The 72,089-nt window shown below is 34.4% G+C and overlaps 7 protein-coding genes and 1 pseudogene across 11 annotated transcripts; 7 read left to right on the top strand and 1 right to left on the bottom strand.

Annotated features, from left to right (window-relative positions):
* The first annotated feature begins 10,390 nt into the window (after positions 1-10,390).
* Positions 10,391-16,277, top strand: LOC142540838 (putative boron transporter 2). Its single transcript, XM_075647254.1, has 12 exons — positions 10,391-11,751; positions 12,176-12,258; positions 12,347-12,539; positions 12,610-12,748; positions 13,331-13,496; positions 13,699-13,865; positions 13,963-14,136; positions 14,249-14,344; positions 14,613-14,750; positions 14,861-15,180; positions 15,282-15,552; positions 15,775-16,277. The coding sequence occupies exons 1-12, from the start codon at positions 11,648-11,650 to the stop codon at positions 16,087-16,089; spliced, it is 2,166 nt and encodes a 721-aa protein (XP_075503369.1). The 5' UTR covers positions 10,391-11,647; the 3' UTR covers positions 16,090-16,277.
* Positions 16,278-30,735: 14,458 nt separating this feature from the next.
* On the top strand, positions 30,736-34,856 carry LOC142540836 (GDSL esterase/lipase At5g62930). The gene is made up of 6 exons (XM_075647253.1): positions 30,736-30,926; positions 31,019-31,096; positions 32,624-32,764; positions 33,333-33,409; positions 33,922-34,086; positions 34,541-34,856. Exons 1-6 carry the CDS (start codon positions 30,828-30,830, stop codon positions 34,713-34,715), a joined length of 735 nt encoding a protein of 244 aa, XP_075503368.1. The 5' UTR covers positions 30,736-30,827; the 3' UTR covers positions 34,716-34,856.
* Positions 34,857-36,886: 2,030 nt separating this feature from the next.
* On the top strand, positions 36,887-38,785 carry LOC142538516 (transcription factor MYB98-like; the record flags this gene model as incomplete). Its single annotated transcript, XM_075643829.1, is given in 4 exon segments — positions 36,887-37,122; positions 37,124-37,210; positions 37,316-37,442; positions 37,945-38,785. Coding segments are annotated over 4 exon segments (783 nt in total), but the record flags the coding sequence as incomplete, so codon positions are not given.
* Positions 38,786-39,052: 267 nt separating this feature from the next.
* Positions 39,053-43,286, bottom strand: LOC142540835 (phosphoenolpyruvate/phosphate translocator 1, chloroplastic-like). Its single transcript, XM_075647252.1, has 9 exons — positions 42,721-43,286; positions 41,713-41,835; positions 41,457-41,609; positions 40,949-41,034; positions 40,756-40,840; positions 40,513-40,632; positions 40,289-40,357; positions 39,399-39,528; positions 39,053-39,310 (listed from the first exon to the last, which is right to left on the bottom strand). The coding sequence occupies exons 1-9, from the start codon at positions 43,078-43,080 to the stop codon at positions 39,234-39,236; spliced, it is 1,203 nt and encodes a 400-aa protein (XP_075503367.1). The 5' UTR covers positions 43,081-43,286; the 3' UTR covers positions 39,053-39,233.
* Positions 43,287-48,608: 5,322 nt separating this feature from the next.
* Positions 48,609-53,646, top strand: LOC142539038 (uncharacterized). Of its 5 annotated transcripts, XM_075644330.1 has the most exons (10): positions 48,620-48,748; positions 49,723-49,854; positions 51,424-51,778; positions 52,039-52,072; positions 52,153-52,368; positions 52,466-52,555; positions 52,662-52,727; positions 52,817-52,908; positions 53,046-53,093; positions 53,234-53,646. In XM_075644330.1, exons 2-10 carry the CDS (start codon positions 49,767-49,769, stop codon positions 53,349-53,351), a joined length of 1,107 nt encoding a protein of 368 aa, XP_075500445.1. In that variant the 5' UTR covers positions 48,620-48,748; positions 49,723-49,766; the 3' UTR covers positions 53,352-53,646. The 5 variants fall into 5 exon arrangements, with proteins under 5 accessions (XP_075500448.1, XP_075500445.1, XP_075500449.1 ...); XM_075644333.1 differs by lacking the exon at positions 49,723-49,854 and having other exon boundaries at positions 48,609-48,748; XM_075644334.1 differs by lacking the exons at positions 48,620-48,748; positions 49,723-49,854 and adding an exon at positions 50,643-50,865 and having other exon boundaries at positions 53,234-53,645.
* Positions 53,647-55,144: 1,498 nt separating this feature from the next.
* LOC142540834 (M phase phosphoprotein 10-like) lies at positions 55,145-59,522 on the top strand (annotated as a pseudogene).
* On the top strand, positions 59,093-62,144 carry LOC142540832 (uncharacterized). Its single transcript, XM_075647248.1, has 2 exons — positions 59,093-59,222; positions 59,675-62,144. Exon 2 carries the CDS (start codon positions 59,987-59,989, stop codon positions 60,632-60,634), a length of 648 nt encoding a protein of 215 aa, XP_075503363.1. The 5' UTR covers positions 59,093-59,222; positions 59,675-59,986; the 3' UTR covers positions 60,635-62,144.
* On the top strand, positions 60,843-62,218 carry LOC142538515 (uncharacterized). Its single transcript, XM_075643828.1, has 3 exons — positions 60,843-60,981; positions 61,123-61,769; positions 61,841-62,218. The coding sequence occupies exons 1-3, from the start codon at positions 60,843-60,845 to the stop codon at positions 62,216-62,218; spliced, it is 1,164 nt and encodes a 387-aa protein (XP_075499943.1).
* The last annotated feature ends 9,871 nt before the right edge of the window (positions 62,219-72,089 follow it).

Raw genomic sequence — 72,089 nt, 5'->3', positions numbered from 1 at the left:
TTTTAAGATGTGGGACAAGAGTATCACAATCACCCTTCCTTCAGAACACGACGTCCTCGTCGCGACTTGACCACTCGATCCACCAGCGCCGAGAATCTATAGGTGGCTCCTACAGGTTCAAGAGGTGGCTCCTTATTTCCCGATGTTCCATGCCGGTGACCGGCTCTGATACCATTCTGTCACGCCCCGAGCCCGGGCTGCGCCTGCGTGACTGAACAATGAGCCTCTATAGCAACTACTTCGTATTCATCCTCGTTTTACGAAAATGATTAACCCAAGAAGTCCATTGTACCCTATTATAAACTCATTTTAAATCTTTAGCATGTACTTGCGTGGTGTAATTACTTCGAAGATTCGATCCACTTTGTCAAAGTTTTTTTTATTAATTTTACAAAATAATGCATATGGTAGCGTTTTGCGGTAATATTCCAAAACACCACCATTTGTGACGGACCCTGCAATAGCTGCAACGTCTGCTTTATTAATAAAATAAACCCATTTGGTCAATGCTTGCGGTAAGATATTAAATCAAAAGAATAACAACTTCAAACAAAAATTTTAAAAGAATAATGAGACACCCTCTCCATGTTATTGTAATTTCAAAATGCGTCCGACGATAAGTTTAGTTGTCAACTCCACAAACATATGTAATTAAAGAGAGCATAGATATTTACCATATCCTTAATCACAAGATTTTTTCAAAAACTCGATTTTGTTTTTACTTCACGGTATTGATGATCTCTCTTCGATGGATTCCATAATCTGTAATCGGACATTATCTCGAATACTGTGGATCTTACATGTATCGATAAATGTCCACTGTTAGACAACAATCACATCAACTAAATATGGGCAGCAATAATTATTGTATTTTGTTATGTTTTGATAACCCGAAGGTAGGCCGAATTCCAGTTCAAAGTAATCGACAATTTGCAAGTTTATCGGATATATGTGACACGATTCCTTAACTAAAACAAAAATTGACTTAGTATAAACTTTTCCATTGGATTTTAATTAATGATTACGTCGCAAAGCTCTGCGTTCGAAAGACTTTAGGTGCATTACTTTTATTTCTTTATTTTTGAGAGCAAAATGTCAAAAGTTTGGTGCATCAATCTTCCAATATTCTAATGGGTTACTATAACATCATGCATGACCTAATATAATGTCGAAAGTCATGGACTCTTCTATTTTATCGAATTTCGATCTTAGATTGTTATTTTTATTTTTTTGGAAATTTTGTTTATTTTCTACCATAATGTTGACGTATATAGTATCACATAAGCAATCTCGATGAAAAATGACAAAATTCTCAAAAAATGGGATAATAGAATATTAAAACTGAAATTTGATAATATAGAAGATCAGAATGATAAAATGACAACATGACAAAATGACAAAACTGTGTGATCGAAAATGCAATTTTTCCATCAATAAATCATGATTGTACATGCATATGGCCTTTGCGTTTGTAATTAGTTAAGAATATGTGGTGAATATCATACAATATTTCAGTTAGATAAAAATTGATATTTTTAAGTCTATATTTCCTATTTAAAAAATTATTTCGACATATTATCCTAGTATCAATGTTGAAACCTAGACATCGTTAAAGAGTACATGTCATTTATCTTGCATAACATGAAAGTATCACGGAAAAAGAGCTGAAGTTGGAATTCCATTTAATTTTAAACTAAAAATTAAATAAATGTCCACAAGAAGATTTAAAATAAATTATGTAAAATATATAAGGGTGCAAAAGAGCCGTATTAGCCGAATATGACAAAAATTTAAAGCTCGAATTAGTTCTATTCGAGTTTGAGCTTGATTTGAAGTTCAAAAATTTTAATTTTTTTGCTCGAATTCAGTTTAAATTAAAGCTCGAGTTTAAGTTCAACAAATTCAAAATATTCGTGTAATATTCAAACTACTGCTCAAAAATATGTAGTCAGAATGCTCAAAATATTTTTATTCAATCTATAACTGAATTATATTAATAAAAAATTAAGGCTCGCAAACTATCAAATGAAATAATTTGGGCTCGCATTTGACTGAAAATAAGTTTGAATATATTCAAGTTCAGCTCAAATTCGATAAGCTCAAAATATGAATCAAATATTTTTCGGATCGGCTCAAAAAACTTACGAACCAACTCGATTCGTTTATAAAATAAAGCTTAACCAATTATTTTAAAATGACATTTAATTTGTCCTTGTAATTAAAAATTGTATACCAAACTTTTTGTATAATTGAAATGGATAGATACATTTAATCTTAAATGGATTTGAATAATGAGACTTATGATCAATTATTACTGACCACGATAATTGCTTCCTTTTCATCGTCTTAGGTTGCAATTTCCATTACGATTATAGTTATTTCGACTCACTTCTCGTGGTCGAGAATCTAAAGTCAACGCAGAACACGCACACAAACATTTTTTAAATTAGTAAAAATAAATAACATTTATAATTTATTTTTTTGTGGTGGGATTGGATGGTTAATTATATAATTTTTTTTTAAAAAATAAAGAAACATATAAGTGAGAATTCTCCTTTATCACTCGATGTAGCCTAACTATACATTTATTATTTTGAGTGGTTAAATTAAACATGAAGAAGTTGAAACATTTAATTAATTAATGTATTAATACAAAAAAAGTAGAAAATTAAACATAAAAATTTCAATAAAATTAAAATAATATATATTTCGCTAGTACTTTAAATTTGAAAAATGGAGCAGTTTTAACGTAAATAATTTAAGGCAAAAACTTGTGTGAGACGGTCTCACGGGTCGTATTTGTGAGACGGATCTCTTATTTGGGTCATCCATGCAAAAAATATTACTTCTTATGCTAAGAGTATTATTTTTTATCGCAAATATCACTATCTTTTTATACGTTAATATCTTTTCTTTTCTTTTCTTTTGGTTCAGAATAATTTTGAATCGTGCACGGGACGGGATGATTAAGTTAACTAAACCAATTCTGTACGGTTTGTTCAAATCGTTTAAATTTTATTATCACTTTTCATATCTTAAACATATGAAAAGTCTAATCTTATTTATTATTAATAAAAGTATATAGTACAATTCAGTACGTGACATAAAATTAATTATTATTATTATTAAAAGTTTAAATTCGCTGAAAACACATCATTGATTGACAATAATATATAAATAACACAGTAGACAACCAATTCATGTTTATACATTGAATCTTAATATATTTTAATTATTATAAAATTTTGTATAATGTTTTATTATATAGTGTTGGTCCTACGTGCAGTAATTTGATATAATAAATATGAAAACAAAGAATAAAATGGACACCGAGATTTACGCGGAAAACCCCTAAAAATTATTGGGGTAAAAACCACGGGCAAGATGAAAAGATTTCCAATATAATATTTTATGGTGTACAACTCACTCACTCTGTTTCCAAAGAGAACACACACACACTCTGTTTCCAAAGAGAACACACACACACTCTTAATACAGGAGAACAAACACATCACAAATATTAAAAAACTAATAGGATGAGAGAAAACTCGAAGAATGTATGATTTCAGAATGAAGAGGGAGCTCTATTTATATAGTCCTTTGTCCGTGTGAAAACGTGTATAAAAACGCGTTTTCCCCTCTGCTTCAAAGTCTGCAATTCAAATTCCACCTACTTTTGTTGACCCCAGCCACTTGGCCGACATTTCTCCCACTTGAAGATTTGATTGAGAATCAAATACATCTCCATACATCTTTTCAATCTTGTCATTCCCTGCTGCTTACGTTTTTGCTAGACCACTTGAGTATCTACACCACTCAAACTTATCGGTGTTCACTGGCTTGGTCAGAAAATCAGCTATGTTATCATTTGTATGGATCTTCTGTATCTATATGCTTCCTTCCTCTACTACTATCGCACAAAGTGAAATTGGACTCCAATGTGTTTAGTCATGGAATGAAAGGCTGGATCTTTTGCGATATACAAGGCACTCTGACTATCACAAAACAAAGAAACATTCTCTTGTTTGTGTCTGATCTCCTCCAATAACCTTTTAATCCATATTGCCTCCTTGCAAGCTTGAGTAGCTTCCATGTATTCTGCCTCTGTTGTAGATAACGCCACAACTGTCTGTAGTTTTGAACCCAGCTTACAGCTCCCCCTGCAAGTGTAAACACATAACCAGTAGTAGATTTTCTCTTATCAGGATAACCTGCATAATCTGAATCGACATAGCCCTTGAGTGTAAATCTAATCCTCCATAACATAATGCAGCATTTAAGGTACCCTTAATGTATCTAAGGATCCTCTTAACTGTATTCCAATGCTCTCGTCCAGGATTCTCCATATACCGACTAACTGCTCCCACTGCTTGAGCAATGTCCAGTCTTGTACAAATCATAGCGAACATCAAACTTCCCACTGCTGATGCATATGGTACTCGAGAGATCTTCATCCTCTATGCTTCACTGCTAGGACACATCTCGGATGATACCTTGAAGTTAACAGGAAGAGGGGTTGAAATTGGCTTATTATCTTGCATGTTGAAGCGTTGCAAGATTTTCTTCAAATAATTTTTATGGGAAAGTCAAATCTTTATGTTACTTATGTCTCGGTGAACTTGCATCCCTAGAATCTTGTTTGCTGGTCTCAAATCCTTCATATCAAATTCCCTAGCCAAATGTGCTTTCAATCCTTGGTTCTGATCTTTGTTGGGGCTTGCTACCAACATGCCTTCCACATACAACAACAAAATAATATAATCATCACCAGACATCTTGAAATATGTACAAGAGTCTCTATTCAGTCTGTTGTATCCAAGACTCATGATATAGGAATCAAATCTCTTGTACCAACAATTCGGCACTTGTTTGAGACCGTATAGAGATTTGTTTCAACCTGCAAACCAAGTTTTCTTTGCCTTTTTCCACAAAACCTTCTGGTTGGAGCATATAGATTTCTTCTTCAAGATCTCCATGAAAAAATGTCTTTTTCACATCTAGCTGTTCTAGATGTAGGTCAAACACCGCATACAATGCCAACACTACTCTGACTGTTGTAAGCCAAACCACATGAGAAAATATCTCATTGAAGTCAATGTCTTCTTTCTGAGCATACCCTTTTACCACCAATCTAGCACGATACCGTTCCACTTGGTTATTGCCATCACGCTTGATCTTATAGACCCATATGTTTCCAATGGTTTTCCTCCCTCGTGGTAGTGTAACAAGATCCCAAGTGTTATTTCTTTCTAATGTCTCCAACTCTTCTTGCATTGATATCATCCATAAGGATACATCCGAGCTTTGAGTAGCCTCGTGGAAACTCGATGGCTCACCATCTTCTGATAATAGACAATATGCAATGTTGCTTTCAGTGACATAATCTGAAAGCCAACCTGGTGGTCTTCTGTCTCGAGTTGACTGCCTCACATTGAAAACTTCAGACCAATATGTTCTTGTTCTTCGTGCTCTGGCACTGCTTCACAAGAAACTTGACCTTCGTCCGTCTTATTTTCCACCTGAAAAATAGTAGTTTCTGAATTCGGTGTGCCTTTGTCTCCCTTTACTTTATCTTCCTCGAAGATAACATTCCTGCTGATGACAAGCTTGTGAACAGTAGGATCCCACAAGCGAAACCCCTTTACTCCATCAGCATAACCCAAGAAGATACATTTTCTGGATTTTGAATCCAGCTTCGATCTTTCTTGCTCATTGTATAGAACGTACACATAACTTCCAAATGTACGCAAATGAGAATAATATGTCGGCTTCCCGGTCCACATCTCCATCGGAGTCTTCCAATCAATCGCCACTGAAGGAGAACGATTGATAATATAACAAGCGGTTTTGACTGCTTCCGCCCAAAATGACTTGTCTAAACCCCCAGTCCTCAACATAGATCTTGTTCTGTTCAACAAGGTTCTGTTCATTCGCTCTGCTACTCCATTCTGTTGAGGTGTGTAAGCCGTCGTGAATTGTATTTTGATGCCTTCATGTTGACAATATGCATCAAATTTGTCACTGATATATTCTCCTCCATTGTCAGTCCTCAGACACTTGATTTTCTTTTCAGAATCAAATTCAACCCGCGCTTTGAAATCTTTGAAGACTTGGAAAACATCTGATTTCTTCTTTATCGGATACACCCAACATCTCCTAGAGAAATTATCAATGAACAAGACAAAGTATCTCGCTCCTCCTAGGGATACAACTGGTTCTTGCCAAACATCTGAATGAATCAGATCCAGTATATTTTTGATTTTGGCAGTAGAAGTGTCAAACTTTAATCTGTGTTGTTTACTGGTAACACAATGCTCACAAAAGGTTAATGACACTTTTGTAAGTCTCGGCATCAGCTTCCGTTCTGAGAGAATTTTCAACCTTCGTTCTGACATATGCCCGAGCTTTCTATGCCATAACACTGTTAATTCTTCTCCCGAACTAATTGATGCAACAGCTAGTTATGCCTCTTCGTGTGTTTCTCCCAAAAGTACATACAGGTTTGCAGCAATTTTTTCCGCCTTCATAACCACAAGTGCACCATTCACAATTTTCATGATCCCATTCTCGGTACGGGTTTTGCACCTGATGTCATCCAATTGCCTCAAGGACAAAGATTCTTCATCAGTTCTTTCACATGTCGTACCTCCTGAATGATGCGAATAGTGCCATCATACATTTTAATTTTAATAGTACCGATCTCATCGATTTCCAAGGCATGATCATTTCCCACGAATACAGATCCTCCTGAGACTGTCTGCTGGAATCTCGTGCTACTGAACCTTTCTGCTGCTGGATTCTATCTGCTGGAATTCTGTCTGTTGGAAAACTACCAGCTTCTGGAATATTAGTTGTTATTGGAATTGTTATGCTAGCTACTACTGGAAATTTATATTCTCATAGAAGTAACCAATATACTAAATAGAATATATATTAGTAGAAGAACAAAATGAATACTAGTTATGTAAACACTAGACTTGTATTATTATTGGATGAGAAGGGACAAATTAAATATTATTTATAAATAAAAATATATAATATTTGGGTTCCCCTTCCTGTCCGCTGCAAGCTCTCTTCTGCACCCTGCATGTATATTCTCTCGCTTTAGACCATGAAATACAGCTAGAACAAAGTAGCGTATTAATACACTCACACGCCATTTTCCCTTATAAAATACTACTTTTTCCATCTTCAATTATTTTCTGTTTGTTTGCTTGCTTTGGGCATCACAAAGAGTTGTTTATTCTTACTCACCGCTCCACTACCTTTGCTCACTCACACCAATTATCCCTCCTCTCTCGCAGAGTTGTTTCTCTCAAAAATTTTAATAATATTTATATAAAAACTGTCTGTAGTTTTGAACCCAGCTTACAGCTCCCCCTGCAAGTGTAAACACATAACCAGTAGTAGATTTTCTCTTATCAGGATAACCTGCATAATCTGAATCGACATAGCCCTTGAGTGTAAATCTAATCCTCCATAACATAATGCAGCATTTAAGGTACCCTTAATGTATCTAAGGATCCTCTTAACTGTATTCCAATGCTCTCGTCCAGGATTCTCCATATACCGACTAACTGCTCCCACTGCTTGAGCAATGTCCAGTCTTGTACAAATCATAGCGAACATCAAACTTCCCACTGCTGATGCATATGGTACTCGAGAGATCTTCATCCTCTATGCTTCACTGCTAGGACACATCTCGGATGATACCTTGAAGTTAACAGGAAGAGGGGTTGAAATTGGCTTATTATCTTGCATGTTGAAGCGTTGCAAGATTTTCTTCAAATAATTTTTATGGGAAAGTCAAATCTTTATGTTACTTATGTCTCGGTGAACTTGCATCCCTAGAATCTTGTTTGCTGGTCTCAAATCCTTCATATCAAATTCCCTAGCCAAATGTGCTTTCAATCCTTGGTTCTGATCTTTGTTGGGGCTTGCTACCAACATGCCTTCCACATACAACAACAAAATAATATAATCATCACCAGACATCTTGAAATATGTACAAGAGTCTCTATTCAGTCTGTTGTATCCAAGACTCATGATATAGGAATCAAATCTCTTGTACCAACAATTCGGCACTTGTTTGAGACCGTATAGAGATTTGTTTCAACCTGCAAACCAAGTTTTCTTTGCCTTTTTCCACAAAACCTTCTGGTTGGAGCATATAGATTTCTTCTTCAAGATCTCCATGAAAAAATGTCTTTTTCACATCTAGCTGTTCTAGATGTAGGTCAAACACCGCATACAATGCCAACACTACTCTGACTGTTGTAAGCCAAACCACATGAGAAAATATCTCATTGAAGTCAATGTCTTCTTTCTGAGCATACCCTTTTACCACCAATCTAGCACGATACCGTTCCACTTGGTTATTGCCATCACGCTTGATCTTATAGACCCATATGTTTCCAATGGTTTTCCTCCCTCGTGGTAGTGTAACAAGATCCCAAGTGTTATTTCTTTCTAATGTCTCCAACTCTTCTTGCATTGATATCATCCATAAGGATACATCCGAGCTTTGAGTAGCCTCGTGGAAACTCGATGGCTCACCATCTTCTGATAATAGACAATATGCAATGTTGCTTTCAGTGACATAATCTGAAAGCCAACCTGGTGGTCTTCTGTCTCGAGTTGACTGCCTCACATTGAAAACTTCAGACCAATATGTTCTTGTTCTTCGTGCTCTGGCACTGCTTCACAAGAAACTTGACCTTCGTCCGTCTTATTTTCCACCTGAAAAATAGTAGTTTCTGAATTCGGTGTGCCTTTGTCTCCCTTTACTTTATCTTCCTCGAAGATAACATTCCTGCTGATGACAAGCTTGTGAACAGTAGGATCCCACAAGCGAAACCCCTTTACTCCATCAGCATAACCCAAGAAGATACATTTTCTGGATTTTGAATCCAGCTTCGATCTTTCTTGCTCATTGTATAGAACGTACACATAACTTCCAAATGTACGCAAATGAGAATAATATGTCGGCTTCCCGGTCCACATCTCCATCGGAGTCTTCCAATCAATCGCCACTGAAGGAGAACGATTGATAATATAACAAGCGGTTTTGACTGCTTCCGCCCAAAATGACTTGTCTAAACCCCCAGTCCTCAACATAGATCTTGTTCTGTTCAACAAGGTTCTGTTCATTCGCTCTGCTACTCCATTCTGTTGAGGTGTGTAAGCCGTCGTGAATTGTATTTTGATGCCTTCATGTTGACAATATGCATCAAATTTGTCACTGATATATTCTCCTCCATTGTCAGTCCTCAGACACTTGATTTTCTTTTCAGAATCAAATTCAACCCGCGCTTTGAAATCTTTGAAGACTTGGAAAACATCTGATTTCTTCTTTATCGGATACACCCAACATCTCCTAGAGAAATTATCAATGAACAAGACAAAGTATCTCGCTCCTCCTAGGGATACAACTGGTTCTTGCCAAACATCTGAATGAATCAGATCCAGTATATTTTTGATTTTGGCAGTAGAAGTGTCAAACTTTAATCTGTGTTGTTTACTGGTAACACAATGCTCACAAAAGGTTAATGACACTTTTGTAAGTCTCGGCATCAGCTTCCGTTCTGAGAGAATTTTCAACCTTCGTTCTGACATATGCCCGAGCTTTCTATGCCATAACACTGTTAATTCTTCTCCCGAACTAATTGATGCAACAGCTAGTTATGCCTCTTCGTGTGTTTCTCCCAAAAGTACATACAGGTTTGCAGCAATTTTTTCCGCCTTCATAACCACAAGTGCACCATTCACAATTTTCATGATCCCATTCTCGGTACGGGTTTTGCACCTGATGTCATCCAATTGCCTCAAGGACAAAGATTCTTCATCAGTTCTTTCACATGTCGTACCTCCTGAATGATGCGAATAGTGCCATCATACATTTTAATTTTAATAGTACCGATCTCATCGATTTCCAAGGCATGATCATTTCCCACGAATACAGATCCTCCTGAGACTGTCTGCTGGAATCTCGTGCTACTGAACCTTTCTGCTGCTGATTCTATCTGCTGGAATTCTGTCTGTTGGAAAACTACCAGCTTCTGGAATATTAGTTGTTATTGGAATTGTTATGCTAGCTACTACTGGAAATTTATATTCTCATAGAAGTAACCAATATACTAAATAGAATATATATTAGTAGAAGAACAAAATGAATACTAGTTATGTAAACACTAGACTTGTATTATTATTGGATGAGAAGGGACAAATTAAATATTATTTATAAATAAAAATATATAATATTTGGGTTCCCCTTCCTGTCCGCTGCAAGCTCTCTTCTGCACCCTGCATGTATATTCTCTCGCTTTAGACCATGAAATACAGCTAGAACAAAGTAGCGTATTAATACACTCACACGCCATTTTCCCTTATAAAATACTACTTTTTCCATCTTCAATTATTTTCTGTTTGTTTGCTTGCTTTGGGCATCACAAAGAGTTGTTTATTCTTACTCACCGCTCCACTACCTTTGCTCACTCACACCAATTATCCCTCCTCTCTCGCAGAGTTGTTTCTCTCAAAAATTTTAATAATATTTATATAAAAACTGAAGGAAAAATTATAATAATACCTGCTGCATTTCTCTCTCTTTGCCTTGATTTGCTCATTCCTAGCTTCGTTTATTCGTGTGGGTACATTGTGCGACTTTCGCTTCCTCGAAAGCTCTCAAATCCCATTAAATTTAAGGTGTTTACAGCTGTGTTGTTTGATCTGTCCGTTTCATAAAAAGGGTCTTTGTTTCTGAGTAATGTAATTCTGAGGAGATACCATTTTTCAGATCTTACTCCCTCTGTTAATGCCCATTTGCTCAAAACTGGTTTAAAGAGTTTGATTCCTCTTCATGAATGATGGGCTCTCGCTAATTTTTCGGGTTTTTCTTGTTGTGACGTTCTCCTTGGACTTGTGCTCAAGTGTTAATTCAGTCTTTTAGTAAATGGGGTCTCGCTAATTATTCCTGGAGTTCACTTTTGTCCCTTTTCAGTTTGCAAAATTTGAGACTTTTGCTGTAAGAATTTGGAGGTTAGGTATAATTGTTTCTACCATGTAACTGATCTTTAAGTATTCAATATTCCCTTTTTTCATCTCATTCTGTGAGAACTTGGCAGAGAGTATTTGATGAGTAGAAAGCTGCTCCTTTAATGTAAAAAAAAAAAGGGTGCTGAATCCATGGATCTGAGCTTTTCCGAAGTCAACCGTTAGTTTAAGTTTCTAAAATAATGCAAGGAACCTGTTCATTTCGTTAATCGGAATTTTTGATCAGCTTTTGGTTCTTTTCTTTAGTAATGTAAGCAGGCCAATATCCTTTCTCCGAAGGCTAATTCGTCGCTAACCAATTCTTTTGTTCTTTCCAGTTCCCATATAGATTAAAAAAATGTAAGTTTCTGATTTTTACTTACAGTTATGAATTTGGACCTCTTGAAAGGTCCAAAGCATCCATAGTTACTTCATAGTCATTTTTTGAATGATCAAATAGGTATTGTATTTATACCAACACATCTTTGTATTCTTGGATGATATTGACCTCTCGAGGCCCTTCAAATTTGTGTTTTAACGTCACTTTTTAATACTCCTTTTTGTCATATAAAAAAGAGAAAAGAATTGCTCTTGTAAGAGTAAATTTGGAATCATCATGGAGGAAACGTTTGTTCCATTACGAGGAATAAAAAATGATCTTAAAGGAAGGCTTCTCTGCTATAAACAAGATTGGATTGGTGGATTGCGTGCCGGTATCAGGTACCTGTAATTAACTATAGCTCAAATATAAATCCATCTTAATGACGCTAGTTATTATCTTTAGAGATGTATAAGTAGTTCATTATATGCACTGTACTTTTTCTTGGAGAACTGATTCTTGAAGGTTTTCCGATTTGAATATTCTTTTGTTCTTGCTATCAATTTGGCGTTAATATATTGCTGTGGTTAATTTAAGTAATATCTACTGAAGTGAAGGATGAAGTCGTTGGTTATCCTTTTAAGTGAAAAATATGAAATTATATATGTAATTTTTCCAAAAGTTCAAGTTTGGACCCGTGGAGATCGGACCTTTTCTCGTCTAGGCTTCCTCGATGGAATTCCTAGGTCCATCCGTGACTGAATTCTTCCTTGTACAACTTGAATGTGGATGCATGTAAGTTACTAACATATTATGGTTTTGAAGGATTTTGGCTCCAACAACATATATATTCTTTGCATCAGCAATTCCAGTTATATCTTTTGGGGAGCAACTAGAAAGAAACACCGGTAGGCTTGATTTTTGCTTCATATCATTGCTCTGCCATTATCTCGTATGAGGTAGTTGTGATCCTTGACAACACCCCAACTTCTGCAGATGGAACCTTGACTGCAGTGCAAACACTTGCATCAACATCACTTTGTGGTGTGATTCACTCAGTTTTTGGAGGACAACCGCTGCTTATACTGGGCGTAGCTGAGCCAACAGTTTTAATGTACACTTTCATGTTCAATTTCGCCAAAGATCGCAAAGATTTGGGGCAGAAGCTTTTTTTAGCTTGGACGGGATGGTATTAAGTTTAAACTCTTGAATCTCAAGTATTTGTCTTTGGTTATGAAGCTTAACCTTCTCGTGTTTAGGGTCTGCGTGTGGACAGCACTTTTGCTTTTCTTGCTGGCCATCTTGGGGGCATGCTCATTGATCAATCGATTTACTCGAGTGGCTGGTGAATTATTTGGCCTCTTAATTGCAATGCTTTTCATGCAGCAGGCGATTCGTGTGAGTATCAGGTGAAAGTTTCTCATCTTCCTTTTTTTGTTTACATTTTGTTTTTGAAGCGAAGCCTATTACAAACGAATATTTATTCGGTTGAACATATTCATGTTGTTCTGCAAATAAACTAACTGTTACACCAGGGATTCTACAAGAAAGTTTCTAAATCATTAACTTCCTCGAAGGAAGTTGGAATCAGAATCCCATTTTAAGTCAACCTAATGATTTGAACAATGTGGTTTACCTTTGATTTGACCAAATAGATCATAAAATAATAATTGATGAGCAATTCATTTAAAAATATTGGTCTTTTTGTGACAATCTGCTGATTTTCTCTTTTAGGCTGAGTTTTGATTTATGGATTTCAGATATACATATTTAAAATCTGGCATAAAAAGTTGTGAGCTTTAGATGGTCTTTCCAACACATTTGTAGGCCCTATATCGGAGTATTCATAATTTCTCTAAAAAATAATCATTCTAAATCAATTCACTGAAAATCACTCATCAAAACCAAATCCAATGATCCTAGCTGTAGTTGTCATAACTTTTGGAAAGTTCTTAGCAGCCTTCTTGAATTCTCTTTTAGGGAGCTGTGGAAGAATTTGGAATTCCTCAAAGAGAAAATGCAAATGAAACTGCACTGTCACAATCCTGGCGCTTCGGAAATGGAATGTTTGCACTGGTTCTGTCATTTGGCCTTCTTCTTACTGCGCTTAGGAGCCGTAAAGCTAGGTCCTGGCGGTATGGAGCAGGTTTGTTTAGACACTATAAATAAAATTACGAAAGAAAAAATCAATATTTTCATTAAAAAATATTCCAGTTTTTGGTTCAGTCTTTTTTTTTTGTGCCCATATCATAGGTAAGCACGCTGTTTTGTTATTTATTTTTCATATATTCCTAGTTTGCTAAATGATCTTGAATGGGATCAATATCATGAATTCAAATATAATGCAGGATGGCTGCGAGGATTTATTGCAGACTATGGTGTCCCGTTGATGGTGCTTGTGTGGACTGGTGTATCGTATATACCAGTTAATGATGTTCCAAGAGGAATACCACGTCGACTTGTTAGCCCAAATCCATGGTCTGCAGGTGCCTACTCAAATTGGACAGTCATGAAGGTGCTTCAAATTAGATTTCCCATATTTTGAAAGATGAGTTTTTACTCTGTGTGGTTTTTAATTTGAAGCATTAAAAATATTTTTGGATTGTTGACAGGATATGATGAATGTTCCTTTACTTTATATTATTGGAGCATTTATTCCAGCCACAATGATCGCTGTACTTTACTACTTCGATCATAGTGTTGCATCTCAGCTTTCCCAACAAAAAGAGTTCAATCTAAAGAAGCCTTCCTCTTATCACTATGATCTTCTTCTATTGGGTTTTTTGGTGAGTAATTTTTTCGTTCTTATCGAGTTAACACAGCTTTAATAGCAACTTCACATACTGGACTTGAGTGTACTTCATAGTACAGCCTTTTATTCTCAATATTCTTGGTCAGGTCATATTGTGTGGTCTTATTGGCATTCCTCCCTCCAATGGCGTTATTCCACAATCCCCAATGCATACCAAAAGTTTGGCCACTCTGAAGCATCAGGTAATATATTTAACAATTAGCTGGAGCTGCTGTCAGTATATATTTAGTACAATATGGAAGTGAAAAATGAAAAAAACTTGATCTGTGGTGCACTTGAAATTTTTAGATTTCTTACAAATGATATAGGATTCTTTGTGATATTTACAAAATATTGGTCGATTGAACAGCTTTATTATCATTTTTCTTGCCATAAAATTTGTGGTGCTAGTAGACTTGATATCCTTCAATATCAAATAATCGAACTTGTCTCAATTCCTTACTGAACCAGCTTTTGCGGAACAAGCTATCTTCAACAGCTAGAGAAAGCATTAAAAAAAATGCAAATTTGTCTCAGCTGTATCAGAGCATGAAAGAAGCTTACAATGAAATGCAAACACCTCTTGTTTTTCAAACTCCACCTGCTCTGGTATGTTTTGAATCAATACTTATATTATACGTCTTTTGAGCGGCAAAAACCATCTACATATATGTAAACTTAGCACGTGTGACGTGTCTCTAATTCAACTCTTAAAGCAGGGACTGAAAGAGTTGAAAGATTCAACAATCCAACAAGCCTCTACAAGTGGTTACATGGATGCCCCTGTAGATGAGTCGGTTTTCGACGTGGATAAGGATATTGATGATCTTTTACCCATGGAAGTTAAAGAACAACGCCTAAGCAATCTACTTCAATCATTGTTATCTGGAGCATGTGTTGCTGCCATGCCCCTTTTAAAAAAGATTCCAACTTCAGTCCTTTGGGGTTACTTCGCCTTCATGGCTATCGAAAGTTTGCCTGGAAATCAATTTTGGGAGAGAATATTACTGCTCTTTACTGCTCCTAGTCGACGATACAAGTATAGTTTTCCTCTATAATTATTTTGTATTGTTTATTTGTATGTACCTTTCCATTCCCAGAGTAACTGAGCATTTTCTGCATATTCTTGCAACATGGCAGAGTGTTGGAAGAGTATCATGCAACCTTCGTGGAGACAGTACCGTTTAAAACAATAGCCATTTTCACCTTGTTTCAGACGGTGTACTTGCTTCTTTGCTTTGGATTAACTTGGATCCCAATTGCTGGTGTCCTTTTCCCCCTGTTGATTATGCTTCTTGTCCCCGTACGACAGTATGTACTTCCCAAGTTTTTCAAAGGAGCTCATTTAACAGATTTAGATGCTGCAGAGTATGAAGAAGCCCCTGCCATAACTTATAATTTATCCTTTGAAGTAAGTTTCTATGCGTATTTCTCTACCCACATGTACTAAATATCCTGGGCGGATCCAAGATTTATAGGAGAGAGGCAGCTTGGTGGGAGATATGTAAATTTTTTAAGAAATTACACACATAGTTTGAGTCACAATCCCTTCTCGTCATCTTACTTTCCTTCTGGATCTGCCCTTGTATATGTTGATGGATTGTATGTTTATGTTTTTAACGTTAATGTACAGGATCAAGGCACACATGGACGATCCCCAAATATTGATAGTGCTGAGGTATTAGATGAAATTATCACAAGAAGTCGTGGTGAGATACGGCATGCTCATAGCCCGAAAATAACGAGTTCCACCCTATCACCCCATGAGGAGATGAGATCCGTTTACAGCCCACGTTTATCTCAGATGGCTTCGCCTCGGCTGACTGAAGCAAGAACCGAAAGAAGTACAAGATCAAGTGGAAAAGGATTTGAAATAAAGCAGACTCCAAGTCCACGTCCATCCCCACTCGGTAAAAGCAGTCACAGTTCATCATCGTCTATGACCTGAAAAAAATTCTCTTGATAGATCCATCATTATAATCCCAGAATGGTTCTCGAGAGGTCTTGTGTAGAGTACTATGTTTTTAAGGTATTTTATTGGGTCTAACTTTTCAGAACTGTTTATTTTTGTATTTCAGTGTCACTACTCTATTGAAACTTTTGATCTTTATATGCTTATTGAAAGTGTTTATTAAAGCACATCATTCTGTCTGCAGCTCTCTCTCTGTTTTTTTTTTTTTAAAAGAACATATTTATATTAGCAGTCGAACAAGTCTGAAGATACAAAAGAACACAGAAATAAAGGAAAACAATAACTATATACAAAATCATGTCTCCTAGAAAAGGCCTGAGAAGCAAGAGCTTGAGTCACTTGATTGACGGATCGCGAGCAATGTTGAATGGATAAACCATGTCATGGTCTCCTGTTCTTGTAATTGCACAATGGCGGACCTATTCTATGGAGAAGAGTGAACTCTTGCCAAGCAAAGTTTTATGCCAAGAAATTTTTAAATATATTGGTAAATATTCACTTTAAAATATTTTTTATTCCGAAATTTGTTTGTTTTTTTAATCTAAAAGCAAAGTTACAAAACTACTAGCGACAGTTTTATGTTTCGAAGTTAATTTCTTTACAAAACGCAGTTTAGAAAATAATATTTAGATATTATAAACGTGAATCTTACATGCACACACAATTTTATATTTCATCCACACTGTATTATTTAATTTGTTTCAACTTTAATATTTATTACCTAAATCCCAATAGTTTCGAAATAAATTTTGAGCTCGCTCACATAAAAAATTTTAAGAAGATACGGCGAGTCGACTATCTTTTTTCTACTACGTACACGTCTGATCACCCCATGCATACATACATACATACATATATATATATATATGTATGTATATATATACATAGTAATTATATTTTCCTAGCCATTGATGTGGAGATAAATTGAATTTGAAGTGATGTGAATGTCCGTTTCAGCAATGAGAAACTCAGAACTACTTTTCCCTCTCACCGAGAGAATCTTATCTTATATGTTCTTGTGCACTTTTGCTTTGCTTTGCTTTGGTTACCATAATATAGTTGCTCCTGTCACTTCAGGAGCGTGAAGTTGTAGATTTTGATGGATTTTGCTGACCACTGTAAAAAAAATTAAAATATCATTTTTAATTTGTGTTTGGATCGATAAATTTGAGATAATGGACTTCAAATCCTTTGATTTAATCGACCGGACAAAATTAAAGTAAATTTGAAATCCACTGCACATCAAATCACGCGGATTTTAACGTTATGAATAGCAATGTAATAAAACTTACTTCCTTTCTTATAGAAACATACTGGTCGACCTGCTTCCCTGGCCAAATACTCAGTTTATGTGCAACAATTCACTTGTCATGTCTCCATTTATCTTAAATTCTAAACTAAACCATCTATATACCTATTATTCGGTCCAACTATTTTCTTTTAAAGTATTAATAGAGCACACATGCATGGTCTCTCTATATAAACCTGCAACATATTTTTAATTATTTTTTGATAATTGGTAAAACTAATCTTTGGTGTCTGCAACAAAAACATATATAAGACTAATATATGTAAGATGATATTAGATAACATTAACAATAAGACACGTCATTTTTCGGACTCATGTGCCTAACATTTTGTTATGCTCAGATAATTCCGAGAATCACGCACACACAATTTCAAGATATAGATCAATAAGGAAATGGAAAATTATATTGAATGAAGAAATGGAAACCCAGAGTTTATGTGCTATGTACAATATTTCTCCCCCTAGCCACAGCTAGTGCTCACTCAACAGAAAATATCACTGAATGCCTCCCTCCTCCCCTTTAGTTAGGCCTTTGGATGTCTCTGGGCCTGATGGACTTAAGTCTTTCATGATTGAATTTGGGCTCATAACATTACTGGCCTCCTAAAAATGCGCCTTGTCCTCAAGGCGATAATCAGGAAACTGCCCTTGAAAATCTTCTAGACTCTCCCACGTAGCTTCCTCTTCGGATCGTCCCTTCCATCTCACTAAAATCTGTTGACAGGGCTGCCCTTTGAGATGTTTAATCCTCTCTGCTAAAACCACATCAGGTTCAAAAGTCATGAGCAAATCTGTGTCGATTTCCTCAGGTAGTTTGAGCTCAACATCAAAGGTGCCCACTGCTCGTTTCAAGCATGAAACATGAAAAACTGGATGCACCCTCGACCCCTCGGGCAGCTGTAACTTATAGGCAACTGTCCCCACCTTCTTTTCAATCTTAAATGGCCCATATAACCTGTTAGAAAGTTTCTGAGCAATTCTGGAACATACTGAATTCTGCCGATGTGGTCTCAACTTCAAGTAAACCATGTCTCCTTCCTGAAATTGAACCTCTCGCCGCTTTTTGTTAGCATGTTTCGTCATGTGCTGCTGAGCTCTTTCTAGATTATACTTGAGTTGCCGTAAGAGCTCATCTCTGTCCCCTAATGCCTGTGATACCGCTGTCACTTGTGTCTCTCCCGGAATAAATTGAGTCACGCTTGGTGGCTTGCGCCCATATACCACTTCGAATGGATTCATTCTTGCTGATGTTTGATAAGAAGTATTGTACCAATATTCTGCCCAATGTAGCCACTGAGCCCAACTCTTAGGCTGCTCTGAACAGAAGCAACGTAGGTAAGTCTCAACGCACTTGTTCAACGCTTCACTCTGTTCGTCGGTCTGAGGGTGATACGTTGTACTCATTTTTAGTTGGGTTCCCTGGAGCCTGAAAATTTCAGACCAAAACAGACTCATAAATACGGCATCCCTGTCGCTCACAATCGTCTTTGGAACCCCGTGTAATTTCACCACATTTTTGACAAACAGCTCAGCTACTACACTTGCCTTGTAGGGGTGTTTCAACAGCAGAAAATGTGCATATTTGAATAGCCTGTCTATTACCACCAATATTACATCATACCCTTTTGATTTTGGGAGTCCCGTGATAAAATTCATGGCTAAATCCTCCCAAACCACTTCCGGTAGTGCCAACGGTTGGAGTAATCCCGCGGGCTTGGTGGCCTCATACTTTTGTTGCTGACAAATCGAACACTGAGCTACAAACTTTCTGACATCTGCCTTCATTCCCTTCCAATAAAAATTACTCGCTGCCCTCTTATATGTTCGTAGTGCACCGGCGTGACCCCCAACTGGAGTGTTATGAAACTCGTTTAATAATTTGGTGACCCACTGTGACGACTGCGGAACCACCAATCTGCCTTTGTGCAACAAACAATCATTGACTAACATATAATGGGTGTTGCCCCTGTCCTCCCCTTGAAGTTTTTCAATAACCTTCCTCAGCTCTTGATCTTCCCAAACCACTTTCTTAAGTTTGTTTAACTCAACCCATTCAGCTTTTGTCAAAACCATCAAATCGCCCATGTCTTCTCTCCGTGACAACGCATCAGCTGCCCCATTCTCCAACCCTCCCTTGTGCTTGATTTCAAACTCGTAACCGAGCAGTTTGGCCAACCAATATTGTTGGTCAGGAGTGGTAATTCGTTGCTGCAAGAGCCTTCTTAGTGGTTTATGATCAGTCATCACCGTGAACTTCCGCCCCAAAAGATAGTGGCGCCAATGTTGGACAGCTAATACCAAAGCCATTAGTTCTCGCTCATACGTTGACTTTGTTGAAGCCCTCTCAGCCAGTGCCTTACTGTAGTAGGCGATGGGACTACACTCTTGGACCAGCACTGCTCCTAGTCCCACTCCTGATGCATCACACTCCACCACAAACTCTTGACTAAAATTGGGCATTTTAAGGACGGGAGCTGTGCTAAGAGCCTCTTTGAGCTGGACAAACGCCTTCTCTGCCATGTCATTCTAGGAGAAATTATTTTTCTCTAGCTGGTCTGTTAATGGTTTAGCATTCTTCCCATAATCTTTAATGAACTTTCTGTAGTAACCCGTCAACCCCAGAAATCCTCTCAAACCCTTTGTGTTTTTCGGTCTCGGCCACTGACTCACACTCGTTATCTTGCCTGGATCCACCATTACCCCTTGACCAGAGATAATATGTCCCAAGTAGCCTACTTGACTCAACCCGAAGTGACATTTTTTTTTATTCAAAACCAGATTGTTACGCAGCAGTACATCAAGCACCATTCTCACATGCAGCAAGTGTTCCTCCCACCCTTCACTGTAAATTAGTATGTCATCAAAAAATACAAGAACAAACTTCCTCAGATAAAGCCGGAATACCTCATTCATTGTGGATTGGAACGTTGCCGGGGCGTTTTTCAAACCAAAGGGCATTACCACAAATTCGTAATGCCCATCATGCGTTCGAAACGCTGTTTTTGGAATATCATCGGGTTGAGCCCGAATTTGGTGATACCACGACCTGAGATCCAGCTTTGAAAAGTACTTCGCACCATGCAATTCATCGAAAAGCTCCTCAACCACTGGGATATGATATTTGTCAGATATGGTGTTCTCATTCAAGGCCCGGTAATCAATACAAAATCGCCAACTGCCATCTTTTTTTTTTACTAAAATGACGGGGCTGGAGTATGGGCTGCTACTTGGCTGTATGACACCCGATTTGAGCATGTCTCGCACCATGCGTTCCATCTCATCTTTTTGGTGATGGGCGTAGCGATATGGCCTCACCGACACCGGTCCACACCCCTCCTTGATGTTTATGACATGATCTTGTAATCGTCGAGGAGGCAGTCCTGTGGGCTCTTGAAACACTACCCCATAATGGGAGAGGAGATTGTCAATTGCCCCATTGGAACCCTCTTGCTCTATTGCTATTTTGCTCATCACGCTGTCATTCCACTTGACCAGTATCACTCCACAGAATTCTACCTCTCTTACTTTAGCAATCGATTTGAACGATACCACGGACCTACTGAGTGTCGGGTCCCCTCGTATCTACACAGTCTGCCCTTGCCACGTAAATCTCATCTCCATTTTGGCCCAATTCAGCATGACGTCGCCCAAAGTTCGGATCCAATCAACGCCCAGAATGAGATCAAGTTCACCCAACTCAAATAAATACCCCTCGATTTGTATCTGGCAAAGACCCAAATCGACTTCTACCCCTTTACACAACCCTTGACAAGCCACACGACATCCATCCCCCAGGCACACGCTAAATTTCACCCCCCATCCACTTTGATTCCCAAATCAGCAATCAAATTCCTCGAAATGAAGTTGTGGCTCGCACCACTGTCAACCATCGCCACCACCTCTCATCCTGCTACCTTCGCCTTCATTTTCAGTGTCTGCGGTTGATTAATACCGCTGACGGAGTACATTGGCAGCTCCAGCGTATTGTATTCAGTAACCGGGGCTCCCAACCATGCTTCAGCCTCCCCCTGCTGTTGGTCAATTCCCTCCTCAGCTGTTCCCTGGCCCTCCTCGACTTCTTCCCCATCCTCTTCCGCCAAAATCGTCACCCTTAAACTCTTATTCACACATCGATGTAAGGGGTGATATGGTTCCCCACATTTATAGCACAACCCCTTCTCTCTCCTGTGCAAAAACTCTTGGTGTGACATGATTCTACCATCACGATTCTTCGGTGACTGGATCCTCGTTGTTCCGCCACTGTTCCTGCCAGGATATGATCGCGACCCCCCTCCGTAATTCGTCGGGGCGTGCGGCCTGTGCGGGTATTCTTCTCCTGGACCCAACGCTCTTGCATTAAGACGTGGTGGTGGGTTACTAGGATGGCGATCCTTATCAGTGGAATGGGCCTGATTAGCCCAATTCATATTCATGTGCCCTCTCTGTTCAAGACCCTGGCCAAGCCCAGATCTACTTCTGCCACGATCCATCACCTTACCGAACAACTCCACTTCCAACCCCCTTGCTAACAACATCGCGCGATCCACCGTCCGCGGATTATGAACAATCATTCGCCGACGAATCTCCTCCCGCAACCCGCTCATGAAATAACCCAGACATTGGTCCTCTTGAACGTCACCAATCTGGGCAACCAACATCTAAAATTGTTCGATATATGTGTCAATGGGTTGCTGTCCCTGCTTCAGTGAGGCTATGAGCTCGAATGGATTAGCTTCGTACCCACCATACCTCTTAATCAATTCTTCCGCAAATCGATCCCAGTTCATGTTAGGGATCCTCACCTTCATCCAACGGAACCAATGAATGGTGGATCCCTGCATACAAATGTAAGCCAGTTTGAGCCTACATCCGGTTGGGGTGTTATGAACATCGAAGTATTGCTCCACTTTCCCCAACCAACCCATCGGGTCCTCTCCTTCGAACACAGGTAATTTGATTCTCCTCAACGCCATCCTCATTTCTTCTGTAATTGTTTCGTGTTCGCCAACGTCGGTAGCTTCCGCGCTCTCCTCCCTCCCTCCTCCTAGCGTCTCCTCGTAATGACCAGAACCCTTCCCTCCTCCATGTGTTTTAATCAGCTGCTCCATCAGTCCCCTCAGCTCATGGAAGTCGCCGAGCGTTTGATCAAGTTTATCCAGCCTTCCTTGCACCTGCAGCATACTCTCCTGCAAGCCATTCACTGATCGTTCCATTGTTTCAAACTTCGCATCATTACGTGTGCAGGCCATCTTCTTTGTGCGTCCTTCGGATCCGGCAGGTCGGACCAATGTTATGCTCAGAGAATTCCGAGAATCACGCACACACAATTTCAAGAGATAGATTAATAAGGAAATGAAAAATTATATTGAATGAAGAAATGAAAACCCAGAGTTTATGTGCTCTGTACAATATTTCTCTCCCTAGCCACAGCTAGTGCTCACTCAATAGAAAATATCACTGAATGCCTCCCTCCTCCCCTCTAACTGCTATTTTATTACCCCCCCCCCCCCACTCACGTGTTTCTCTCCCTTGTTCCTCCTAGCATACGTTTTAACTATCTTGGGCTTCTCAAAGGCTATTTTAGTTGGGCCTTTGGATGTCTCCGGGCCTGATGGACTTAAGTCTTTCATGATTGAATTTGGGCTCATAACACATTTTGGCTCATAGTTGATACTCTAATAGATATTGCTCCTCATGTCCATCCTTCAACTGATATGAGGCTTTGCTTAACCACAAATATAAAGAAATAAATTACATATATAATAAAAGTCAGATATTTTGACCAGCTGATAATAAATGTTTAATCCTAACAAATATTATAATATCAATTATTTATTAAGTGATGTTAATACTTATATATATAGGCAGTAATAACTCTTCTTGTAAATCCTTACGAAATTTCTCAAATATTTTAATCAGGTTCACGATCAGAAACTTCGTTCCTCGTGTAAACTGCACTAGATATCTATACAAAATTTACATCGAGATTAGATCGTCGAAATTCTCAAAATACGACGGCGACACGGCAGTGTTGTGAAGGAGAGGGTTCGGTCAAAATTTCAAGAAAAAAGATGGGGCAGAAATTTTCTTCCAAGTAGAGAGATGGAGAAAATCTAGACTTGATTTTTTTTCTATGTGTTTATTGTATATATTTGTGTTATTTATATTATAAACTCCTTTATAACACATATATAAATATAATATTTCAAGCCTTCTATGATTCTAACATTATCATGATTTTATATTTTTATTATTTAAAAAAATTCTCAGAGTATTTTCTATTCTTGAAAATACCATGCATAGTCAACTACTGATACATGATAATATATATATATATATATATATATATATATATATATATATATATATATATTATATTATATTATATATATATATATTAGCAAGCTGTTTGATCTCCATCAAACTTTGGTCATCAAATTCAATTCATTAAATTCAACTATCTTAACGGGCACACAAAATCCAATATTTGTATGACCTCAATTGTTCAAATATACAACTAACTTTGAGTTCACAACTTCATGTGATTCATAACAATATTTATTCTTATTCGGACTCACCCTAATTATCCTCATTCTTTTCATCAACCTCTTGATCAAGAATGTCATAACTCAAGTGATTGCACTAATAGGATGATGATAAGAACGTCTAATAGCATTGTCTCCTGATGCCATAGGCATCACTGATAATGCATGCAAGAAGCTTAAGTAATTGTTAGCATACAATACCGTCTTTTCAACTAATATATCTCGATCAAATTTGCTATCATTGATATATTGAGAGTCGCAAATGAATTCGATAAAGATGTGATGTATATTTGAGTAACAATAGTTACATCGTATGTGCAACAAAGGAAATACATTTTCTTAAAGCATGTGTCTTGCTTTGACCAGATATTTCTTGCACTCTTAACTCATATAATCACATAAAATATCTTCTGTGACGACTCGTGCTAATAAAATATTACTAGAATTATTATTATTATTTTTTAAAAAATTATTTTCGAAAATAGCTCAACCACATGCATAAAAAAAAGCATTCAGCTACTGAATAAAAATGCTGCAATCAAATAATTTAACCTCGTCAAATTCCTAAACTATCATTTTAGAAGAACTCAAATGTAACAGTCAAAACCCCGCCAAACCATCAACATATAAAAAGATGTAAAATTTATAAAACATAATGTATCACTCCTGACTCAAAACATATATTGTGCGCAAAAAGTATAGTCCTCGAGTTAAAGTGCGCACACCCAGCTCCGCCTACTCAGTTTTCGGCGCCTCCAGTCTCCACATCATCATTCTCACCTGCATCAATCACACCTAGTGAATCTAAAGACTCAACACATCTGAACCGTGATAGCAAGTATATATACATAACACGCAACAGTGAAAAGTAATATAATTAAAATACATTCCATGATCTTAAAAGCATGAACTTAAACGTAACATGTCAAAACATAAACGTATCCATAACATATCTCATCATATCAACATATACGTGTTCATTTCCTTTTATTGAATTCAGATTATTAGTTGTCACTTTCGTATCAGCTCTAATCAATGGATCCATATATGTATAACCGTCCATCTATGTATAACCGCGGTACCCGGCGGCGTGGATATCAGCGACATTATTACCCATTCACTGAGTCTTGGCCTTACATGTTCGTGTTAGTCACAACCAACTCACATCCTTCAAAACATATCATCATATGCATCACTTACAAAAATCATGGATATACGTAAATTTCTTTAAAATCAAGCATGCAATGTATTTTCATAAATATTAATGTTCGTAATAACATATACATTTTGAACATGCAATTTTAGTGTTCAGGGCGCTGCTAAGACTGCTAACTCGACCCGGGTGCAAAATGAACATTTTGCCCCTAGAAATCCTAATTGACCATTTTACCACTGGACCTCAAAATATCGACCCGAAGCCAACCGAACTCCTTAAAACACCTCAAAACATATTTATAATCATTTTCTAGATGTAAACTCGAGCCCATTCAATAGCTTATACGATTCGTTTTAAAACTTGGACCGGTGTCCCGGTCTTAACCCAATCAAACACGAAACTCAACCAAACTTTTCTCAACTTAAACCATGACTTGAACCTACATGACCAGCCCTTAACCCCTTGTTTCAGACCACCTAAGACCCTCGAAAATGACCATACAGCTGCTAGAAAAATTCTGCACTTGCACCCACCAAACCCTAGTGCACCTATCCTGCAAATAATCGACCCTAGCCCAAAATCGACCAAATCAGCCTCGAACCAGACCACCCTAGGACCAAGACCAAGCCGTGGACCCTCTCACAAACCCACGCCTAAAGCCCCCATGCGTGCGGACGTGCATGGTTCTAACAACAACACACGCGAGTCCCGTAATCAAGCCACACCTTCCTCGCTCTACCCTCGGCTCGCAACCAGCCATACATAGACCTCCCTAGATCACGACTTGGACCCACCAAGGTCCGCACCACGGCCTGATTCAGCCCTTCATGGTCGTGCCCTTTTCTTCCCTTCACCCGATCGGCCAATCGTCACTAGCACCCAAATGATCTGATCGGTTCTCTCTATAGCTCGACCCCTATCCTATTCCAGCACCTTGACGCCTCAGATCTCGACATGTACAGACCTTAAAACCTTGATTTAGCAGCCCCTTACGCAAACAAATCAAGAACGTGAGTTACATGTAAAGGAATATGCATATTTCGTGCCAAAATCGTATAAAACCTACACAACGTGATACATCTAAGATTTCTCATGCCAAAAACATACAAACCAACATATATTGATTTGAATAATGAGAAAAACGAGATATAGGCGTGCCTTTGCGTATTTACGCTCGAAACCTTTGAGATAATCGCGTAGAACTTGCACCGGAGAGACGGGAAAGGAGTTCTTTGAAAAACTTTGAAGAATTTCGAAGGAGAAGGCTGGAGTTTTCGAAAATGCTACCGCTGAAAAAATGAGAGGGGGGCCGAAATGTTTAGCGGTAGGTTTAGGGTTTTTGATGGTAGGTTTAATATAATATTCAGTGTATAGTGGGATCTTAATAAAAAATAATAGGATTAAGTAAAATTTTGGGCTCATTAGGCATTAAATAATCTCATTAAGCTCAAAAACACTATTGAAAAGTATTTGTTTAGGTACGTTTTTGAAAATATTGTTCAAACCCTCAATAAGTCCCCCGATTCCGGTTCAAAATATGACCCGACGAGTAAAAATACCATACCAATGACCATTTTCGAAAGTCACCTTTAATTACACCATATATTAAATAATTAAAAATAATTATTTAATAAAAATATTTTTCCTTAACTGTCTTCGGTCTCCATTCCTCATTCGAGCGCGAAATACTACTAAAAGCTCTGATACATGAAACCTTAATAAAACCATGAAATAAAACACATATCAATGCAATAATCATGCATTTAATGCATTAAAATAATTAAACACATCTTAATAAAACCCTAAATTGCATTCATTTAGGTTACGTAACTCGAATTTCCTAGAACTTACATCTTCGCTCATAAGCGATGAGTGAATCCCCGAATACAATTCTCTGACTTCAACTTATTTCGAAACTACACCCAACCTCGCCACATGATGACCTTCAATGGAGTCGGTAAACAGATTAAAGTGCATGCTAGTACGCAGAGCCTCCATGTTGTATTAGGTCAAAAGACTATTGGTGAACAACCATAACCGCAGACAATTCCGCTCAATAAGTGATAGCCACTAAAAAGTTCGATGGATTGTTGTTCAGTGCATAATCAAATGATCACTCATCTGTATGGATAAAAATCTCTACGCTCTTACAATGAAACATGACGTTTACATCACCGATGTTAGTCTCAAACTCGAGCAACTTTTATCCTAATTTTAGATGACTAAATCGGCTAGGAACCAGTTTAGAATATACAATATGGTTCCTAATGAGTTTCATTGATCTTACGTTGAGACACAAATCTCATGATACCTATTGTATATTCAAGAGCTTTATCTATTCAATTTACATCGATATACAAATAAAATAAATGTAATAATTGGATAAAACCATAAAATATTATTAAAATAAAAAATAATTTTACATTAAAATTCAATAAAGCTCAAATCACATGTTTACTGGTAAGATACTTAATCTAACACTCTCCGATACTCCAGGCTTTAGTGCCTTTACGCATGAATGAGGTCTGAGACGTTGAAAGGATGGGCGACAAGGGCAGGCATCAAATCAAATTTTAGGACACACAAATTGGTGGATTCCATACACGAACACCATTGTTGTCTCTTAAAATATAAGGACCTCTGACCTAACATCTATTATTGCAAGTCCGATCCTTCGTACAAGTGTTCCCAACATGATCTTCTCCTTTTTCTTTAATCATACCTCTTTATCTTCGCATCTCTTTACAAATTTTGGCTCACAAAAATTTATTACCAACTTTCATGTACACGGTTTTCCAAAAAGTAGTGGTCAAAAAATTTAGGGACAGAAATTTCGAATGGTCGACCTAAGAATATCGATTTGAAAAGGTAAAAAATAATTTATGGTGAAAATTTTAAATGATGATGAATATATATATGTATATATGTAACACTATAATTTCGAATAATTCTATAACAAGTGGCTATAATTTCTTTCTTTTTATTTACAAATGGGAGAAGGTTCGAACATGAGCCGGTATAAGACAAGTGGCTTTTGTTTTTTTGGACAGTAGGGGCTAATTTCGATACATGCAAAACTGTCCAAAAGCTAGAATCCTAACGAGTTTTGGTTTATTAATTAAATGGTTATATACTCGGTACATACTATATATATTGTAGGAAAAGCGTTTTCTTCGCGTCACATTTCTACTATAGAATCTAATTAATAATGGTGTTTCAATGTTTCACCTTTAAAGTTTACAAGAAAATCTGTTTTCCAATTATATAAACCCTAATAAATAATATCTAGTTACTTCAAGTTAAAGTGTCGGTGTCATCATTTCCAACGTCATGCCAACACTATGATAAAAATGACTGAAAATGAATTTTTTTTTTACATATTAGAAGATTAAGACCGTAAATTGACTGTAACTTGATAAAAAATAACCGAAAATAACAGTACGTGTATTCTAACTCTAAAATCCTATAAATAGTGATTGAGCAACCAATACATGAACTTCTTTTTAGATTTTCTTGGGTTGCCTTGTAAAAACAGTAAAAGTTAATTTTAAATTTGAATCTCTTCCAATAAAAGATATGTTAGATGAGCTAAGCGATGGTGAATCACATGTGATCCATCCATTCAAACTTATAATATGAATCATTAATTAGTTGGTGGAGATGTGCATGTTTACCAGAATTATGAAATAACCCTAATATTATTTGAGCAAAACAATAATATAAAAAAGGGTTTTGTATTGTAATTTATTCAAATGTCACATGGCACATGTACTCGAACTATGATATATTTCAATATAATTAGGGTTGTTTTACTTAACATGAGCTGTTAAAAGATTATCTGTCATTACTTTTTAGGTCTTCCATATATATATATATATATATATATATATATATATATAAATCTTATGTAAAACTTTGAAAAAGAATTGTCCTACATGACACAATTAGTAGCTTTACACCATAGTATTTGGTTCGTGAGACGAGATAATAGAGAATCTATAATATGAAGATCAGAGATCTCACATACACGCACTACATATGTAACATAAATGAACGATATTTATGTTGTTTCTGATATTTATAAATTATAAGGCATAAAAACCAAATCAAGTCAATTCGATTTTCAGACTACACCACTGCCAAAACTTTATCCCACCTGTCTGGATTAGAAAATTTGTAGCATGAATTAAAAAATAAATCTTAGTACGAAATCTTGTTTCTAAAATGAGAAATTGGGCAACATTATTTTTTTAGAAAAGGGCATATTGGAGAAGAATAGATAGAGATTTTGATGGTGCAATTTGAAGTAGTGGAAAGATATTTTTTTAAAAAAGAAAAACCATTAATTTTTAAAAAAGATCTTACAATTTTTATTTTGGACTTTCATTTTGAGAGAATCTTTTTTTTTCCTCGTTTAAGTGTATGTCCTAAACTGGCAATCGGGCCATAGTATTGCATTGTAAATGGGCTAAATGAAGATTGAAAGTCCAATATAACACGTATTCTTGTATTCATAGATCTCACGGATATTCTTTTTACATAATAATTAATAAAAATATGTATATAATATAACAGCACTGCGCTCTTACTATAGAGTATATGAAATCTAATATGTGTGATTAGTTATTGTATCGTACGAGCCAAAGCTCGTCTCAATTTCAGTTTGACCGAGTTCGTTTCAATATTGTTTGACGTCTCAATTTCAGTTTGACCGAGTTCGTTTCAATATTGTTTGACGTCTCAATTTCAGTTTGACCGAGTTCGTTTCAATATTGTTTGAGTTGTTCGAGTGATTTCTTGACGAGTTCAAGTTTTGATGATTCAGTCTGAGTACAAATTTAACCTGAATTTTCTTAATATATATACACACACTACTTTTTACAATTTGAAGGGATTTTTTTGATAAATAATACTAAGTTCGAATAAAGGTCGAGGTAAAAAGACTCATTGTTGTATATTATAAGTTATCAACTATTTGCTATAACATGTTTTTAAAGAAGATTCAATATTAATGTTTACATTTGTTTTTTTGATAAGTTTTGGACTAATTTAAATATTTCACAATGTAGTTTTTCGGTTGCTGTAAAAATTTAATTAATTAGCCACGCAAATTATTATTATTATGAAATATAAAATTTAAAAGGTTTTTCTAACATCCAATCATTTGCTATAACATGAAGTTATAAATATTGTTGTTTTATATAAAAAGCTGAACCAAATGACCAAAAAATCAATAAATGTGGAATAAGTCTCTTGTGAGACGATCTCACGAATCTTTATCTTTGAGACGGTTCAATCCTACCGATATTCACAATAAAAAGTAATACTTTTTCATGGATGACCCAAATAAGAAATCTGTCTCACAAAATACTACCTATGAGACCATCTCACACAAGTTTTTGCTATAAACGTGTGGAACTATAAGTAAAGATGTCAAAACAAGTTAATAGAGGAGATGAGTATGTCTTTGGTAGATTCAAAATACATCGATTCAACATATCTATTTTAGATGACAAGACGGATTAACCAATTTTATATGTAAATTGATGGGTCGAAACAGATCACCTCACAATCCACCGTTAGCTATTTTATATTGCGTGGACCGGGACTCGACCCATTTTGACGTGAGTGTGCAAAATAATATTTTTTTTTATGTTGTTGGCAACGGAAGAGAGCGCACTGACTATTGGCGGAGGCAAACAGAATGAGGCCACAGGTAGTGTTGTTCGGAGACTCGCTGACACAGCGATCTTTTGAATCAGGGGGTTGGGGTGCAGCTCTTGCTAACATTTATTCAAGAAAGGTGATTTCTTTCTCTGAATCTTCAAAGATTTTCATTTGGGCGATCTATTTGTGTATATTTTTATTTGGGTATGCAAACAAATCTATTTGCAGGTTGATGTAATTCTTCGTGGGTATGGTGGATATAACACTAGGTGGGCTCTGTTCTTGTTGCATCACCTTTTCCCTTTGGTAATCGACATTCTTGACGTTTAACTAATGTTCATCTCGTGTTTGTTTTTCTTGCTTGTGTTGATGCCAGTTTTTGTTTGATGGGTGTTCTTGGCTGGCATTTGTTTCTTACCGTTGTTTATATTGTGATTTGTTCCGTTCGATGGAATTTGGTTCAAGTGTTTTTCTCCAATAGAGTTTGATTGTACCTTTTCTTTTAGTACAATTTGCGGGATCCTATAAGTAACAAGTTGATGTGGATTGATTGCACTTTCTCGTTGGCCCATTATAGAATGCATTGGAATGTGCAAAGATTAAGATGACTCTCGAACAAGAAATTATTTTATTTAATCTCACATCGATTTCATGATCAGATGCGCACTTGTAAATTTGAGCGTTACCCTCCTGACGACTATCCTTTTGATTTCTACTTTCCTCTTGAACTTCTATCCTGATCTTCTCGATTTTATTGATTTCGACATGGCAAAACTATTGAGACATTGTCAGCAATACACTGAATTCTGATAGGTGAATTGAAGCCATCCAAACTAGGCCCATTTGCTGAACTATTTTTTGTGTTTTGAATTCGTTTTTAGTACTTATAAGTTATATCCGGACATTCAAAATCATTAGGACGGCATTGTCCAAGGTAAGATTTCCTTCTATGAGGAGTTCCATTTGCGAGGACATGATAGAGGGAATACTTAAATTATGGTCAAATTAGGTTATCAGTCACTGGCTTTCTTATTATGTTAGGCTATAAATTCAAGATGTGTTCCATACCTTTTAGTATTCAGTGCATGTAACATGCACTTTAATCCAGCTTCTCAAAGGTGATTGAATGCCGTCTAGAATGAGCGCCGTGGATGTTGGCTTCTCAAGAGGTTGGCGACGTTACAAATGTCTCACATTGAGTATGAAAACTAATAAAGAATAGCTTATGAACTCATGAGGTAATACCACCCATTAGGCAAGTCTTTTGGGATTGTACGTTTCTTGAGTTCATAAACTAACATAGTATTTAATTTCTAGTGATTAGAAGAAAACTGTTTTGATGATTAGTAGTTAACTAATTTTATACTTTTGCTTAAGTAGGCCTTCCATTATGATATTACTTTCATATCACACTCTGTTAACGCTACCATAAAGAAGCAAAATGCAATAACAAACTATTAACTTATCTCAACTGTCTTCAACTGATTCATCTGGGAAACAAGGAGTGTGATCTTGTGCGCTTTAGTTTTTGAGAGTTTTCATTGAGAACCTTGCCTGTAGGCTATATCTGCAACTGGTGCTGGTCCATTGAATTGGACTTTTCCATTTTTGTTTGCTCAGTTCTACTGCAAAATGTATGTGTATTAATGTGTTTATCATATTAACAAAGATTAGATTATGAGACACCCCAGAGGAAATAAGTAACTTCGTCGATTCCCTCATGATCACGTCAAATGTGTGATGCTGTTGATACGCTAAAACTCAGTAGGGGACCCGTTTTTTTTATCTTCTAATTTTTAATGAATTTTTCTGATGCTTTAACATCTTATGCAGGGATCTGCAACACCTCCTATGGCTGTTACCATATTTTTCGGGGCTAATGATGCTGCCCTATTAGGAGGCACTGGTGAAAAGCAGCATGTGCCCATGGAAGAGTACAAGGAAAATCTTAGAAAAATGGTTCAACATATTAAGGTTTTATTCTCCACTTTAATCTTTGCTCAATATTCTTTACTTATGTAGAGAGAACATCCTAATTGGAACCTTTGCAGGTGATTGTGAGCAAAATAATACCATAGATGTCCTATCATTCATCCAAAGGGAGCACAAGTTTCTCCAAATATTTTTTAAGATAATTATCATTGTTGAGAAATATCTTTGAATAAGTTTTATTCAATTGAAAGGACTTGTCTTGTATAACTTTTCCCTTGCTTAATTAGCAAAGTAAATTTTTTTTGACACTTCACATTTCTTTCATCATTTATTTCAATAATTTTCTTGAAACTGATTAATATTTTTCTCTGTAAAATATGTTGTCTATTCTGGTTATTCAGAGAAAAGCTAAATCCTTGGTTATCTTTAATTTGTATAGTAAACTGTTTACAGGGATAACCGATCATGCAGAAATTGACATTATATGCTTTTAACCTGGTGTACATAATTAAAGATTGATGATAAAAGAATTCAAGCTATAAGTTTTAGTTGTCCAAACACATACTATATCAGCCGTAGCATCACGATTCGGTTTTAATGATAACTGCAGATTTGGTCTCCCAGGACACTTGTTGTGCTCGTATCTCCACCTCCCATTTATATAGAAGGGCGTAGAGAGTTTGCAAGGTATCAAATATTTTATTTAGCATCTTCCCACAGTCCTTTTCAGCTGCGTGAAAATTGTGAATGGTAAGATTTGCAGGTAATCCCTTGAGCGGATTATTTTTCTTGATGTTTGTTACAGAGGCTAGAAAGTGGAATCTATGAATTATGGTACATATAACGCAACATTCACTGTTTATTAATCCAACCTCTAAAATCAAATTTCCAAGAACGAGTTTTAACTTCTCACTGGCTTGGGCCCAGCTGCCCAGGATGGATCACTTCGTTTTTGTTGAAGTAGTCTGATTTTACTTCGCCTTTATGTTTTGTTTCATGAAATTGTGTAAATAGAATCTCGAGGCATGATTTGGACCTTAAACTTCCTCTTTATCATAACAGCTATAGTCCTTGCATTGTGTTTCTTCGGTTATTTACTACATTAGCCACGTGCTTGGAACACCTCAAACTCAGATGACTTGCTCGGGATTTTAGGGGGAAATGGCCATTTTCTTTATTATGTTCTATAACTTGAGCAGGTCTCTGTACGGTGACAAGGCATCAAACATGCCTGATAGGACGAATGAAGTGACAGGAGCATATGCTGAACAATGTGTTGGTTTAGCCAAAGAACTTGGTACCCCTTCGATTAATTTATGGTCCAAGATGCAGGAAACCGAGGGTTGGCAGGAAAAATTCTTAAGGTTTGTTCATCTAAGTCCTGTATAACATGAGTCTGATATTAGGACACATACTAGTAAAATCGAGCCCAAACGTTACTCCTTAAGTTGAGCTCTTGTAGTGCTGGACTCCAGCGCGACTACCTGCCTAATTATTCGAGGACTTGAATTTGTTATATTCGAACTCCAGTCCCGGGAATATTTGGGCAATTGATCTCAAAAGGCTTGAAACTTTTTGAATAGCTTGAATTGGCTCAACTGTTACTTGATGTTTCTTGAATCTTTTCTGAATTAATTGATATGTTAAATAATTTATAACGTAATATAATCATGTAACATTTGAGCATCTCGACGATCACTTGATTTTTAATTACATGTGCTCGATTTGAACCAAGATGCTCATGTCTTGGCTTGGTGCACTTACAATGATGATCTGAGATCAAAACATTGTGGAAGTAACACCCCTGTTTTTTTACAGTGACGGCTTACACCTTACGCCTGAAGGAAACACTATTGTTTTCCAGGAAGTTAATAAAGTTTTCGACGAGGCTGGATTCTCGGCCCTGTCGTATGATTTCCCCCCTCATGCAGAGATTGACGGAAAGAATCCTGAAAAAACTTTCCTGACCAACGCTATGGGGTGCAATATATAGTTCATTTCTTAAAGCCTTAAAGCCAACTTCTTTTCAGCATATGCCTTGGATTTCTTGTGTCCTGTCTTGTATTCATGCTGAGATTATACATTTGGTATATAATTAACTTTTTTTATTTTTGATTTATAATTTTCTTTGTTATTATTGTTTTTTTTCCAAATTTACTTTCAGGTAGAGTTTGGATATGGAAATTGTAGCTTGAAGAACACTAAATAAGTCCGGTTTTTTTTAAAATATTTTTTTTAAAAAAAACACTAGTGTTTTTAACATTTGTATAATATTGGAAAATGTTTTTTGTTTTTATTTTAAATAAAAGTTAAAGCAAAAGTCCAAAATTTTTTTTCTAGTTTTTATAAAAATGTATTTAGTCTATTGACTTATCCAATCAACTGACTCTACAAATATACAACATAGATTATCTAAAGTTAAAAAACTAAAATGTTATATAGAAATTTCCTGATTAAAGGGGCTAGATTTTAAATTTATTTTGAAATTTTAAAATTCTATAATTTCCAACTTTTGGGTCGGTTTCCATGACAATTATTTGTGTAAAAATTTTATAAGTGTTTTTTTTCTTATTTCAATATCATCAGATCTTGTGAGTTTTTTTTTTATATTTTTATGGAATTTGACATATATATTGTTTATTGATAATCAAATAGCTAAAATTTGACTATATAATATGGAGAAAAATATTTCTAAGTGTAGCATATAACAATCCTGCAAAAATGATGGTAATATTTATGAGATAAATGACAAAATTAATAAATCTTAAACCAATTTTGGAATTAATACACTTTGAATACCAATTAAGTAATTCTGAATTTAATGTCATTAGTAAGCAAAATTTCTACGGTTACCACCTTTAATTTGTCAGCATTTCTTTGCTTCTAATTAATGCTGGGGGGAATCACTAATCACCACATTCAAAATTCAACAATTTTTAGTATCTAATTTTTAACTTATAATTTACATGTTTCAAGAATATTGTCCCATCGTACATTTAGGCGATTTTCCCCTTCGAATAATTTTTTTTATTGAAAAAGAATTATACGTATAAGAGGAGTTAAATAATAAAGTTATTAGGTACACAAAAACTAGAAAGACCTTGTATTTATACCACTAATTAATTGATTTAATTATAAGTTTTAAAGAACATTTTCTTAATGAAAAATTTCCTTACAAATTATTTTGATTAAGAAGATATTATTCACAAAATTAAAAGAATAAAACTATTTTTTTAGAAAAATTACATATATAATATTAAAAATTGTAGTAGACGATTATTAAACTTCAACATTGTTGTTTTAATGCAATTTTGATAATTATATTTAATGGTCAATTTAAAATTCTACTATATCTTTATCTTGAGTAGGTCTCTTGTGAGACGGTCTCACGAATTTTATCTATGAGACGGGTCAACCCTGTCGATATTCACAATAAAAAATAATACTTTTAGCATAAAAAGTAATACTTTTTCATGAATAACCCATATAAGAGATCCGTCTCACAAAATACGATCTGTGTGACCGTCTCACACAAGTTTTTGCCCTTTTATCTTTGAATTTCATTTTGAAAGTGTTCTCACTTGACAAGCCATTATATATATATATATATATATATATATATATATATATATATATATATATATATATATATCATCAACCGTACTCATTTTTGTGTCGATCGATAGGTGAGCAATATGTTTAAGTAAATCAAAATATATAAATTTCTTTGACTAAAGTCAACCCCACCGTCAGATCAAGCAACAAATCAATGGTCAAGATGAATTTATGACAACATTAAATGCCACTTTTATTCCTAAATAAATACATAAATTCGATGAAATTCCGACAAAGATTTGGCATTCTTCTTCATCCCTTCAAGTGCTCGTCAATGGAGTCCGTATCAACGTGTGGAAATGACCATGATGCCCCTTTACCAATTTGTTCATCGAACAATATTATTGACTTGAAACTTGAAATGTCAGGCCAAGATTTTTGCATGGAGAATTTCCTGTCCTCAGCATCAAGGAGTTACCTCCAAGATTTCAACCATCTCGATCATTTTTCCGTGAATTTGTCACCGTTTGAACCGGATATTAGGATCTGCATGGATGATGGTTTCGATCATTTTGATCCCTTTGTCCACTATTCTTCTTCTGATTTCGAAACTGTAGAACTAGTACTGGTGCAGCGACCATACAAAATTTCAAAAATGGCGGATTGTTCCTGAATTTTTTGAATAAGAAGTATACACCAATGGAGGTCGAAACATCCATAATCTGTCAAGATCATAAGCCATTGTCCTTTGTTTTTCATGATGATCAGAATTCACGTATTTCCACTGGCAATGCAAGTACTGTAAGTGACAAAAACGATTCTATTAAAAGAAGCAAAAAAGTGCGAATTCGGGATAGTGACATCAATGAGAGTGAACCAACATCGACTAAAAACTAAATCAGCCAAGGGGCAATGGACCATTGAAGAAGACGAGTAAGAAACGAATAAACAAAATCGATCCCAGAAACTTACAGAAACATGATATATACTGTATAATTCTTTTTTAAGGTCTGAATTATTTGTTATGTAATTGTGCAGACTTTTGATCCAATTGGTGGAGAAATATGGAGTTAGGAAATGGTCACAAATAGCGCAAATGCTGAAGGGGAGAATAGGGAAGCAATGCAGAGAGAGGTGGCATAACCACTTGAGGCCTGATATCAAAGTTGGAATCAATTATTCCTCATTCTTTTAAAATTACTATTTTTTTAAAAAAATATTCTATATTAATCAGGCTCTGATATATAATCTAATTCAAAAAATTCAATTCTACATTCCATAGTTTTCGGCTCCATATCATTTGAAACGAAAGAAAGATCATATCATATCATCAATGTATAAATTAAAACAGTCGTTTCTCTTTTAATGAAAAAAATAAGAATAATATTCATGTAGTTATCCTTTTTCTTTTTATGTATTTCAGAGAATCAAGATTGGCTACCCAATTTCTTAATAAGTGATTAGGATTCATAATATTGAGATTATCTCGTAAATTTTGCTCGTGTGGTCTTTAGGCAAAGGTATGCAGTCTCTATGTATCTGTGGTGTACATAGCTTTTTTTCAAGATTTTACGTAAAGAAATGGATTTGTATTATCGTTCTAAATATAAAATCAAATTATACATTAATAGAATAATTAATATATTTTTGCGATTGCTTACATCCAGAAGGACATATGGACAGAGGAGGAAGACAGAATTTTAATTGAGGCCCATGCAGAAATAGGTAAAAAATGGGCAGAAATCACCAAAAAACTACCCGGGAGGACTGAGAATTCGATCAAGAATCATTGGAATGCAACTAAAAGAAGACAGTTTTCGAGACGAAAATGCAGAACAAAATGGCCAAAACCAAGTTCCCTCCTCCAAAACTACATCAAAAGCCTTAATTTCGTGAAAGGGAGTAGTAGCAGATCAAGAAACACTGCACAAACTGATCATAAGGGAAGGCCTGAATGTTTCTTCATCACGGAAGTTGGAAACAGAGTTATGCCCAGTTGATCAGATGGTGCGCGGAAATGATTTTGACGAGATCCCAGAGTTCGGTTTTGATGATGATCATGACTTAATCGACGACAGACATATAGAATCGTTTATCGGTGATATAGCGAGCAGTTATCTCTCAGAAATTGATGATGATCTGTGTTTTGAGGTGGAGTAGCCATTTGATCTGCATAGTGGAGTGAAGGAGGAGGTAGGTTTTTTTGACAAGGATATAGAGTTGATGGATTTTATCTCTTGAAAGCCAAAATTTCCAAGGAAAAAAAATCTTGCGAGAATCCACAATAATTCAGCGTATAACATTTGAGAACCTGAAAATGAATTGACCAAGTTAGATTATAGAACTTGGTTTTAATGGGACTACGTTCGTTTTTCTTATTTCCAAAATTTGAATTAGCGAATCCTTTGGCGCACCTCGGTTTTTGCACGTATTTATATGGGTTTTATTTCCTTATGAATATAAAATCACCATGGGAGTTGAAGACAGACTCAAACCAGGTTAGAAAAAGTACATGATAGAAGGGAGTCGAGCCTGACCTTCATACCAAAGAGTTCAGATTGTCGCCGAATCTTATTACCATCAACTTACGAAACTCACCTGGAATCTGAAGAAAAAATCTTGCAGGATTCAACAGTATCAATAATCTGAAAATCATTTGTATGCAAATATATTTTCGGACGTGGGTAAGAAGTAGCGAACTTTTTCGACCATTATTGTCTAGGAATTTAATTTATATCAACAATCACAACTATCATTAAAAAAAAAAAAAAACAATCACAACTATCATTATGGATTTCCAGTAAAGAATCAAGTCAGACACATAAATGGGGAAAAAACATAAACCGAATAGAGAAAAATGCAATGTACTAACACACGAGTAAGAGATCACACAAATTGCATCTAAATCTAAACCCCCAACATTACCAGGACATCAAAATTTGGTAACATGAGGCCTTTAGGCAGTTTTTGCCTTTGGCTTAATTCCCTTCACTCTTGAGTATAGGAACACTCCAGCAAGTGCTATTCCGGTACCTGCACCCAAAAAATATGAAGGGTTGAGATTTATTTTGGATTCATCATCTTCTACGATTACAAAGAATTATGAAAAATCAAGCTGTACCGATGGAATTAAGAGGTGAAACAGCTGTGTGGAAGACGAGAACAGAGCTCACAATCACCACCACACGCTTGACACAGTTCCCCACAGAGTGGGTTACTGGAGATACACGTTGCAATATCATGTAAGAAACCTGCACAACCAGATATTATCAGCATTTTCCTCGTATCAACCAATCGTTTATCTTTAAATTTAGTATAATAATATCATAAATTAGGAGTAAAGGAGATCTTAAGCTCTAGAAATGAAAAACATGCAGAATTATGACATCTTTTCAAGATAATGTGTTTATCCACCATGTGAATTTTGAAAATATTACTTTGACTGTTAACAAAAGATGGTAACTCGCCCCATATTCTAGCATGCAAATCAATCCATTCAAACTAATTAGCATACTTTATTCTATTATTTTCAGCTCATAAAAAAACAGAATGATCCATGCACACAGTCGTAATTGTGATGAAAAAAATATTGTATGGTCCATCACGAAGAAGAAAAAAATCATTGGACAAGCAAAGAACTTAACTGCACGTTTAGTTTGTGTTCCATATCTTCAGTAGAAACATTTTTTGATGCACAACTCTCAGGCTGAACTTGTCAACACTTTGAACTATGACTATAATTTCTTAATTAAATAAAGAGCATATTTGTTCTTAATATCCGTTACCAAAATTTTTATGGTTCCTTCAATTCAAAGTTGCAATTTTTTATGTGAAGCGAGTTTATTAAAGAAAATAAATGCTGGTTTGAATATTACTAGAATGCAACTCTGCTCTCACGTGCCTGAAAATTTTAGTGAGTGCTTAATTTGGAAGGGTACCCTGCTAAGCAAATTGTCCACATGTAACTAAGCAACGGGTTTACACAATGAAAGAAAACTCTCCAGTGCTGACCTGCTGATATGCATGGAAGCACAGAGCTGCCAGAATCGACCTAATGCATATTTCTTTGACATCCAACCCCTGTTGACAAACAAAATAAAGTAAAAAAGAAATCTCCAATAGAAACTATTAAAGTCATACAAAGCTTTAAACCAAAAGAAGAAAAATGCTCTTTTAGAAAAAGAGGCAGAATAAAATATGTTAAAAAGCTTTTACTTCTTACTAAATTCACTTACAGATGCCTGAATGTAAGAAGGCATAAACTTGATTCCTTCCGTGAAGATAGTAGGAAGCACCATCAAAAAGAATGACATAATAGTAATGACTGCAAAAAGAGAAATGTTGTCCAAGGATTCCTGTATAAAGAGAAATTGAAGCTAAAGCACCATTTCACAAAATTTATAAGTAGAATAAGCTAATTATTTCTTCTACTGTCTAACTATCATGTACACAAAGTATTATTTGATTTCCAAATATACCTCTTTCTTAACCATAAACTTTTTGCTAAGAACATTGCGAGACTGGTTTGTCAAGTTTGAGGCCATTGCACTCCAAAAGCCAGCCCTTCAAAGCAAACATGGCAAAAACTCACAAGATGATCCTGATAAAATTTTGATACCAGACTGATTCATGAAAACAATTGATTGACAGCATTGAGTCATGGTTCTTTACCAGTTAAAAGAGACCTCAGTCATTGATGCCAAACCAACTCCACCAACAACTGGTATAAGTGAGAAAACTACCCATACTGTAGGAAACTGTAAAAAGCGGTGCCAATTAAGGAAACATTCAGTTAAATTGCAATCATTCTTGTATTCGAAAAGATTTGAGTTTTCAGTCAATGGATTAACATGTATACTTAGCAAGTAGAAGACAGGTTACGAGGAGAAAAGTTGGGAGAAAAGTTATTTTTCTCTTCTGCCAGGTTACCAAGCTATTTAATGAATCACAAAAAATGTGCTGCAAGTGAACAAAAAATGTCTTCTTAACAATGCAGTATTAAGTATCAAGTGTAAAGTACAGATTATTTTTAAGACATGTAGAAGCGGGATGATTGATGCTTGCTTAAACAGACAACTGCTTTACATGTCATAACGTTGCAAACTTTTGAATCACCATATAAAAAGCTTGTAACCACCAAAATAAATAAAAATAATTTAACAATAACTGAGTCCTGTACCTCCCCCAGAAACATTGCAGAGAGAATAACTGAGAAGAATGGCTCCATAGCTTTAATTGTGTGAGTGAATGAGACAGCTACTTTTCCAAGACTCATGTTAGTGAAGACATTTCCCAGCGTATGCGCCACTGCGAGAGGAAGAATGGCAGCAAGCTGCAATTGATTGGTGGATACAATATTATATTCCATCTCTGCTATCACTGTACTTAATGAGGAAAACGCAGAACATGTATTCTTGAACGGTTCATTTAAATACCTGAGCACCACTGATTTTAGGCCGCTTGTAAATATTCAAGGTCCACATCAAAATGACAATTACAGTCCCAACAGCAAATTGAAATAGAGAAACCGTCACTGGGTAAGGATAAACTTTGAGAACCTGATATAAACAAGCTTCATCATAATATATCAATGCTTAATGATTATCACGTATTGCACGGTGGATAAGGTAAAACTGGCGATTTAAACATGCAATTATTAAGAAAACAATGATGATTCCGCACAAATTCCATGCCACAAGATAATCTGATGATAGTTTTTTCCAAATTCGCTTTCATCTGTGTATCTTCTCATGAGTGGCACATCAAAATCAAAATTTGAAACAATAAGAAACTTCAGTCCCAAGTAAAGCAGCTGATACATAACAATGCAACGGGAAAACAGCAACAAGAACTTCAATTCCAAAAAGAGCAGCTGATATTTAATATGAAAGGGAAAAGAAGCGTGAGTTAGTTATTTTGTCTCTTACGTTTTCAGTCCAGCGAGAAGATGAAACGGAATTTCATGTTCTAGTGCCTTTTCTTTCATTTGATAGGATTCGTTCGGCACTCTCAAACTCTACTTTAGAAAACTTTAAGCATGATTATTCAAGAAAGAATAGACATGGATAAAATGTTTGCAGAACACATTTTACAGAAAATATTCGGTAGCAATATACCCTTTTTCATCAGATATTCAGCTAATAGTTTCAAAAGTGCTATCGACATGCTTCCGATACTTCAACAACATCATGGATCAAAACAGCGAGTGGATGTACGATGAGAAAACTAAAATCTTGCAACTTTTTCAACACAAAACAGAAATTTAAAGCATACAACCACTAAATCATAATTTTAATAACAAAATCCCTCCGGATATTAGAAAAAGGCATCCCACAAAGAAAATTCCAAAAAATATATCGCAGACAGTTAGTTCGGCGACCTACAAATTGCATAACGCCACCCGATCTAAAGAAACTGAAAAGGAGATGTAAGCAACTAACTACCTGCTTGTTGTAGATGTTGAAGTAGATGTTAAACAAGTACCAAAATCCGAACAAAATCCCGAGCACCAAAATATCAGCGCTCTTTGATTTCGGGATTTCAGCTGCTTCCCTACTTTCCGCAGTAGCCCGAACCGGAACAACGTCTGATCGAGTCACTGGATTCTGACTGGAAACCCACCCACTTCGACTCAGAGAGCAGGAGATAGGCGCCGAAGGACCAGACGAAAACAGAGATGCGGATACGCTCCTGAGACGGCGGCGTTCAGAGTACAGAGCGAGATGCATGGGATTGAATCCATTGTTGCGGGGATCATTGGAGAGAGAACTGGCGGGGGAGAAGGAAATCGCGCCGCCTTGCATGTTTCCGGATCAAGGCAGGATTTGGTGGAGGAAGGAGTTAGTAGTGTACATATGGCGGGGGTTGGGAGGGCAGGTGGTGGTGGGGTACGCCGAAAGCTCCGTCGATCGAAGAGGCTAGCGATGTGTGCAGACCGCTAGAATATCCAATTTTTTCAGACACCAGTATATTCTATTCTCATTTCAGGGGGGGTTTTGAGATTCTTTTCATTCGTGACCTGGAACGACATGAATTTGTCCTAATAAATCGACTACATTCGTTGTCGTTTTCAATTAATTAATTGGATCTAATTACTTTCTTTAATACATTCGAAATCTGATACCCACCCATATTGTTTAGACAACTAGTTAACCTATATTTGTTATGTTATATTAATTTCATGTTTATTTGGTCATATTATTTCTACAAATACTAAATACGTATATTACATTAATCAAATCATTAAATTTAAATTACAATATTATCTTTAATAAATAATATTATTCATATTTTATTAATTATTAAAAAGACAAAATGATAATTTATCGTATTATCTCAAATTTAATCAATCAAATTAAACAAACTATTATTTATCAATCAAACTAAATACTATATCATTATTTTTTATTCTTTCATTAATTTATTGGATTAATTATTTATATATTATTATTTTATCTTTAATTTCAAATAATGTCTAGCAAGTTTTGCTCGACTTTGAGAATGAAATCAACGTTGATGTACACAACTAATCTCTAGCAAGTAATTACGGTTTCCTCTCTCTCACAATAACCAGTTTTCTTCTTCTCGAATTCTCACATTTTTTGTTGAACATCATATAATTGGGTTTTTTTTTTAAAAAAAAAAATCGATTTTTCTGGATATTTGGTTGGATTTTGTGTTTTTGTACATTTATTATGTTTTTCCACCTTTTCATTGAGATTTTTTTAGAACTTGGGTTTCGATTTTGTCGATTATGATTTGTTTTATAATTTCTTTTTTTATGAAAAAATTAAGGAGTGACTTAAACAAAGGTTTGCGGTAGCTATTGTTAATTAAAATTCTCCATTTTTTCAGGTAGAATATAATTTTTGATTCCATGATATCATAAGCCTTCTTTATTTCAGCAATAAATTAACCAAATGATCATGTGCAACTTGCATGTAGTTCAACACAAAATCTTAATATATCCAACAAAATTATGAATTTGAATGATTTTGTGTTAGAATTATAGAAAGAGAACTGCAAGCATGCATCAAAGATTGTCAAGCAGAGGATATAAAATAGCAAGTGGAGTATGAAAAAATAAGTGGAGTCGTTTTGAGATTTTTGGGACGAGACTCACACATGTTATGTATATCGTTAGTTTTAATTATTAAATTGATTAAATGACTAACTCGAACAAAATTTGTAAATATTTAAAACTAAATCGGGAACTCCGAAACATTTGGGGCCAAATCGAGAAAGAGACCAAACATCTAAGATTGAACCGTATATGACATAATGTTTGTCACTTTATCAAAAGTTATAGCTGGTGATAACGACACAAATCAAATCTTTTAAATCGTACACAGCTCAAGCACCACGTTTTATTACTTTACCCATCAAAAACAATTATTGCACCCAACAATCACTCCCTCAACAATTGTACTACTTGCAATTAATAGGAATTTAACTCATGACATTGGCTATAATATAATTGTAAAACCGAACACATGTCTCTTTACTAAAAGCTATAGTTGGTGGTAAATGTGTAACTCAAATATTTTAAACCGTGTATCAGCTCAAGCACCATGTTTCGATTGCTCTATCCTGCAAGGACAAATATTGCATTCAACAAATTGGGTCTTTCTTGAGTTAATTAACCATTATATGGACGTAAGGATCAACTCAGACAAATTTTTGAAATGTTTAGAACTAAACTGAGAATGCCAAAACATTTGAAACCGAACTTAGAAACGTGTCAAATATATTGGAATGAACCGGATCTTTCCCAACTATCATAACATAATTTAGAGGGCAAAAGGTTTTGATAGTAATATAATTATTTAGTAATTAACATAATTTATTTTATGTTAAAAGTAAAAAATTCAAACTCATAAAATATAGAAAAAAGCCTTGTGTGAGACGATTTCACGTGTCGTATTTGTGAGACAGATCTCTTATTTGGGTCATCCATGAAAACGTATTACTTTTTATGCTAAGAGTATTACTTTTTATTGTGAAAATCGGTAGGGTTGATCCATCTCACAAATAAAAATTCGTGAGATCGTCTCACAAGAGACATACTCTAAGATATATTAAACTACACACTTTATAATATTTTCTCTACTCAATAGTGTTTTTCTTCACAATTTGAGATACCTATTTATAGAATTTCTTTGAAAATAATCCAAAATTTAATACATCATTACGTACATCATCGCACACTAATTTTCAATATTTACAACTCTTGTTTTCAACATTCAATAATTTCAATTTTTATTTTCAATATTTAAAGTTTATTGTGAGGAATAATTGTTATAACAAAATTATTGTTTCGAGATTGTACATAATTTCATTTAAGTGAGATCGATAGACTATGTCCATCATTTAATTATTTTTGACATAATTAATGAACTCTGAATGTCGATTTGACACCCCAATTGCATCTATTTCTGAAGAATGTACGTAGACGACGAATTTACATCTATTTTTAATGAAAGAACACTTGTTATGTAAAATATGGACCCCGAGCAAGTGAAAATGGCTAATAAATTTTAAGCGAGGTGATTGTAATTTATTTGGTTGGGGTAAGGGACCAAGAGTTGAACTAATATTGTTTTTCCACTTTTTTCCTAATTATTTTTGTATTATTTGTAGGATCGGACATTAATATATTTGATCAATTTACATTATAGCAAGATAACGCAGTTATTAAGAGATTGATTGTTGAGAAACAGTATTTCTTAGTTAGGAAAACAATCAAATTAAACACGAGATTTAAGTAGTTCTACGATTTAAAATATTTGAGTTATATCATTACTACTTACATCTGCTATATATATAGCTTTTAGTAATATAGCAAATGATTTATCCAAAATATAAATAGTCGAATTACCTATTCATTATTATGAGGTGAAACATATAACACCAAATGTTGTGGTATTTTATGGACCTAAGATATGTCACATAACTCGCTACATAATATTAAAGATCCAAACCCTGTATTTTCGGAGGAAGAGCATGAAGCTTACTATGTAACGACGGTCGAGGTGCCTACAAACAAAGTATAGTTCCTATCAGATGAGTTTTCGTGAAAGAATAATAGATTTGCGATTATATTTTACTCAAAATAAACATTTATTGCGCGTCAACCATATATGTTTTATATAACTTCAATGGAAACTATAAAATTGTTTCAAAAAAAATATTATAATTTTTTCAAAGTAGAATAGTTAAAGCTGCATGATTAATCTGTTCCATAAAAAAACATGAAGAGAAATTAATAAAAATATAAAATAAAATAAAATAAACAACCGCAGAGGCTGCTTATCGCATGCCAAACAGCTTTACCATGTTTGTTCTAAGTTGCTTGTTTTCATGATACGTATTATTTTTTTCTCTTAATTTCTTAACTAATTAAGAGAGAAGAAAATCAATCCAAATGTTTAAATATTTCACTCAATTCCATGTAATTCATATTTTTTTAAAAAAAAAAAGCATTTTAAACCAAATTAAAATAATATTCTATTATCTATTTAGAGAGTATTTTCAATCACTAAAAAAAATTTATTCTTGCCTTTTTTACTTTTAAAACATCAATTTTATGTGTTTTTTAAATCCATATTATGTCGGTTTTTATTTAATTAATTGGAATCCAAAGATGGTTCTAAAAAATTATTATAATAAAATGTTAGTTTTATAATCATTTATTTATCAAACAACGTCTACTTATGATTTACAAGTTTTCATTTCTTTTTTCAAACATTACCGACTTCACTATAAACACTTTCGTAACAGTTCATAGACACGTGCACACACATATATACATATATATAAGGGTTGGAGTCCACCCTAGCCTTACATATATATATAGGGGTGGAGCTACCCCTGGGCTAGGATTGGCTCCGGTCCCACTTTTTTTTTTTTAAAAAAAGTTAATACTTTTAAATTTTAAATTTTTTTCGGCTCATATTAAAAATAGAACAAATTTTTTATCAGTTTTTTTTTTTAAAAATTTTTAGTCAAATGTTTAAAAACTAAAAATAAAACAACTCCCACAAATCATAATTCATTATTGAGTATTGATTGGTTTATTGTCGTATGTTCTGAAATTATGCAACTTTTGGGATAAAAATTCAACAACTCTAAAATTATATGAATATTTAGTTGTGATTATTCGAGTTGCAATAATATTGTCTTATATATATGAATTTTGGAGTTCGATTTTTTACTCTAAAATTTTATTGTTGCAAAGTTTTGGAATACAATCAATTGGTTGAAATGTTTGATGATTACTGATGTGTAATTATTATTGGATTTGTTTTTTGATTTTTTTATTTATAATAATCGAAAAGTAAATAAGTAATAAATTTGAAAAATAATTCTTTGTTGTAAAATTTTGGGAATATTGAATTTTTCTAATTAAGTAACTCAAGGAATGAAGAAAATAAAAAAATGTCAAGTTATTTTTACATGAAAAGAACATATATCAACAAAGAATGGACAAACATCAATTACAATTTATGAGTGAACAAAATATCGGTTTCAACCAAAATAACAAACCAAAATGAATTAGTTTGAAAATCCGGTTCGATGCTAAGGTGCAATAATTGTCCCTTCTAGGTAAAGCGATCGAGTCATGACACTTATACTGCCGTGCGATTTAAAATATTTGAGTTGCACAATTATCACCAGCTATAGCTTTTGGTAAAGCGTCAAACGTTTGGTCCTACATTCGGTTTATTGGGAAGTTCGGTTTAAATTTTTTAAAAAATATGTTAGTTCGGTTCGATTTCAGTTTTTAATATAAAACTTCGGTTAACCTAACAAGTTAAAATTTTATAAATAAATTAATATTATTAAATTTTCTAATAAAGTTTATAAGAATATTAATATTACAATTTCTAATAAAACTTATTACACAATAATACTATACTTAAAAATATTTTTTTAATAAATAAAATTTAAATTTATTTAATCCAATTTTTATATTGCACTTTTTTGTACTTAAAACTTGATTATTTTTAAATTTTTTTATGAAATTTCGGTTAATTATGTTATTGATCGAAAGTAATCGATTTTTTCGATTTAGTTTGTTAGGTTTTCGTAGTAAAGTTCGGTCGGTTCGATTTGTCGAAAAAAAAGTTCGGTTAATTCGATTTTAAAAAATTCGTTTCGATTTTAACTGTATTTATTACTGTCTAACACAGGATGAAGCCAACCCCAGGTACTTATGGGTAAGTGTTGATGGAGGGAACAAGAGCTGTGCCACCAAGATTTTACCTTTCTCATGGGAACGAATTACATGAGAGTTGTTAAATAGCTTTGTTCACATTATTTTTGCTTGCAAAATGCCATCTAATGTGTTTTCGTAGCACGATTTTTTTTCCACCATTCTAGAGATATTTAATTTCTTCATCTCATCTTCTCCAAATTTTATAGCGAAAAAATCGCAATCGTCGTGAGCTTCTAAGATGCTTCGAATCGAAGGTGTGTCCTCTCATCTTTCTTGTTTGTACATTTGTGATGTTGAATCTTTACATCCATACGTGTTTTTTTTCCCTATGTAACTCCTTTTGCTTTTTATGGCTTACATTTTCAATATTCGAAATCTGTTTACATTGCTGGGCCTTTGTTGGGAATCTCATTTGTTTTAGAACATGAATAATAATTTGGAACTCAACAATTTACAGTAATATTGGAAAATGGATATATGCTTATGTGCATATATTTATTCAACTACCAAAATCTATAACAATTTACAAATATTTTACAATTAATATTGGAAAATCAATTAGTGCTTATTATGAATAAATTTAATAATAGATTAAAATTGCAAAATAAAAATAAATACAAGTAATTAATTTTTTTTGACAAACTTAAGTATGGAGCAATTAGATAACTATTAAACCATCAAAATTCAATGGTTCTTTGCTCTTGTGCCACAATTATGCAGATTAATATACTTTTTCACTTCTTTTATTTATACATTGAAAATTTATTAAAAGAGACCAAATGAAATTATTTAATTATTTTCAAGATAATTAATTCTACGTGGGTATAAAATTAGATTTTAAGAGAAAAATTTAAAAAATATTTTAAAATAAGAAACATGAGATAGACCATGCTTGTAAGTTTGCTCAGGTTATCCACTCCATTAATGTATTTTGGCTTTAGTAGATATCTCATTGGACACTTTCACGGATGAGTCGATTCGTTCTATATTTAGAATGAAAAGTAATACATTTGAAATTAAAAAATAAGATTATTTCATGGATCAAGTTAGATAGGAAATCTATCTCACAAAATACGATCTACTAGAATTTTTGTGTTTTGACCTTGCGAGAAGTGGGTGCGAAGGAATATCGGGAGTCTACTATATGCACAAATTTGTCCAGCTTGTTAGATAGGCCAAAACGCATATACATATATACATAATACATATATCATAATGCTTTGCTTAGGGGTCACGTCTTGACAAAATGCACACTGCGCGTTGCCCTCTGCCATGCAATCAGAACCAAACCTAAGATTACGGGAAATTCTTCGTGGGAAAACGGGCCCATTCATTCCATGCCAAGAAGATATGGATGTTGGTAAAAGGAAGCTCCAAAAACTCTTGCTGGACTGATCTTTTAATTGAGTTATTAACATAAAATCGTAAATATAGATATGATTGACTTATATAAAAAATAAGAAGTTAGGTTGGCTAAACAATTAAGCTTCAATTTAGAAAAAAAAAAAACAGATTTTACTAAACAAAAAAAAAAAGTGAAAATTTGGCTATTAATTGGACTTGTAAGTTTTGAATTTATTTAGCTTAAGATACATTTGCTCGTCGTTTTGTCCTTCTGTTTGTTGGTTCGCGGAAATGTTTCATTTCTATCTCTCAGTGAGCTTTGCTATCCCATTTTACAAAAGGTGCTTGGCTATATATTTGACCAAAGACTGGTCCAAAAGCAAATGTTTTCTCACTTTTTAGTCCTTTCTTATTTTATTTCTCTGGCTTGTTGGCGTCTCTTTTCATTTTATTTTGCTACTCCGATAAATAATTTTGTGTACTTGTATTCAATTTTTATTTCGAATATGACCAAATTCAAAATTGGCTGGATGTGTCTCTGCTTGAGAACCAAAGGCAGGGTGCTTCAGTTTTAAAATCTATGCTAATTCCCTTTCACAAATGCTTTGTTCCCTCCCAAGAAGCATAAATTAATTTGCTTTAATTTAAAACAGAATCAAATAACACAAAGTCGACTGAGGCTACTTATGTTTCTTTAATATCCGTTAAATTCTTTTCTGATTGAGATAGATGATTGTTATAATTAGGTATCGAACCCCCGAAGAAATCGGATATTTTAAAAGTTTTTAATCGATTTGATTTTTTTTTTTTTTTGTTTGATAAAAGATGGAAGTGACATTTAGTATATGTACATGTTTGTCGTTGGGCAAGAATAAAAATAAAAAATGTGGAAGCTTGTGATCAAAGCACACATCCCTTTATGATCCTCTCTCTTCTCTTTATTTTTTTTTTCCCTTAGTTTTTCACTGCAAAACATTGAAGCAAAGCACATCTTCTTAAACATCCCCACGTAATGTTGGTTCCTTCTGTAAGTATTCCATCTTTTCTTAGCTTACAATTAAGAACCTTGCGTTCTTTTCCAATCTCTCGTTCACACTTACACACGCACACACATATATTGGATATTTTGTAATTTTCTGTACAGAAATTGCCATGAAAGTTTGGAATCTCTTCTTACTTAAGAAGTTAACGTAGGCCAATTTTCTGGAATTGATTTTTCTTGAATCTGTCATAAAACTACATTTCTTGATTCCCATACTAGACTTGGTGTGGTTTCTTTTAATCTTCTTGAAACATTGCCGTGGTTTAGGATTTGATTCTTGCTCTTCGACTTTGAGCATTATTCTCATTTTTTCGTTCTTCTGTTTGAAAATTTTCACTAATTGTGGAATTCCATTCCATTCAGATTAATCGAGGGATAGGAAAAAAGGTTAATCTTTAGGTGGTCTTCAATTCTTTCACACCATTTTGAACATCTGCTCCATTATACTCAACAACCCAAGTGATAATTTTCCTATTTGAGGGAATTCTTTATAGAGAAATTAGAAACACGAAAGGTAAATGAGTTTCTTAACATTTATAACAGGATCCACAAAAAGTACATGGCAACCAGCCATGACTACCGATACAACCACAGCAGCATACTGGCTAAATTGGAGGGTCACACTCTGTTCAATATGGCTTTTAATGTCTATTGTTTTTGCATCAATTCTTATCTCGAAATCCGAAGGTCGTCGCAAAACAGAAGAAACAAATGCACATAACCAACAAAAAGATTCACCTGGGGTGTTGTATGAAGATGAAGTGTGGAAGCCTTGTCTGACAAGTATTCATCCAGGCTGGCTACTTGGAGTCAGAATTTTGGCCTTCTTAGTGCTTCTGTTAATGCTGATACTGAATGTTGCTGTCGATGGAGGGGACATTTTTTACTTCTATACTCAGTAAGTTTGTTCTATTTCTTGGTTTGATTCTTGACTAATATAGTAGCTTATGGAAGTCGTCTTGATATTATTCGGGGATGGAACCAGAAAATTCGAATAAGGGAGTGACAATAGGTGTAGTATATATAAAATCTTCGGGGGGAAAAACTTGAATTTTTCGACAAAATCGAGGGAACGGGGAAGCAGCTACCGCATGTTCCTTCATTAATGGATTTACCTTTTCTATCATATTAACGTTTCACAAAATGTTTCCTTAACAGGTGGACGTTTACTCTTATTACCATTTACTTTGGGGTAAGTGTTCTCCTACAAACAAATCAAGAACCAATGCTTGTGTTTCTCCACTTCCTAATCATAATGACATGGTGTTGTAGCTCGGATCATTACTTTCGATTCACGGATGTTATCGATACAAATATGAAATCAACAGTGGTGATCGCTTTGATACTGAGCATGGATCGTACAGAACCTCCACAAATGAACATAATTCCAATGTCTTGAATGCTACAAAAGGCATGGAACTCAACGAAGAGCATCGTCACCGTAAAATCGCAGGTTTTTGGGGTTACCTATTTCAAATAATTTTTCAGGTAAATCTTGAAAGACACTGCTGCTATGTATATATACTTGAACATTCTTTGTATGAATGAAATGTTTATAATATTTCTCCCACTTCTGTGTTTGAAGATGAATGCAGGAGCTGTGATTCTAACAGATGTTGTGTTTTGGTTCATAATCGTTCCGTTTCTTACAATTAAAGATTACAATTTGAACTTTGTAAGAATTTATTCGATACAACTATTCCATATCTAAATCTATCTTCTGCTGGAAGTAAATGGTCTTTTTCTTCCTCTTATCTGAACAACATTCACATTTTTTTCAGTTGATTATAAACATGCACTCTATCAATGCTGTTTTTCTGATTGGTGACACTGCTTTGAATTGTTTGGTAAGTGAGAAATATGTTTTATTTATATGATAACAAAGACAAACCCAAAAATCTAATCGATAATTTCATTGTTGTCTGTATATTTTCAGCGATTTCCCTGGTTCCGAATCGGGTACTTTTTTCTCTGGACATCAGTCTTCGTTGTCTTCCAATGGATTGTCCATGCTTGCATCTCAATTTGGTAAACTTTATATACTTATATACCATCCATTTTTATTTTCGAGTAAATATATACCATCCATTTATTTGAATGAAAAAAGGTTTTATATATACATCATGCATGAATTTATAACAGGAAAGTTTTTTCTCCTGAAACAGGTGGCCTTATCCTTTTCTTGATCTGTCATCTCCATACTCACCATTATGGTATGTGGCACTTGCCTCACTCTTATCAAATCCAGTAAACTTAAGTAAATGAGCAGAAAATGTAATTTTATAGACAAAATTTTCAAAATAAACATGCGAATGACCAACCGAAAACCGGCCTCTCATATATTGATTTGCAGGTATTCAACTGTGGCGCTGATGCACATACCGTGCTACGGCATTTTCGTGTTGATAATGAAAGGAAAACACTTTTTGCTGTCAAAATGGTTTCCCCATTCTTATAGGTGCATGAAGTGATCCATGCTGATAAATTCAAACTCAAGTACATAGGCAAGATTTATCAGATATATATATAGGTACAAGTTTTGCACTCGAAGTGTACAAAATTTTTCGACATTGAGCTAAAGAAATGAGTGCAAATCAAAGATATATGTACATTTGGAGGGCAGCTGGGATGTGTAGCATATAAAAGAATTACTGCTGTGTGAAATTTGTAACTGTACTTGGTGCCAAGATAGAGTTTTCTCTAGCTTGAATGCCTCTGTTTACTTTCTCCAAACTAAAATATTAAATATTTGGATGGCAAAATATAAGTTTAATTAAAAAATATATCTGTTCCATCGCCAATGTTGGTTGAATCTCGTGCAATGGTGTTACAGATCTATTTACATAATATTTTTAACATAAAAAATAATATTTTTCATTAATTTGATCGAATCGAAGATTTGTTTCATAAAATTGATTGTGTTATATCTTATTGAAATTTTTGTGTCAATTATAAATAGTTAGAAGATGTACAAACAAAACATTTCAATATTTACAATTTTTACTGTATTATTAAGTTTGAGATATTTAAAATAACTAACTTTTAGTTAGGAGTGAGCATTCGGTAGGTTCGGTTACCGACCGAACCGAATTAACCATAACCGAATCGAACCGAAATATTTATCCATAACCGAACTGACCGAATTAATTTTCGTAACCGATGAAAATCGAACCGAATTAAAATCGGTTAATTCGGTCAATATATACAAGTGCATAAAAATATAAAATCACACACATCACAAATGTATAAGTTTTGTTCGAACACAATTAATACATATTATATCGATTTTAAAATATAAAATTTAAAAATATATAAAATTTGATAAATAATAAAAATTTATTAAATAATAATATTTATTATATCGGTTAATTCGGTTAACCGATTTCAAAATTTTGAAAACCGTAACCGAACCGAATTAACCGATATAATCGTATTTTTTTAATTTGAAAACCGAATTTCCGAAATAATCGAACCGAATTTCTGAATTGGCTCGGTTTGGTCGGTTAATTCGGTTTAACCGAAATTTTGCTAACTCCTACTTTTAGTGTCATGGTCTGTTTTAATAATTATATATATTAATAAAATGTTAAAACTTTAATGTAAGTCACATGTAGCTTAGTTGATATAATCTTTGTTTCCTAAACATAAAGTTATAAGTTCAATTCTTATTTTGATTTTTCTTCTATTTTTTTTTAATTTTTTAATTCACATGTCAAAATTGCAGTGTAGTCCCTCGCTATTTCTTATAATGACATTTTGATCTTCATTTAAATATAAACAAAATGAATTATAAAAAAATATTATAAAAACACGCAACACGTGCATCGGTGCACTAGTAACAAATTAAGGTTATGTCTATATTTTTAATTTTAAAATTTCCCTAAATGCTCAAAACACTCTTGTTCCAAATATAAATTACCTTGTCTTCTTAATGCTCCTTTATTGTCATCCATTGATCAGTTAGTAATGGTTGATAATTGATTATATATCGGTTTGGTTTTTATAAAAATAACTCGAATCAAACTAATTTTATTGGTTTTGTAAAAATACAACTCAAATTAAACTATTAAAAATTAAATTCAAATTTCGATTCGGATGTTTTTAACTATAATTTTTAAAATCAAAATTTTAATTATTTTTAAAAATATTTTAAAATTTCTAAACTAGTAAACATGTATTAAACTATTTTCACAATAATAGATGATAATAACTTTACAAATTTAGCATAACAAAATATAAATTCATAAAATAAAATTAAAAACTTCCTAGGTTTAATTTAGGGTTAAAATTAAAACTTTGTGGCCTCCGTCTTTCCAATATCAACCACCACCATGCCAGCCGAGAAGGGAAGCGGTCTGGAGGCGCTTCACCGGTTGAAGTCAATTGATCCGCCTCTCTATCTTACAGCATCTCCGGAGCTTTCCAAGACTGTTCGATTAGCCTCGCAGTATCTCATTACGCCTCTCAATCCCTTTGCTCCTAAATCTCCATTTACTCATCTATTGACCCAAGGATTCGACGCGGAGCAGATTTGGCAGCAAATTGATCTTCAATCTCAGCCCCTGATTTCCTCCCTCCGCCGCCAAGTCAGAAACTTAGAAACTTAGAGAAGAATCCACTAGAAATTGAAAAACAATTCAATTTGGATAAACGTAGTGAAAAGCAACAGGATAATGTGAGAAAGGGTACGAGAAATAAGGCAAGTGAAGATGTAGAAAGTGAAATACAGGATTTTGATGCTGACGATGATCAAGAGGAGGAGGAAGATGGTTATGAGAATGAGAATGACAATGACGACGACGACGGGGATGGAAATATGGAGAATGAAGAGATAAACAATGTGAATGGGGTGGAGATATGTTTTTGAAGATTAACGAATTGGAGGAGTACTTGGAGGAAGATGAGGCTAGAGAGTACGGCTTAAAGAAGGAGAAAAAGGGTAACAAGAGGAACCGAGTTGAATTGATGGATGCAAATGAGGATGAAGTAGATGAAGAGGTTGACGGTGGGGAGGATGCGGATGGAGGAGATGATGAAGAGGTAGGCGTTGTAGTAGGATGTATCTGGGAAATTTATGAGGATATTACCGATTGCTAAACGAACTTTTGTTGCCTACTTATATTGTTATGTGAGTATGTGACACGATTATACAGAAAGGGTCTTTGAGCTGATGTTTTTCTTTGTGTATGTGTTTTATCTCAGCTTGAACTTTTGGAGCTTGCCGATGATGATGACGTCGATTACGAGAACAAGATGGAAAATGCAAGGTGTGACTATCTTTTTCTCCATATTCTCGTACCCGCACGCCCTCTTTTCTCCTGGAATTTATGTGTGGACATCAAGGATGAATAATGATACAAATCAATAACTTGAAAAAAGAAAGCATTATAAAGGAATTAGATGGCTACTAATTGATTGTGATTCAAAACTTTTATGTAAGAACTTCTAGTTGTTTGACGGCATGTATTTGTGCGCAATGTGTAGTCATACTACGCAGCATGTAGACAAAGATTATTTTCACAGTTTTTCCTTAAAAATTTTGAATTTATGAGCTGCTCAACTGTTGAATTACAGTTGGTGAATAATTGGCCTGGAGGCTTGTTTAACTTATTCTTGTGTATACGAGAGAACTTGAAGGTGACATATCTCTCTGTTTGTTGACTTAGATATGAGAACTTTTTTGGTGGTAAAGGAGCTGGTCAGAAGAAAAGTTCTACACGCCATGGTGCTTTACAGGGCTCGGAAATGGGTGATGAAAATCGAGTAATCTGCGTTCTCTAAGTTTTTCTCTTTGTGTATGTGCATGTTTAAGATAGAAAAAGAAATTATTGATGTTCTGCAAACATCAATTTCTATCAATTCATGTTCTCATTCTTTTTTTTCCCTGTTCTGATGTGCTGCAGAAGAAACAAAATCTTTCTACAATTCTACCCATGAAAAAGAGCAAGATAATCTCCGTGCGAAGATTGAAAACATGGAGAAAGCGAACTTAGAACCCAAAACCTGGACAATGCAGGGAGAGGTAACAAAATCTATTTCTAAATAACTTTAGCTTATTGTTTCGGTTTGGTTTATGAGTTCTGTGGGGCCAGATCACTGCATCTAAAAGACCAAAAAATAGTGCGTTGGAAGTTGATCTAGATTTTGAGCACAATGTGAGACCTCTACCTGTAATCACAGAAGAGTTCACTGCGTCTCTTGAAGAAATGATTCAGAAGCGTGTCCTTTAGGTAAATTCAGTTTTATTTAGTGTCCGAAATTTCATGTTCTAATACGAATTTGGGGGTGCTGAGAGCGGCAGGTTTTTCCTTGTTTTTTTAAATCTCTCCTTGTATTAGTCCTGGTCAGTAAGATCTCTGTTGTTGAGAAGTCGTCGTGGTAAGGGGATCATACCTTCAGAAACCTAAAAGGCTTCTAACATTCACATATCCAACCTCCCAATAACATTTAGTCTGGAATCAAATGTATTTTCAGTCGAGGAGAGGCACATGGGTTTTCTTTTACTTGTCTACTTACAGGATGAAATGAGTGGTTACATTTTTGTGTCCTCAACACCACCTCATTAATATCCTTTTTCGAGCTGGGCTGGGATGGTGTTGTCTGCAACATGCTCTCATGTATTTACTTGTTCTTCATTTTCATGTCTTTCGGCGAAATGTTTTACCCATTCAATTTTGATAAAATGTTATAAATCACACTTTATATGTCACACTTATATTTGCTGTGATTTCTGAATAATAAGAGTTAATTTTGATCATGCTCTCTATTTCTGTTGTTTTGTCTTTTCATACTGAATGGACATTATTTCTGGTACAATATATAGGCCCGATTTGACGATGTGCAGAAGCCTCCTGATTACTCCACAATGCACCCAGGGAAAAAAGGGTACTGGTAATTGCCGACCTTTTTGTTATTATTGTTATCATTAAAGTTAATTTTATCCGAACTATACGAAATTTACATTTTAAAAAAAAATCAATTTTACACTTGCAGGATGAGAATAAGAGCACAAAGGGACTTGCTGAAGTTTATGAGGCGAGTGTTTTCATTTGCAAACTTGGCAACTTATCATTTTTTTTTTGCATGATTAATTTATTTTTCAATGTTAGAGAGATGTATTCTGATCTGTTCACTGCATGATTCCTTTTTTAATCCATATTTTACCAGAGTTTCTAAACAATCTTGCTCTTACTTTTATGTAGGATGAATAATATGCTCAGAAGACGGGTCTAGTGTCAGCGGCACTGTCATTTTTGGATGAACGAAAGAAAGAAGTGTGTCTTTAGTTTCTCCTATCTTGTTACCATTTGTTGCTCAATAATTTTTTTCACATTCATTGTATAACACAGTATTACAACTTGCTGCACCTTTGACTTGATGTAGTGGCTTCAAACTTTGTCATTTTGTCATTTTCCTTTTTGCTGCAGTATATGGATAAGTATTTCCCCTTCTTTCATCAAAGACTTGTACCTTTCCATGGTCTCAGGCAACTACGCTATTCAAGAAACTGTGCTTGAAGTTGGATGCTTTATCCCATTTCAATTTCACTCCCAAACCGGTACTCCTCCAGCATTCTACACCAAAATTTTTCCCATGTTTAAGCCTCTTTTTGAACATTGATTGTATTTAAATAATATGAACAGGTTATTGAGGATATGTCAATACAAGTAAATGTGCCTGCCCTTGCAATGGAAGAGGTGGATATTCTGTATTCAGATTATCCGTGTTTGCATTAATAGAAATATCCAGCAAATCACTTAGTAACATGTTTTGTGTTGCAGCTTGCTCCACTGGCAGTCTCTGATGCAGCTATGCTTGCTCCAGAAGAAGTGTTTACTGGCCAAAGGGGACGTTAAAGACGAAACAGAACTAACAAAGGCAGATAGGAAGAGGAGAAGAGCAATAAAAAAAAGATTTAAAGGTTAAACAGTGACTCGATTATCTCACTTGAGTTGATAGTGGACTCTATACAGTACACATAGTCCAATCTAATTAATCTCTTTATTTCGGAAAAAAAAAGTTGACCGTGTTCAATCTATAACAGCTAGATCAGCAAAACAGATGACCACGAAGGCACAGCAAAGCACATCTGTGAATCGAGATGATGGTATTTTCCTAATTATCATGATTAATTTTTACATATGTGTGTGTATGATTCTTGTGGAGCCTGTGATTAATACTCGTTGTCACTGCTGCTTCATTCGATGACAGGCAACGAAGATAAGTAAATGAGCTGTAGTATTTCTTGATGGAGTGGTTCGAAACCCTCCATATGCTATGGTTGCCTTAGACTTGAATATCATTCACTAGAGCATAGATAAACGACGAAAAATCGTGGGCAAGTAGAACAAAGCTTGAGATTTTGGTGACTCAGGGAGTGTGACGAAGGATGCAGGCGGTATATGCTGTGTTCACCAATGGCGATATTTGTCTTATACTCGACCACCATCCGCTCTACATGTTTATACTCTTGCTGCCATTTATGAATTTTGATGGGTAAATTCTTTTTATTTTTACTAACATTCCCTTGGAAATTTACCGATTGATACATTTAGTTTGAGAAGTTAATACTCTGGGATGAAAATACGCTGAGGGAAATTCTTAATGACGACGTCAAGTAATATAAAATGATATTTTCGCTATTTTTTTTAATTCTATTTTTCGTAACTTTAGTTTGTATTCGTTGAAATCTATGGTTCTTTATTTTGAATGTCGACAAACTTTCAAAGAACTCAACTTGAGTTCAAACAATAACCCATTTTGAGCTAGAAGAGAACGCGAGTACTAACCGGAGCTAACCTCCTGCTCTAATATATCTTTTCAATTTAAAATAAAATAACATCCAGAACAATCTCAAACAATCTCAATTCGATTGATATAAACTACTCATTTGCTCATCGATCATTCAATGCAAAAGCCATTAAGACTTGGGTTTGTTACTTTAAATCAATAGAGAGAATCATGATCATTTGGTATCCTTCTCATGCCAAAATCTTGTAATATTAAGGGTCACAATTGGATTAATCCTCTGCATTTGTATGATGAGCCAAGTCTTCAAAACGTCGTATAATAAATCTTAAATCAAAGAAATCAAGAATATCTGTTCATGGATAGGGACAAGCTGTTCGAGGACATACAAAATGTTCTCTATGAATCAAGCTTGGTGATTGGTCTTTATATCGGTGGAGCTTCTGCAATCTGCGCACTTGCAATGGCAGCAGATGTGGTCAACGGCCTCCGAAGCAAAAAGTTTTGGTTCCCATGTAGGTATTTCTCTCTTAATGCTGCTTCATTGACATTGTTAGCCGTGGCGATGAAGCTCCCTATGGATCTTACCACCGATATGTTCACCAACACGGATTGGCAAGGAAAGATCAGTAGCTTAATCTTTATGTCGACCGTTGTAGTGCACTTTATGCCATCTTTGGGGTCCATGAATGATAAAGAGATTCTAACAAATGTCATCGCTTTAGGGATTTTAGTGATCACCATCAATGCTAATGTGTGGATGCAACTTATAGCGCTAGAGAATTACGAGAATCGCCAATCAAGAACTGTTTTGCTAGTTGCCACGATTTTCTTGCTTGTTTCGCTTCTTGCATTAGTTTCTTCAGCTATAAAGGTTCCGACCACAAAACGGTTTGTCGAGTCAAAGTACCAGGAAATGCATAAAGTAGCTCTGAGGGAAGAGATATCAGTGAGGGCTGGAGAGACGCATGATGAACACAGAGGGCAGGTGAAGAAATACTGGTGATGGGGTAGAAACTGGCAGTCCCCAGTTCGTGGCGGCGCATTCTGTAGTGTCCATTGCTTCAATTGCAATATGTTTTCCGGCTGCCATAATATTGGTGAAAATGACTTTTTGGGATTTTTCCTTGAAAGCCATAAGAGGAAACTACCGGGACTCTACAATTTCATATGGAGGCTCCGTACGATTGATATATATTTTCCAGTTGTCTGGAATGTGTGTTGGCACATTGTCTGCTGCGGTGAAATGGTTCTTTTTTCTCCACACGAAGTGCTCAAAGAATACAGACAGAAGCTTCATTAAGAAATTGGAGATTGAAGCCTTTTGGATCCAGAGGCTAGTGGACTGGAGAGGTAGCTTGTCATCTTTACATATCCGACACTATTGGTGTGGAAAATGTCTACATGCTGCAAAAGTTGGGATTCTGGATTTCTGTATTGGTGTTTAGTTTTTTATCGTTCTATCCAGAAAAATAATTGTTTTTATTTCTGTAGAACTTCTGAGTATACTTTTATGGGGCTTAAAACACATAAAAAAATCAAAGACGCAGCATCCATCCCATGCTACTGCTTCAAATGATCACATGGAATCAGAATCAGGTCACGGCGCAGAGCAGGATCTCCAACGTTTTGTTATTCTACTTGACCGTGAGGAAAAGCTGTCAGAAGTAACCCTGAAGCACATCTGCGACCAAGCAGATAAGATTATTCAAACCGGTACAAGGAAGAAACCTAAGAACCTGAAAGAACTCCTAAAAAAAAGTGTCAACTTCAGGGGAGTAGGAACATTGGACCGATTTCAAAATCTACATTCTCAAGAACCACCCAGTTGCTGGACTCTAGCTGTGGTGACTCTGACAAGCATCGCCATTGGACTTCCCAACATTGAAAACCACAAAACTGAGCAGCTAAGTGTGAGAGAAGGTATGGCCCTCGCAAAACTTGTAGAGAAAACCCTGAATACAAATGAATTTGTGAATATCAGAAATGCTGCAGATGTTACTTGGGTAGGAGTCATACTATACAGAAAGTGGCAAGACATGAATCTACAGAGGAAATCCTGCGAATACAAAAACAACAAGGAGATCCTAAACGAGCTCTTCAACAAAGCTGAAAGGATTTTGAGTGTGTTCAACGCACAAGTGAATGAATTCGAGTTGGAAAATTCTCTTAACTGGCCAGTTGCGGTCGTAGCTGCTCATTCAATGTACAGAATCAGCATACTATTTTGCTCTCCTTTGAAGGAGAAAATGAGCAACCAGATGAGGAATTGTTCGAGCAATTATCCTCCATGATCGCAGATGTACTGGCAGCATGCCTCACCAATTTACCACGTGCTATAACAGCCAAGTATCACCGCAATGCCATTGAGAAAAGGGAGAAGAGCATGCACAAATCACTTCTCCTTCTTGGCCAAACAGAAGATATTGTTGAATTTCTCCAGCAATTTGAACGGCCTTCTCTGGATCCTGAGAAAGCTGTGTATATTGACGAGTGGCGAAATCTATTATTTCCACGACATGGTGAACATTCAGCCCCCTCGGTTTCAACTTCAAGGAATGAAACAGGGACAACTCCAGCGGCAAACTAAGAAATTTTAGTTTTATATTCGAGTCTTGAGTCCATGCTGCGCAGCTAATTCACTACCAACTTCTTTACCGCGGTAAACGATTCACATCATAATCATGAAGATCAGCTCACAATGTGCAAAACAATTCTGTAGTGGCACGTATGTATCTGTGACCATCTAAATAGCATTGTAGATGGATGGAATGATAAAGAATATTTGCACCAAACTTCCTGTCTTCTTCCCTGCAATTTTAAGTTATTGCCTTCTAAATTCTGTCACCAATAGGTGAACATAAATTGAATCAAACAAGAAAAAACAAACCTCATGGATTAGATCAGTTTTTAGTCTCTCATAATTTAGATGGATTTTAAAATCATCCAAACTGAAAAAATTGGTTAATTTTAACATTTATGTTAAAAAAATCAAACTGAAAAAGACCACCGCCCGCGGCATGTCTAAGTGAAAATTTGATGTCTTATTTATGGACATAGAAACCTCAAATTTATTTGATAAATTCCAAGGAGAAATCTTGCTAAAATAACACAGATATGTTATATTTTTTTATACAATGTCCAAAAATATATATCTCCGATCGAGAACAAAAAAAATAGATATCCCTTCATTATATTTTTGCATTTTCAATGTGATGTCTAACATACCTGCTAGAGTTTCTATGAATGATCAATTAAATACTTTACTGCTAAAACAGAAAATATTGTTCATTTGTTAGTGAAACTTGTTTTCGTGTGTTTTATGAAGGAAAAAATTTCTTAAAAGAGATGTTTGGAAGGAAACTTTATAAATTATGTGCGCTTTAATCTTCACATATGAGAATATATATATATATATATATATATATATATATATATATATATATATATATATATTTTATTGCATGAGATTATGTATAATTAAAGAATCAAGATTCCAGAAAATACCATGTACGTAAACTACACAAAATCAGTTAGTAAATTAACAATGTGAAGATTTGTTCGTTCGATCCAAGAATCCAAGTAAATAAGCAAATCAAGATCACACATGCATCATTTTGCTTCGAAACAAAACAAATATCGACACGAACAAAGGAAAAAACATCAAACGTGAGTGTTGGAAAATCTTGTAACCGCTGAACTGATTATATATAATCAAACAAGGATCGAAATATTACCTTCTTGAAGCGTGTTTGATCAAACCTTCAATGTTGGTTTTCTCTAAGAGACTATCAGTTGCAGTCAATTTGTACTCGATATTCACTAAAAATCTTATTTGAATTATGATGAAATAACTTCAAAGTTGATTAACTTTGGTTAATTCAAACAACATGAGACAAGTAAATATCGGATACAGATTGACCACAAACAACGGCCTGAATCTTTCTATTCCGGTGGCTTATAGACTTACGAAGTAAGCGGAGCCACGTCGCCACCAACACGGGATGGCCGTAGCACAAATGAAGCGAATGAGGAGGGAAAGGAAGAAGCCAAAACTATGAAAATAAACAAGAAAAGTTCGGCAAGAATTTCGCATAGAAATCATCTGATAATTTCGAGAGTTGATTATGGCTTCGGGATTGTTAAATCATGAAACGGTTAAATTAATAAATTAATAATAACTCAATACTCCAAATTAAAGTTTTAATTATTCAAAATTGAGTAGGTCTCTTATGAAACGATCTCACGAATCTTTATCTGTGAGACGGGTCAACTCTACCGATATTCACAATAAAAAGTAATACTCTTAGCATAAAAAATAATATTTTTTCATGGATGACCCAAATAAGATATCTGTCTCACAAATACGACCCGTGAGACCGTCTCACACAAGTTTTTCCCTTCAAAATTATACTACCAATATTACTAATATTTAATATTTTACTAAAAATACAATCACGTCTTAAATTTGATTTATCTATTTTAATTTACCTATACATAACCTTTACTTTAAAAATTCACTGGATCATAAATTATTATACTTGTTTGGGTGGAAAATTGAAGTGAATTACAAATCTATTTCCAAAAATATTGTGCAAATTTCAATTTTCAATAGTAAAAGAATATATAAAATGTGATTTAATCAGATTTATCTCTTGATTATAGTTGATCATAAAAAGTCGTGTTAGGGCACCCATATTGGGGTGTTATAATGTCCATTTAACACTCACTCTCTATTGTGAGTGGACATTACAGGAGAGAGAGGGGCGTCACGCTCTCCTTTTTTTAATTTTATCTTTTTTTATTTTTTAAATATTTTTTTCTAACGATTTCTTTAGGATTTTTTTATTATTTTTTAACTTTTTAAATTAAATGATTTAAATATTGTAAAATATATTTATTTAATATCAAATTTTTTAAAGATGATTGAGTTGACCGTGGAACCCATAAATAATGAGATTTAATGTTAAAATGAATGTGAGTGAAAGAGAGATGTTATTATAATAAGTATGTGGAAGTGGACCTCGCGATTTTTGATGAGTTGGTGAGTGTTACGGATGCCCTTATATCAAGAAACATGGGAAGCTATATAATCTACTAAAGATTCTAAAAGATTAGGAGACGGGAGCTTTCTAGATCTCATAAATTTATTCTTTGTATAGTGCAAAATTTTTTAGAACACCATATTAGCATAAAAGTTATTATGCTATAATATTCTAGAACATATCAAGTTTGGTACATGTAGAGAGAATAAAGCATATATTATTAAAATTAAAATTAATTTTATAAAAAAGGAAAAAATAAAATAATACTACCCCGATATTTCAAAATGTGAAGAAAAAAATTTGTTGTTTTCTTTTATTTTTGTTTATGTATATTTTAATGTATGTCATATGAGCCACATAAGAGGTATCAATGTCATATAAGTACTATCCGGAGGATTTAGTAGTTTAGAGCAAAAAAAGACCAAAACAAAAAAAAAACAAGTTATTTGATGAAAACCAAACTATGACAAGTTACTGGCTACAAAACTAAAATCCAAAATAGATCAATACTATCCGGCGAATTTAGTGATTTCGAGCAAAAAAAAGAAAAAGAAAAAACAAGTTATTTGGTAAAAAACAAATTTTGACAAGTTACTTGATTAAACACAAAATTGATCAATTTATAATACTGAAATTGTAATTTTCCCACGTTTGAAATTATTCTTTAAAATTTGAAGTACATGATTTGAGCCAATAAATGATACTATAATAAAAATAATTTCATATTTTGAAAAGTGATTAACAAGGAACAATTTCCCATACTTTTATGCAAACCAACATATACCAAACAAATACCATTCTGAGTATATTATATTCAGTGAATCTCAAAACAAAAATTCCAATAAAATTTTGTTAGAGCATTTATTGGAGCTATATATATATATATAGTTTTGATATGCTGTACACCTACCGTGCACACCTATGTGAGCACCGATGAAGTGTCACTTACCAATTGGATGTATATATATATATATGTTATGTCTGGAAGCCATCTCCGTTTCTTTTCATCTTCTGGAATATCAAGAGAGGTGAGAGGATCGAAGAGCCTTTCTTGTTTGTTCTCATCAATAGGTTTTCTTCAAGCTTTTATTTTTCCCTCTAAAAACCCTCGTTTCTCCCCAGTTAGAACACAAAGATTTTGTGCGTACTCCACAATGTTGATAAAAGTAGATATCAGACGAAGATTACGCAAGAATAAATGGAGTTCTGTACGAGGATTTCGAATACTTTACAGCATGATTTCGAATACTTTACAAGTTTTTTTTGCAAATATGATCTGCACCACAGCACCAGGATTTGCCGTCGTAAATATCGGATACAGATTGGCTACAAACGACGGCATGAATCTATCTATTATGGTGGCTTACAGATTCATCTTCGGTGCCGCTTTCGTTGCTTCTGTCGCATTTTTTGCCGAAATATTTGCATTATATGTTTTGTCTTTTAGAATTTTCTGATTTTTGAATGTCTACGTAATCGGGATAGTAGTCTGGGATTTTAATTTGTGATACAGATTCGGTTATGAATCAAATCTTTAAATAGTTCCCATTTATCTAAAATTGCCCTGGATTTTCTTTTGAATCTTTATGCATGCATACTTTTTCTTTAGCTTGGATTCTGTACTATAATTCCATAAAGAGTTTTGGTATTTTTTCTTCAAGAAAATTAAATTTTCAAAGGACGGGGTAAATCGCACGACACCAACCATGAAACACGGAGATATCGAGGGACGTGCAAAGATTGGCCTTCAGATAGATTCCAATAATTCAAAATACTGCAAAGATTGGCCTCCGGAGAAGATTCAGAGTGCCTCACCGTAAAATAAAAGGCAGCGGAGTTGACGGAGGTGCGTGAAGCAGATGATGCCCACTGGTTGATATAAAAATATCTAACGAACAAATATGGAATTGCAGTGTTTTTAAATAATTAAATATAATTAATTAAATTAAGTAATTAAATTCAATCTCTTATTATACTTTTTATTGCATTATTTATTTATTTTATTCACTTTTATTATATTTTTCACACAACATTAACCATCTTATCTAATCTTATTATATATAAATAAATCAATTTATATCTCGCATTATAAATGTAATTTTATTTAAAAACTAATTAATTGAACTAATCCGAGTACTTGTTGTCAATTATGGTTAATTGATTAAAATATATATTAAATTTTAAATTATTAATTTTGTTGAATCTACATTGATTTATTTAAATAATTTTATTTAATTTAGAAATATGTTCTATATTCACTGTCATATCAATATATACTCATATATTACTAAAAGAAATATGCTATATATATTATCTATATTATATTATAAAGATTACTTAATGGATCTCATCAATTGCCTTTGATCTCCAATATCATATAGAAATTTATATCCATAAATACAAAATAGAACAAATAATAGAAACTCAAGCATTAACTTTAAACAAAAAAAATTAAATTTAATCTAATCACGTTTAACATAAAATTTACTAAATGTATAATTATATTTTATATTCAAATTTAATCCATGTATGTGTATCGAATGCCGGATTTGCAAATTACAATTAAAATTATATGAGATTAGAACAATGGAAATTCATTAGTTTTAACAAAAAAAGGCATTGAATATGACATAAATTTTATAATTTATCCATTACTTTGTATTATCATATTAATAGATTTAGAAGTAAACTAATAAAATAACATATAATTTTTCTAGTATTACAATGTCAAATTTGGCAAAGATTGAATTCGTTGCGTTCGATATTAGGGGGAAAAAATTATATACAATTGACTCTCGATGTAGAAATGCATCTTAAATCATTGGGTCTAAATGAGACAATTAAAGAAAATTGTATCTCATCATCACAAAAAAAAAAGAAGCAAAAACTATGAAATTTTTGCGTCGACATCTTGATGAAAGATTAAAATGTGAATATCTCATTGAAAAAGATCTCATGGTTTTATGGAAATGATTAAATGAAATATTTGAACATATAAGGAAAGTTATACTTCCGACCGTCCTTGATTAATGAAATACGTTAAGATTCCAAGATCTTAAGAAAGTCAGTGATTACAACTCAGCAATGTATCGAATAATCTCACAATTAAAATTGTGTGGACATCAGGTTACTGAATCGGAAATGCTTGAAAAAATATTTTTCATTTTTCACGCATCAAATATAACTTTACAACAACAATATAGAGTGCGTGAATTTCCGATATTCTGAACTTATCGCATGTTTTCTTGTGGCGGAAAAGTGCAACGAGCTGCTAATGAGAATTCATCAAACCCTACCCACTAGATCAACAACATTTCCAGAAGTAAATATTGTAAGTAAAAATGAATTCAAACCTGGAAGCCAAAATCAAATTCGAAGAAAAGGTTTTGGTCGAGGTCGTGGTTCTGGACGTGGAAGTGGTCGTGGTCACGGCCGTTGTTTTGAAAACAATCGAGATAGTTACTTCTATAACTCATCTCAAAAGGGCGTCACGAACCACCTACTAAAAAGGTATCATGAGAACATGAGTATTAATGAAAATCACACAAAACGATTTGAAAGTTCTTGTTTTAGATGCGGCACTCTTGGTAGAGGTGGTATACCGTACCAAAAATACTAATATGAGGAAAATGATACCGTACGAAAGCATATATATATATATATCCATTATCTTGTAATTCAAAGGCCAGTGATTATCAATATTAAACAAATCCCTCAAGACAGTCAAATAGACCAGGAAAGATATATACAAAACAAATTCAGCAAAACAATAAACACCAACCGCAACATGTGTCTGAAGATCCAATATATCAATGAACACCAATAAACTTCAACCGCAACATGTGCGACTTCTTCATCCGCTATCTTTGCAACAATGTCTGAAGTCTTGTGATTTCTGAAGCCTGTCAGCTTATCAACAAGTCAAGTCTCATCATCCAATCATCTAGCTAGCTGTAAGGTAATAAGGTTAGGCTGCAGAGATAAGACTTCTCAACATTTTAAATTCTCAACTATGAGTCAAGTTGCTTCATTGAACTTTGATTTGAACTATTCCAACATGATGAGTCCAAATAGAAGTTAAATTTTTTATTTTGATACGGTACCGATATATATCGTTTTATACTAAAAAAATACCATATATTTTTTAAAAATTTAACTTTATTATTTAAAATATTATATATTTTTAAATTTATATATATTATTTCAGTATATACCGAAAATTTCAAATTCTATACCGTTATCGTATCGAATATTTCGGTATCTGTACCATACCATATCGAAATTTTGGTATACCAAAAATTTCGATAAATTTAGTATTTTTTGGTATGGTTACTTCGGTATACCGAAAATTTGGTATTTTTCTCCACCCTTAAGTCTCCAGGACATTGGTCTCGTATTTTTCAAGTCCCTGAGCATCTTTGTAAGGTCTATAAAGAATCAATAAAGGAAAAAAAAGAGACCAACTTCACTGAACACAGTGACCGTTTGAGTGATCAATATACTGGTGGAGTAGAAGTATAAAATATCTTATTTTTTATGTACTCATATGCTATGTTTTATTGTATAATTATGATATGTTTTATATTTTTCAATAAATTACATATGTATTGTTAATAATTTTTTTCATTGCATATTTTTTTTTGAAGTTCAAATATGGAAAATTCTAGGAAAAAAGCTAAGCATGGAGAAAATCCTACAGAAGTTTGCATACATGCTAGTGGTACAACACACACTATTCTCCGAGATAAAAGATACTTATTGGAACTAAAACCAACAAAAACAATGGTGAATACAATATCAGGTCCTGTAGACTTGATTAATGGTTGTTGTAAAGCACATTTTTTGTTACCTAATTGTAAAATTTCTTATAAATGATGCTTTGTATTCACCACAATAAAAAAAATTGTTGAGTTTTAATGACATATATTCTCATGGGCATGATACTCAAACAATAAATGAAGGAAATGAGAAATATATGTGTCTTACCACATATAAATCAGGAAATAATTATATAGTTGAAAAACTATCAATGCTCCCTACTGGAATGAATTATACACATATAAGTCCAATTGAATCAAACATGATAGTTGATTCTATAACTGACATGATCGATTAAGACATCATGGTTCAACAATGATGCGAAGAATTATAGAAAATACCAGTGTTCTAAAAAGCCTGAAAGCTCCGCTTAAGCGCGCTTAAGCTTGAAGCTCGACAAAAACGCCTCGCTTCGGAGAAAAGCGAAAAAATGCGGTTAAACTGTAGTTTGACAGAATTAAGTGTAATTAAGGCGTTTAATTAAGTGTGCTTAAGCACAATTAATCGCATCTATTTATTTTTAATTTTTTTTATTTTGAAGGTAGGTCTTTTTATTTTAAAATAATAAATTAAGCTTATAATTTAGATGTTTATTTTTAAATTTTATTTATGATTAAGCATGTCTGATAATGATTTGACAAATATTTAGCATTTTTTAATATGGTCTAGTTGCAAAACAAATAAAGATTGAAATTTTGATATTTTTATGTTTTTATAAATATGAGAATTAATGCATTAAACTTAAATTTATCATATTTATGTATTTTTTTTATCTATTTATTGGTTTGCGATAATTATAATTACACTAAAAATAAAAAACGCTTTTTCACGCTTAAGCCTGTGCTAATCTCGCTTAAGCTTGAAAAGCTTGGAGCTCGACATCCGCGCTTCGGGGCGCTTCACGCTTTTTAGAACCTTGGAAAATACACATGATCATCTGCTGAAAGACCAAAAAATCTTGCAAAATAATAAGTTTCAATGTAAAGCATCTTTTCTTGGAAAACTTATTATAAGACAATCACCAGCTAAAATCCAAACCGAATCACCCATGTTTCTTGAACGTATTCAGGGTGATATTTGTGGGTCAATTCATCCACCATGTGGACTATTTATATATTTTATGGTATCGTATTTATATATTTTATGGTATCAATCGATGCCTCCAACAGATAATCACATGTATGTTTATTATCAACTCGGAATGTGGCATTTGCAAGATTACTTGCTCAAATAATAAAATTGCGGAATCAATTTTCCGATTATACAATCAAGAAAATTAGACTTGATAATGCTGGTGAATTTACTTCTCATACTTCAATGATTATTGTATGTCAGTGAGAATCACTGTTGAGCATCATGATGCTCATGTACATACACAAAATGGATTAGTTGAATCATTGATTAAACGTCTACAACTGATTTCTAGACCAGTGTTTATGAAAACAAAACTCCCTCTTTCTATATGGGGACATGCAATTTTATATGCTGCTGCATTAATTCGCATCAGACCAAGTGCATATCATAAATACTCCCCATTGCAGCTTGCATTTGGTAAAGAACAACACATTTCTCATCTGAAATTTTTTGATGTATGGTATATGTGCCTTTTGCACCGCCTCAACGAATAAAAATGAGACCTCAAATAAAGATCGGAATTTATATCGGTTATGATAGCCCATCAATCATTCGATATGTTGAGCCTCAGAAAGGCGACGTGTTTACAATACGTTTTGCTGATTATCATTTTAATGAGAAAATCTTCTCAATGTTAGGGGGATAAAAAAAACATATCGAAAAGAAAATTATGTGATATGCATCATCATTGTTACATCTGGATCCAAGAACTAAACAATGTGAAAAAGATGTACAGCAAATTGTGCACTTGCAAAGAATAGCAAATCAAATACCATATGCATTTGCATACACAAAAAGGGTAACTAAATCACATATACATGCTGTAAATGCCTCCGCTAGAATTCAAATCCAAAGAAACAAATTGAAGACACTCATGATGTCATAAAAAATTGAAGCATGGAAGGTCAATCGGTTCCAAGAATAAAAATCTTCGCAAAAGAAAATGCATAGAGAAACACGATGATTGCAAAATAGAGAATGATATTCCGGCAGAAACACATGATGATGAAAATGTTCTGTTAAAATCACAAATCTCTATCAATTATATTAATATTGGAAAAATATGTAATCAAAAAGATATAAAAGAAATTGATGATATATTTTCTTATAATATGACATTTGACATCATAAATGACAATGAAGATAATGAACCAAAATCTTTTGGTGAATGAAAAAATCGACAAGACTAGATAAAATAGAAAGACGCCATCCAGGTTGAATTGGATTCGCTAAATAAACGTAACGTATTAGTCCTTACAACTTAATGTGTAAAACCTGTTGGGTACAAATGGATTTTTATTCGAAAGCGAAATGAGAAAAATGAAATAGTAACATATAAAGCTCGATTTGTTGCACAAGGATTTTCTCAAAGGCCTAGAATTGATTATGAAGAAACGTATTCTCCCGTTATGGATGCAATTACGTTTCAGTATTTGATTAGTTCGACGATATCTGAAAAGTACT

Source organism: Primulina tabacum, chromosome 3 (genome assembly GCF_025594145.1).
Source record: "Primulina tabacum isolate GXHZ01 chromosome 3, ASM2559414v2, whole genome shotgun sequence".
In the NCBI taxonomy this organism is placed as follows: Eukaryota; Viridiplantae; Streptophyta; class Magnoliopsida; order Lamiales; family Gesneriaceae; genus Primulina; species Primulina tabacum.
This window is presented reverse-complemented; position numbering and strand designations above follow the sequence as displayed.

Bases quoted from the DNA above. Each gene is read 5' to 3' on its own strand.
- LOC142540832 (XM_075647248.1), top strand. From the start codon at position 59,987: ATGGATAGGGACAAGCTGTTCGAGGACATACAAAATGTTCTCTATGAA.
- LOC142540838 (XM_075647254.1), top strand. From the start codon at position 11,648: ATGGAGGAAACGTTTGTTCCATTACGAGGAATAAAAAATGATCTTAAA. The intron at 12,749-13,330 runs GTGAGTATCAGG...ATTCTCTTTTAG, and splicing joins TCATGCAGCAGGCGATTCGT to GGAGCTGTGGAAGAATTTGG. The intron at 15,181-15,281 runs GTATAGTTTTCC...GCAACATGGCAG, and splicing joins GCTCCTAGTCGACGATACAA to AGTGTTGGAAGAGTATCATG.
- LOC142540836 (XM_075647253.1), top strand. From the start codon at position 30,828: ATGAGGCCACAGGTAGTGTTGTTCGGAGACTCGCTGACACAGCGATCT. The intron at 31,097-32,623 runs GTAATCGACATT...CATCTTATGCAG, and splicing joins TGCATCACCTTTTCCCTTTG to GGATCTGCAACACCTCCTAT. The intron at 34,087-34,540 runs GTTTGTTCATCT...GTTTTTTTACAG, and splicing joins TGGCAGGAAAAATTCTTAAG to TGACGGCTTACACCTTACGC.
- LOC142538515 (XM_075643828.1), top strand. From the start codon at position 60,843: ATGTGTGTTGGCACATTGTCTGCTGCGGTGAAATGGTTCTTTTTTCTC. The intron at 60,982-61,122 runs GTAGCTTGTCAT...TTATTTCTGTAG, and splicing joins GAGGCTAGTGGACTGGAGAG to AACTTCTGAGTATACTTTTA. The intron at 61,770-61,840 runs GTGAATGAATTC...TTCAATGTACAG, and splicing joins TGAGTGTGTTCAACGCACAA to AATCAGCATACTATTTTGCT.
- LOC142540835 (XM_075647252.1), bottom strand. From the start codon at position 43,080: ATGCAAGGCGGCGCGATTTCCTTCTCCCCCGCCAGTTCTCTCTCCAAT. The intron at 41,035-41,456 runs GTACAGGACTCA...CGCTTTTTACAG, and splicing joins CTGCAATGTTTCTGGGGGAG to TTTCCTACAGTATGGGTAGT. The intron at 40,633-40,755 runs GTATATTTGGAA...CTCTTTATACAG, and splicing joins AGTTTATGGTTAAGAAAGAG to GAATCCTTGGACAACATTTC.
- LOC142539038 (XM_075644330.1), top strand. From the start codon at position 49,767: ATGCAATCAGAACCAAACCTAAGATTACGGGAAATTCTTCGTGGGAAA. The intron at 52,728-52,816 runs GTAAGTGAGAAA...GTATATTTTCAG, and splicing joins ACACTGCTTTGAATTGTTTG to CGATTTCCCTGGTTCCGAAT. The intron at 53,094-53,233 runs GTATGTGGCACT...ATTGATTTGCAG, and splicing joins TCTCCATACTCACCATTATG to GTATTCAACTGTGGCGCTGA.